Below are 72,089 nucleotides of genomic sequence, written 5' to 3'. Positions count from 1 at the left end.
GATTTAGGCCCAGATCTCTGTACTGGGGTGAATGTGTGACATTGTTCTGCATTCTGTCCATCAACAGTTCTTTTTGCATTTGTCACCCCGAGTGGGACTGGTATGCTCAGACGTGAGTCTCGTGCTCTCCATGCCACTGGGACCAAGCTATCCTGGCTGAAGAGGGGTGAAACCCGGAAACCGGTCCTAGGATGCTTGTTTCCAGTCCAGGGAGGACCTGGCCTTCTCAGTTCGGGCTGGACTGTTCCCAGGGGCACAGGGTCAAGACTGATTTGCATATGGCTGGGTCCAAACGGGAATGGCAAGGTGAGCAAAAAAACGATGGAGTTAGGCCCAGATCTCTGTACTGGGGTGAATGTATGACATTGCTCTGCATTCTGTCCATCAACATTCCTTTTTGCATTTGTCACCCCGAGTGGGACGGGTATTCTCAGACGTGAGTCCCGTGCTCTCCATGCCTCTGGAATCAATCTATCCTGGCTGAAGAGGGGTTAAACCCCGAAACCAGTCCTAGGATGCTTGTTTCCAGTCCAGGGAGGACCTGGCCTGGCAGTTCGGGCTGGACTGTTCCCATAGGGCATAGGGTCAAGACTGATTTGCATATGGCTGGGTCCAAACTGGAATGGCATGGTGAGCAAAAAAACGATGGATTTAGGCCCAGATCTCTGTACTGGGGTGAACGTATGACATTGTTCTGCATTCTGTCTATCAACAGTTCTTTTTGCATTTTTCACCCTGAGTGGGACGGGTATGCTCAGACGTGAGCCCCGTGCTCTCCATGCTACTGGAATCAAGCTATCCTGGCTGAAGAGGGGTGAAACCCCGAAACCAGTCCTAGGATGCTTGTTCCCAGTCCAGGGAGGACCTGGCCTGGCAGTTCGGGCTGGACTGTTCCCATGGGGCACAGGGTCAAGACTGATTTACATATGGCTGGGTCCAAACTGGAATGGCATGGTGAGCAAAAAAACTATGGATTTAGGCCCAGATCTCTGTACTGGGGTGAATGTATGAGATTGTTCTGCATTCTGTCCATCAACAGTTCTTTTTGCATTTGTCACCCCGAGTTGGACGGGTATGCTCAGACATGAGTCCCGTGCTCTCCATGCCACTGGAATCAAGCTATCCTGGCTGAAGAGGGGTGAAACCCCGAACCCAGTCCTAGGATGCTTGTTTCCAGTCCAGGGAGGACCTGGCCTGGCAGTTTGGGCTGGACTGTTCCCCTGGGGCACAGGGTCAAGACTGATTTGCATATGGCTGGGTCCAAACTGGAATGGCATGGTGAACAAAAAATCTATGGATTTGGCCCAGATCTCTGTACTGGGGTGAATGTATGACATTGTTCTGCATTCTGTCCATCAACAGTTCTTTTTTAATTTGTCACCCCGAGTGGGACGGGTATGCTCAGACGTGAGTTCCGTGCTCTCCATGCCACTGGAATCAAGCTATCCTGGCTGAAGAGGGGTGAAACCCTGAAACCGGTCCTATGATGCTTGTTCCAGTCCAGTGAGGACCTGGCCTGGCAGTTCGGGCTGGACAGTTCCCATGGGGCACAGGGTCAAGACTGATTTGCATATGGCTGGGTCCAAACTGGAATGGCATGATGAGCAAAAAATTGATGGATTCAGGCCCAGATCTCTGTACTGGGGTGAACGTATGACATTGTTCTGCATTCTGTCCATCAACAGTTCTTTTGGCATGTGTCACCGCGAGTGGGACGGGTATGCTCAGACGTGAGTCCCGTGCTCTCAATGCCACTGGAATCAAGCTATCCTGGCTGAAGAGGGTTGAAACCCTGAAACCGGTCCTAGGATGCTTCTTTCCAGTCCAGGGAGGACCTGGCCTTCTCAGTTCGGGCTGGACTGTTCCCATGGGGCACAGGGTCAAGACTGATTTGCATATGGCTGGGTCCAAACTGGAATGGCATGGTGAGCAAACAAGCGATGGATTTAGGCCCAGATCTCTGTACTGGGGTGAATGTGTGACATTGTTCTGCATTCTGTCCATCAACAGTTCTTTTTGCATTTGTCACCCCGAGTGGGACTGGTATGCTCAGACGTGAGTCTCGTGCTCTCCATGCCACTGGGATCAAGCTATCCTGGCTGAAGAGGGGTGAAACCCGGAAACCGGTCCTAGGATGCTTGTTTCCAGTCCAGGGAGGACCTGGCCTTCTCAGTTCGGGCTGGACTGTTCCCAGGGGCACAGGGTCAAGACTGATTTGCATAGGGCTGGGTCCAAACGGGAATGGCAAGGTGAGCAAAAAAACGATGGAGTTAGGCCCAGATCTCTGTACTGGGGTGAATGTATGACATTGCTCTGCATTCTGTCCATCAACATTCCTTTTTGCATTTGTCACCCCGAGTGGGACGGGTATTCTCAGACGTGAGTCCCGTGCTCTCCATGCCACTGGAATCAATCTATCCTGGCTGAAGAGGGGTTAAACCCCGAAACCAGTCCTAGGATGCTTGTTTCCAGTCCAGGGAGGACCTGGCCTGGCAGTTCGGGCTGGACTGTTCCCATAGGGCACAGGGTCAAGACTGATTTGCATATGGCTGGGTCCAAACTGGAATGGCATGGTGAGCAAAAAAACGATGGATTTAGGCCCAGATCTCTGTACTGGGGTGAACGTATGACATTGTTCTGCATTCTGTCTATCAACAGTTCTTTTTGCATTTTTCACCCTGAGTGGGACGGGTATGCTCAGACGTGAGCCCCGTGCTCTCCATGCTACTGGAATCAAGCTATCCTGGCTGAAGAGGGGTGAAACCCCGAAACCAGTCCTAGGATGCTTGTTCCCAGTCCAGGGAGGACCTGGCCTGGCAGTTCGGGCTGGACTGTTCCCATGGGGCACAGGGTCAAGACTGATTTACATATGGCTGGGTCCAAACTGGAATGGCATGGTGAGCAAAAAAGCTATGGATTTAGGCCCAGATCTCTGTACTGGGGTGAATGTATGAGATTGTTCTGCATTCTGTCCATCAACAGTTCTTTTTGCATTTGTCACCCCGAGTTGGACGGGTATGCTCAGACATGAGTCCCGTGCTCTCAATGCCACTGGAATCAAGCTATCCTGGCTGAAGAGGGTTGAAGCCCCGAAACCGGTCCTAGGATGCTTGTTTCCAGTCCAGGGAGGACCTGGCCTTCTCAGTTCGGGCTGGACTGTTCCCATGTGGCACAGGGTCAAGACTGATTTGCATATGGTTGGGTCCAAACTGGAATGGCATGGTGAACAAAAAACGATGGATTTAGGCCCAGATCTCTGTTCTGGGGTGAATGTATGACATTGTTCTGCATTCTGTCCATCAACAGTTCTTTTTGCATTTGTCACCCCGAGTGGGACGGGTATGCTCAGACGTGAGTCCCATGCTATCTATGCCTCTGGAATCAAGCTATCCCGGCTGAAGAGGGGTGAAACCCCGAAACCGGTCCTAGGATGCTTGTTTCCAGTCCAGAGAGGACCTGGCCTGGCAGTTCCGACTGGACTGTTCCCATGGGGCATAGGGTCAAGACAGATTTGCATATGGCTGGGTCCAAAATGGAATGGCATGGTGAGCAAAAAAGACGATGGATTTAGGCCCAGATCTCTGTACTGGGGTGAATATATGACATTGTTCTGCATTCTGTCCATCAACAGTTCTTTTTGCATTTGTCACCCCGAGTGGGACGGGTATGCTCAGGCATGAGTCCCCTGCTCTCCATGCCACTGGAATCAAGCTATCCTGACTGAAGAGGGCTGAAAACCCGAAACCGGTCCTAGGATGCTTGTTTCCAGTCCAGGGAGGACCTGGCCTTCTCAGTTCGGGCTGGACTGTTCCCATGGGGCACAGGGTCAAGACTGATTTGAATATGCCTGGGTCCAAACTGGAATTGCATGATGAGCAAAAAAATGGTGGATTTAAGCCCAGATCTCTGTACTGGGGTGAATGTATGACATTGTTCTGCATTCTGTCCATCAACAGGTCTTTTGCATTTGTCACCCTGAGTGGGACGGGTATGCTCAGACGTGAGTCCCGTGATCTCCATGCCACTGGAATCAAGCTATCCTGGCTGAAGAGGGGTGAAACCCCAAACCCGGTCCTAGGATGCTTGTTTCCAGTCCAGGGAGGACCTGGCTTGGCAGTTTGGGCTGGACTGTTCCCCTAGGGCACAGGGTCAAGACTGATTTGCATATGGCTGGGTCCAAACTGGAATGGCATGGTGAACAAAAAATCTATGGATTTGGCCCAGATCTCTGTACTGGGGTGAATGTATGACATTGTTCTGCATTCTGTCCATCAACAGTTCTTTTTTAATTTGTCACCCCGAGTGGGACGGGTATGCTCAGACGTGAGTTCCGTGCTCTCCATGCCACTGGAATCAAGCTATCCTGGCTGAAGAGGGGTGAAACCCTGAAACCGGTCCTATGATGCTTGTTCCAGTCCAGGGAGGACCTGGCCTGGCAGTTCGGGCTGGACAGTTCCCATGGGGCAGAGGGTCAAGACTGATTTGCATATGGCTGGGTCCAAACTGGAATGGCATGATGAGCAAAAAATTGATGGATTCAGGCCCAGATCCCTGTACTGGGGTGAACGTATGACATTGTTCTGCATTCTGTCCATCAACAGTTCTTTTGGCATCTGTCACCGCGAGTGGGACGGGTATGCTCAGACGTGAGTCCCGTGCTCTCAATGCCACTGGAATCAAGCTATCCTGGCTGAAGAGGGTTGAAACCCTGAAACCGGTCCTAGGATGCTTCTTTCCAGTCCAGGGAGAACCTGGCCTTCTCAGTTCGGGCTGGACTGTTCCCATGGGGCACAGGGTCAAGACTGATTTGCATATGGCTGGGTCCAAACTGGAATGGCATGGTGAGCAAACAAGCGATGGATTTAGGCCCAGATCTCTGTACTGGGGTGAATATGTGACATTGTTCTGCATTCTGTCCATCAACAGTTCTTTTTGCATTTGTCACCCCGAGTGGGACTGGTATGCTCAGACGTGAGTCTCGTGCTCTCCATGCCACTGGGATCAAGCTATCCTGGCTGAAGAGGGGTGAAACCCGGAAACCGGTCCTAGGATGCTTGTTTCCAGTCCAGGGAGGACCTGGCCTTCTCAGTTCGGGCTGGACTGTTCCCATGGGGCACAGGGTCAAGACTGATTTGCATAGGGCTGGGTCCAAACGGGAATGGCATGGTGAGCAAAAAAATGATGGATTTAGGCCCAGATCTCTGTACTGGGGTGAACGTATGACATTGTTCTGCATTCTGTCTATCAACATTTCTTTTTGCATTTTTCACCCTGAGTGGGACGGGTATGCTCAGACGTGAGCCCCGTGCTCTCCATGCTACTGGAATCAAGCTATCCTGGCTGAAGAGGGGTGAAACCCCGAAACCAGTCCTAGGATGCTTGTTCCCAGTCCAGGCAGGACCTGGCCTGGCAGTTCGGGCTGGACTGTTCCCATGGGGCACAGGGTCAAGACTGATTTACATATGGCTGGGTCCAAACTGGAATGGCATGGTGAGCAAAAAAACTATGGATTTAGGCCCAGATCTCTGTACTGGGGTGAATGTATGAGATTGTTCTGCATTCTGTCCATCAACAGTTCTTTTTGCATTTGTCACCCCGAGTTGGACGGGTATGCTCAGACGTGAGTCCCGTGCTCTCAATGCCACTGGAATCAAGCTATCCTGGCTGAAGAGGGTTGAAACCCTGAAACCGGTCCTAGGATGCTTCTTTCCAGTCCAGGGAGGACCTGGCCTTCTCAGTTCGGGCTGGACTGTTCCCATGGGGCACAGGGTCAAGACTGATTTGCATATGGCTGGGTCCAAACTGGAATGGCATGGTGAGCAAACAAGCGATGGATTTAGGCCCAGATCTCTGTACTGGGGTGAATGTGTGACATTGTTCTGCATTCTGTCCATCAACAGTTCTTTTTGCATTTGTCACCCCGAGTGGGACTGGTATGCTCAGACGTGAGTCTCGTGCTCTCCATGCCACTGGGATCAAGCTATCCTGCCTGAAGAGGGGTGAAACCCGGAAACCGGTCCTAGGATGCTTGTTTCCAGTCCAGGGAGGACCTGGCCTTCTCAGTTCGGGCTGGACTGTTCCCATGGGGCACAGGGTCAAGACTGATTTGCATAGGGCTGGGTCCAAACGGGAATGGCAAGGTGAGTAAAAAAACGATGGAGTTAGGCCCAGATCTCTGTACTGGGGTGAATGTATGACATTGCTCTGCATTCTGTCCATCAACAGTTCTTTTTGCATTTGTCACCCCGAGTGGGACGGGTATTCTCAGACGTGAGTCCCGTGCTCTCCATGCCACTGGAATCAATCTATCCTGGCTGAAGAGGGGTGAAACCCCGAAACCAGTCCTAGGATGCTTGTTTCCAGTCCAGGGAGGACCTGGCCTGGCAGTTCGGGCTGGACTGTTCCCATGGGGCACAGGGTCAAGACTAATTTGCATATGGCTGGGTCCAAACTGGAATGGCATGGTGAGCAAAAAAACGATGGATTTAGGCCCAGATCTCTGTACTGGGGTATGACATTGTTCGGCATTCTGTCCATCAACAGTTCTTTTTGCATTTGTTACCCTGAGTGGGACGGGTATGCTCAGACGTGAGTCCCGTGCTCTCCATGCCACTGGAATCAAGCTATCCTGGCTGAAGAGGGGTGAAACCCCGAACCCGGTCCTAGGATGCTTGTTTCCAGTCCAGGGAGGACCTGGCCTGGCAGTTTGGGCTGGACTGTTCCCCTGGGGCACAGGGTCAAGACTGATTTGCATATGGCTGGGTCCAAACTGGAATGGCATGGTGAACAAAAAATCTATGGATTTGGCCCAGATCTCTGTACTGGGGTGAATGTATGACATTGTTCTGCATTCTGTCCATCAACAGTTCTTTTTTAATTTGTCACCCCGAGTGGGACGGGTATGCTCAGACGTGAGTTCCGTGCTCTCCATGCCACTGGAATCAAGCTATCCTGGCTGAAGAGGGGTGAAACCCGGAAACCGGTCCTAGGATGCTTGTTTCCAGTCCAGGGAGGACCTGGCCTTCTCAGTTCGGGCTGGACTGTTCCCATGGGGCAGAGGGTCAAGACTGATTTGCATAGGGCTGGGCCCAAACGGGAATGGCAAGGTGAGTAAAAAAACGATGGAGTTAGGCCCAGATCTCTGTACTGGGGTGAATGTATGACATTGCTCTGCATTCTGTCCATCAACAGTTCTTTTTGCATTTGTTACCCTGAGTGGGACGGGTATGCTCAGACGTGAGTCCCGTGCTCTCCATGCCACTGGAATCAAGCTATCCAGGCTGAAGAGGGGTGAAACCCCGAACCCTGTCCTAGGATGCTTGTTTCCAGTCCAGGAAGGACCTGGCCTGGCAGTTTGGGCTGGACTGTTCCCCTGGGGCACAGGGTCAAGACTGATTTGCATATGGCTGGGTCCAAACTGGAATGGCATGGTGAACAAAAAATCTATGGATTTGGCCCAGATCTCTGTACTGGGGTGAATGTATGACATTGTTCTGCATTCTGTCCATCAACAGTTCTTTTTTAATTTGTCACCCCGAGTGGGACGGGTATGCTCAGACGTGAGTTCCGTGCTCTCCATGCCACTGGAATCAAGCTATCCTGGCTGAAGAGGGGTGAAACCCGGAAACCGGTCCTAGGATGCTTGTTTCCAGTCCAGGGAGGACCTGGCCTTCTCAGTTCGGGCTGGACTGTTCCTATGGGGCACAGGGTCAAGACTGATTTGCATAGGGCTGGGTCCAAACGGGAATGGCAAGGTGAGTAAAAAAACGATGGAGTTAGGCCCAGATCTCTGTACTGGGGTGAATGTATGACATTGCTCTGCATTCTGTCCATCAACAGTTCTTTTTGCATTTGTCACCCCGAGTGGGACGGGTATTCTCAGACGTGAGTCCCGTGCTCTCCATGCCACTGGAATCAATCTATCCTGGCTGAAGAGGGGTGAAACCCCGAAACCAGTCCTAGGATGCTTGTTTCCAGTCTAGGGAGGACCTGGCCTGGCAGTTCGAGCTGGACTGTTCCCATGGGGCACAGGGTCAAGACTAATTTGCATATGGCTGGGTCCAAACTGGAATGGCATGGTGAGCAAAAAAACGATGGATTTAGGCCCAGATCTCTGTACTGGGGTATGACATTGTTCGGCATTCTGTCCATCAACAGTTCTTTTTGCATTTGTTACCCTGAGTGGGACGGGTATGCTCAGACGTGAGTCCCGTGCTCTCCATGCCACTGGAATCAAGCTATCCTGGCTGAAGAGGGGTGAAACCCCGAACCCGGTCCTAGGATGCTTGTTTCCAGTCCAGGGAGGACCTGGCCTGGCAGTTTGGGCTGGACTGTTCCCCTGGGGCACAGGGTCAAGACTGATTTGCATATGGCTGGGTCCAAACTGGAATGGCATGGTGAACAAAAAATCTATGGATTTGGCCCAGATCTCTGTACTGGGGTGAATGTATGACATTGTTCTGCATTCTGTCCATCAACAGTTCTTTTTTAATTTGTCACCCCGAGTGGGACGGGTATGCTCAGACGTGAGTTCCGTGCTCTCCATGCCACTGGAATCAAGCTATCCTGGCTGAAGAGGGTTGAAACCCTGAAACCGGTCCTAGGATGCTTCTTTCCAGTCCAGGGAGGACCTGGCCTTCTCAGTTCGGGCTGGACTGTTCCCATGGGGCACAGGGTCAAGACTGATTTGCATATGGCTGGGTCCAAACTGGAATGGCATGGTGAGCAAACAAGCGATGGATTTAGGCCCAGATCTCTGTACTGGGGTGAATGTGTGACATTGTTCTGCATTCTGTCCATCAACAGTTCTTTTTGCATTTGTCACCCCGAGTGGGACTGGTATGCTTAGACGTGAGTCTCGTGCTCTCCATGCCACTGGGATCAAGCTATCCTGGCTGAAGAGGGGTGAAACCCGGAAACCGGTCCTAGGATGCTTGTTTCCAGTCCAGGGAGGAGCTGGCCTTCTCAGTTCGGGCTGGACTGTTCCCATGGGGCACAGGGTCAAGACTGATTTGCATAGGGCTGGGTCCAAACGTGAATGGCAAGGTGAGCAAAAAAACGATGGAGTTAGGCCCAGATCTCTGTACTGGGGTGAATGTATGACATTGCTCTGCATTCTGTCCATCAACATTCCTTTTTGCATTTGTCACCCCGAGTGGGACGGGTATTCTCAGACGTGAGTCCTGTGCTCTCCATGCCACTGGAATCAATCTATCCTGGCTGAAGAGGGGTTAAACCCCGAAACCAGTCCTAGGATGCTTGTTTCCAGTCCAGGGAGGACCTGGCCTGGCAGTTCGGGCTGGACTGTTCCCATAGGGCACAGGGTCAAGACTGATTTGCATATGGCTGGGTCCAAACTGGAATGGCATGGTGAGCAAAAAAACGATGGATTTAGGCCCAGATCTCTGTACTGGGGTGAACGTATGACATTGTTCTGCATTCTGTCTATCAACAGTTCTTTTTGCATTTTTCACCCTGAGTGGGACGGGTATGCTCAGACGTGAGCCCCGTGCTCTCCATGCCACTGGAATCAAGCTATCCTGGCTGAAGAGGGTTGAAGCCCCGAAACCGGTCCTAGGATGCTTGTTTCCAGTCCAGGGAGGACCTGGCCTTCTCAGTTCGGGCTGGACTGTTCCCATGGGGCACAGGGTCAAGACTGATTTGCATATGGTTGGGTCCAAACTGGAATGGCATGGTGAACAAAAAACGATGGATTTAGGCCCAGATCTCTGTTCTGGGGTGAATGTATGACATTGTTCTGCATTCTGTCCATCAACAGTTCTTTTTGCATTTGTCACCCCGAGTGGGACGGGTATGCTCAGACGTGAGTCCCATGCTATCTATGCCTCTGGAATCAAGCTATCCCGGCTGAAGAGGGGTGAAACCCCGAAACCGGTCCTAGGATGCTTGTTTCCAGTCCAGAGAGGACCTGGCCTGGCAGTTCCGACTGGACTGTTCCCATGGGGCATAGGGTCAAGACAGATTTGCATATGGCTGGGTCCAAAATGGAATGGCATGGTGAGCAAAAAAGACGATGGATTTAGGCCCAGATCTCTGTACTGGGGTGAATATATGACATTGTTCTGCATTCTGTCCATCAACAGTTCTTTTTGCATTTGTCACCCCGAGTGGGACGGGTATGCTCAGGCATGAGTCCCCTGCTCTCCATGCCACTGGAATCAAGCTATCCTGACTGAAGAGGGCTGAAAACCCGAAACCGGTCCTAGGATGCTTGTTTCCAGTACAGGGAGGACCTGGCCTTCTCAGTTCGGGCTGGACTGTTCCCATGGGGCACAGGGTCAAGACTGATTTGAATATGCCTGGGTCCAAACTGGAATTGCATGATGAGCAAAAAAATGGTGGATTTAAGCCCAGATCTCTGTACTGGGGTGAATGTATGACATTGTTCTGCATTCTGTCCATCAACAGGTCTTTTGCATTTGTCACCCCGAGTGGGACGGGTATGCTCAGACGTGAGTCCCGTGCTCTCCATGCCACTGGAATCAAGCTATCCTGGCTGAAGAGGGGGGAAACACCGAAACCGGTCCTAGGATGCTTGTTTCCAGTCCAGGGAGGACCTGGCCTGGCAGTTCGGGTTGGACTGTTCCAATGGGGCACAGGGTCAAGACTAATTTGCATATGGCTGGGTCCAAACTGGAATGGCATGGTGAGCAAAAAAACGATGGATTTAGGCCCAGATCTCTGTACTGGGGTATGACATTGTTCTGCATTCTGTCCATCAACAGTTCTTTTTGCATTTGTTAACCTGAGTGGGACGGGTATGCTCAGACGTGACTCCCGTGCTCTCCATGCCACTGGAATCAAGCTATCCTGGCTGAAGAGGGGTGAAACCCCGAACCCGGTCCTAGGATGCTTGTTTCCAGTCCAGGGAGGACCTGGCTTGGCAGTTTGGACTGGACTGTTCCCCTGGGGCACAGGGTCAAGACTGATTTGCATATGGCTGGGTCCAAACTGGAATGGCATGGTGAACAAAAAAGCTATGGATTTGGCCCAGATCTCTGTACTGGGGTGAATGTATGACATTGTTTTGCATTCTGTCCATCAACAATACTTTTGGCATTTGTCACCCCGAGTGGGACGGGTATGCTCAGACGTGAGTTCCGTGCTGTCCATGCCACTGGAATCAAGCTATCCTGGCTGAAGAGGGGTGAAACCCTGAAACCGGTCCTATGATGCTTGTTTCCAGTCCAGGGAGGACCTGGCCTGGCAGTTCGGGCTGGACAGTTCCCATGAGGCACAGGGTCAAGACTGATTTGCATATGGCTGGGTCCAAACTGAAATGGCATGATGAGCAAAAAAACGATGAATTCAGGCCCAGATCTCTGTACTGGGGTGAACGTATGACATTGTTCAGCATTCTGTCCATCAACAGTTCTTTTGGCATTTGTCACCCCGAGTGGGACGGGTATGCTCAGACGTGAGTCCCGTGCTCTCAATGCCACTGGAATCAAGCTATCCTGGCTGAAGAGGGTTGAAACCCTGAAACCGGTCCTAGGATGCTTCTTTCCAGTCCAGGGAGGACCTGGCCTTCTCAGTTCGGGCTGGACTGTTCCCATGGGGCACAGGGTCAAGACTGATTTGCATATGGCTGGGTCCAAACTAGAATGGCATGGTGAGCAAACAAGCGATGGATTTAGGCCCAGATCTCTGTACTGGGTTGAATATGTGACATTGTTCTGCATTCTGTCCATCAACAGTTCTTTTTGCATTTGTCACCCCGAGTGGGACTGGTATGCTCAGACGTGAGTCTCGTGCTCTCCATGCCACTGGGATCAAGCTATCCTGGCTGAAGAGGGGTGAAACCCGGAAACCGGTCCTAGGATGCTTGTTTCCAGTCCAGGGAGGACCTGGCCTTCTCAGTTCGGGCTGGACTGTTCCCATGGGGCACAGGGTCAAGACTGATTTGCATAGGGCTGGGTCCAAACTGGAATGGCAAGGTGAGCAAAAAAACGATGGAGTTTAGCCCAGATCTCTGTACTGGGGTGAATGTATGACATTGCTCTGCATTCTGTCCATCAACAGTTCTTTTTGCATTTGTCACCCCGAGTGGGACGGGTATTCTCAGACGTGACTCCCGTGCTCTCCATGCCACTGGAATCAAGCTATCCCGGCTGAAGAGGGGTGAAACCCCGAAACCGGTCCTAGGATGCTTGTTTCCAGTCCAGAGAGGACCTGGCCTGGCAGTTCCGACTGGACTGTTCCCATGGGGCATAGGGTCAAGACTGATTTGCATATGGCTGGGTCCAAACTGGAATGGCATGGTGAGCAAAAAAGACGATGGATTTAGGCCCAGATCTCTGTACTGGGGTGAATATATGACATTGTTCTGCATTCTGTCCATCAACAGTTCTTTTTGCATTTGTCACCCCGAGTGGGACGGGTATGCTCAGGCGTGAGTCCGCTGCTCTTCATGCCACTGGAATCAAGCTATCCTGACTGAAGAGGGTTGAAAACCCGAAACCGGTCCTAGGATGCTTGTTTCCAGTCCAGGGAGGACCTGGCCTTCTCAGTTCGGGCTGGACTGTTCCCATGGGGCACAGGGTCAAGACTGATTTGCATATGGCTGGGTCCAAACTGGAATGGCATGGTGAGCAAACAAGCGATGGATTTAGGCCCAGATCTGTGTACTGGGTTGAATGTGTGACATTGTTCTGCATTCTGTCCATCAACAGTTCTTTTTGCATTTGTCACCCCGAGTGGGACTGGTATGCTCAGACGTGAGTCTCGTGCTCTCCATGCCACTGGGATCAAGCTATCCTGGCTGAAGAGGGGTGAAACCCGGAAACCGGTCCTATGATGCTTGTTTCCAGTCCAGGGAGGACCTGGCCTGGCAGTTCGGGCTGGACTGTTCCCATGGGGCACAGGGTCAAGACTGATTTGAATATGCCTGGGTCCAAACTGGAATTGCATGGTGAGCAAAAAAATGGTGGATTTAAGCCCAGATCTCTGTACTGGGGTGAATGTATGACATTGTTCAGCATTCTGTCCATCAACAGTTCTTTTGGCATTTGTCACCCCGAGTGGGACGGGTATGCTCAGACGTGAGTCCCGTGCTCTCAATGCCACTGGAATCAAGCTATCCTGGCTGAAGAGGGTTGAAACCCTGAAACCGGTCCTAGGATGCTTCTTTCCAGTCCAGGGAGGACCTGGCCTTCTCAGTTCGGGCTGGACTGTTCCCATGGGGCACAGGGTCAAGACTGATTTGCATATGGCTGGGTCCAAACTAGAATGGCATGGTGAGCAAACAAGCGATGGATTTAGGCCCAGATCTCTGTACTGGGTTGAATATGTGACATTGTTCTGCATTCTGTCCATCAACAGTTCTTTTTGCATTTGTCACCCCGAGTGGGACTGGTATGCTCAGACGTGAGTCTCGTGCTCTCCATGCCACTGGGATCAAGCTATCCTGGCTGAAGAGGGGTGAAACCCGGAAACCGGTCCTAGGATGCTTGTTTCCAGTCCAGGGAGGACCTGGCCTTCTCAGTTCGGGCTGGACTGTTCCCATGGGGCACAGGGTCAAGACTGATTTGCATAGGGCTGGGTCCAAACTGGAATGGCAAGGTGAGCAAAAAAACGATGGAGTTTAGCCCAGATCTCTGTACTGGGGTGAATGTATGACATTGCTCTGCATTCTGTCCATCAACAGTTCTTTTTGCATTTGTCACCCCGAGTGGGACGGGTATTCTCAGACGTGACTCCCGTGCTCTCCATGCCACTGGAATCAAGCTATCCCGGCTGAAGAGGGGTGAAACCCCGAAACCGGTCCTAGGATGCTTGTTTCCAGTCCAGAGAGGACCTGGCCTGGCAGTTCCGACTGGACTGTTCCCATGGGGCATAGGGTCAAGACTGATTTGCATATGGCTGGGTCCAAACTGGAATGGCATGGTGAGCAAAAAAGACGATGGATTTAAGCCCAGATCTCTGTACTGGGGTGAATATATGACATTGTTCTGCATTCTGTCCATCAACAGTTCTTTTTGCATTTGTCACCCCGAGTGGGACGGGTATGCTCAGGCGTGAGTCCGCTGCTCTTCATGCCACTGGAATCAAGCTATCCTGACTGAAGAGGGTTGAAAACCCGAAACCGGTCCTAGGATGCTTGTTTCCAGTCCAGGGAGGACCTGGCCTTCTCAGTTCGGGCTGGACTGTTCCCATGGGGCACAGGGTCAAGACTGATTTGCATATGGCTGGGTCCAAACTGGAATGGCATGGTGAGCAAACAAGCGATGGATTTAGGCCCAGATCTGTGTACTGGGTTGAATGTGTGACATTGTTCTGCATTCTGTCCATCAACAGTTCTTTTTGCATTTGTCACCCCGAGTGGGACTGGTATGCTCAGACGTGAGTCTCGTGCTCTCCATGCCACTGGGATCAAGCTATCCTGGCTGAAGAGGGGTGAAACCCGGAAACCGGTCCTATGATGCTTGTTTCCAGTCCAGGGAGGACCTGGCCTGGCAGTTCGGGCTGGACTGTTCCCATGGGGCACAGGGTCAAGACTGATTTGAATATGCCTGGGTCCAAACTGGAATTGCATGGTGAGCAAAAAAATGGTGGATTTAAGCCCAGATCTCTGTACTGGGGTGAATGTATGACATTGTTCTGCATTCTGTCCATCAACAGGTCTTTTGCATTTGTCACCCCGAGTGGGACGGGTATGCTCAGACGTGAGTCCCGTGCTCTCCATGCCACTGGAATCAAGCTATCCTGGCTGAAGAGGGGGGAAACCCCAAAACCGGTCCTAGGATGCTTGTTTCCAGTCCAGGGAGGACCTGGCCTGGCAGTTCGGGTTGGACTGTTCCAATGAGGCACAGGGTCAAGAATAATTTGCATATGGCTGGGTCCAAACTGGAATGGCATGGTGAGCAAAAAAACGATGGATTTAGGCCCAGATCTCTGTACTGGGGTATGACATTGTTCTGCATTCTGTCCATCAACAGTTCTTTTTGCATATGTTAACCTGAGTGGGACGGGTATGCTCAGACGTGAGTCCCGTGCTCTCCATGCCACTGGAATCAAGCTATCCTGGCTGAAGAGGGGTGAAACCCCGAACCCGGTCCTAGAATGCTTGTTTCCAGTCCAGGGAGGACCTGGCTTGGCAGTTTGGGCTGGACTGTTCCCCTGGGGCACAGGGTCAAGACTGATTTGCATATGGCTGGGTCCAAACTGGAATGGCATGGTGAACAAAAAATCTATGGATTTGGCCCAGATCTCTGTACTGGGGTGAATGTATGACATTGTTTTGCATTCTGTCCATCAACAATTCTTTTTGCATTTGTCACCCCGAGTGGGACGGGTATGCTCAGACGTGAGTTCCGTGCTGTCCATGTCACTGGAATCAAGCTATCCTGGCTGAAGAGGGGTGAAACCCTGAAACCGGTCCTATGATGCTTGTTTCCAGTCCAGGGAGGACCTGGCCTGGCAGTTCGGGCTGGATAGTTCCCATGGGGCACAGGGTCAAGACTGATTTGCATATGGCTGGGTCCAAACTGGAATGGCATGATGAGCAAAAAAACGATGAATTCAGGCCCAAATCTCTGTACTGGGGTGAACGTATGACATTGTTCTGCATTCTGTCCATCAACAGTTCTTTTGGCATTTGTCACCCCGAGTGGGACGGGTATGCTCAGACGTGAGTCCCGTGCTCTCAATGCCACTGGAATCAAGCTATCCTGGCTGAAGAGGGTTGAAACCCTGAAACCGGTCCTAGGATTCTTCTTTCCAGTCCAGGGAGGACCTGGCCTTCTCAGTTCGGGCTGGACTGTTCCCATGGGGCACAGGGTCAAGACTGATTTGCATATGGCTGGGTCCAAACTGGAATGGCATGGTGAGCAAACAAGCGATGGATTTAGGCCCAGATCTGTGTACTGGGTTGAATGTGTGACATTGTTCTGCATTCTGTCCATCAACAGTTCTTTTTGCATTTGTCACCCCGAGTGGGACTGGTATGCTCAGACGTGAGTCTCGTGCTCTCCATGCCACTGGGATCAAGCTATCCTGGCTGAAGAGGGGTGAAACCCGGAAACCGGTCCTAGGATGCTTGTTTCCAGTCCAGGGAGGACCTGGCCTTCTCAGTTCGGGCTGGACTGTTCCCATGGGGCACAGGGTCAAGACTGATTTGCATAGGGCTGGGTCCAAACGGGAATGGCAAGGTGAGCAAAAAAACGATGGAGTTAGGCCCAGATCTCTGTACTGGGGTGAATGTATGACATTGCTCTGCATTCTGTCCATCAACAGTTCTTTTTGCATTTGTCACCCCGAGTGGGACGGGTATTCTCAGACGTGAGTCCCGTGCTCTCCATGCCACTGGAATCAATCTATCCTGGCTGAAGAGGGGTGAAACCCCGAAACCAGTCCTAGGATGCTTGTTTCCAGTCCAGGGAGGACCTGGCCTGGCAGTTCGGGCTGGACTGTTCCCATGGGGCACAGGGTCAAGACTGATTTGCATATGGCTGGGTCCAAACTGGAATGGCATGGTGAGCAAAAAAATGATGGATTTAGGCCCAGATCTCTGTACTGGGGTGAACGTATGACATTGTTCTGCATTCTGTCTATCAACAGTTCTTTTTGCATTTTTCACCCTGAGTGGGACGGGTATGCTCAGACGTGAGCCCCGTGCTCTCCATGCTACTGGAATCAAGCTATCCTGGCTGAAGAGGGGTGAAACCCCGAAACCAGTCCTAGGATGCTTGTTCCCAGTCCAGGCAGGACCTGGCCTGGCAGTTCGGGCTGGACTGTTCCCATGGGGCACAGGGTCAAGACTGATTTACATATGGCTGGGTCCAAACTGGAATGGCATGGTGAGCAAAAAAACTATGGATTTAGGCCCAGATCTCTGTACTGGGGTGAATGTATGAGATTGTTCTGCATTCTGTCCATCAACAGTTCTTTTTGCATTTGTCACCCCGAGTTGGACGGGTATGCTCAGACGTGAGTCCCGTGCTCTCAATGCCACTGGAATCAAGCTATCCTGGCTGAAGAGGGTTGAAACCCTGAAACCGGTCCTAGGATGCTTCTTTCCAGTCCAGGGAGGACCTGGCCTTCTCAGTTCGGGCTGGACTGTTCCCATGGGGCACAGGGTCAAGACTGATTTGCATATGGCTGGGTCCAAACTGGAATGGCATGGTGAGCAAACAAGCGATGGATTTAGGCCCAGATCTCTGTACTGGGGTGAATGTGTGACATTGTTCTGCATTCTGTCCATCAACAGTTCTTTTTGCATTTGTCACCCCGAGTGGGACTGGTATGCTCAGACGTGAGTCTCGTGCGCTCCATGCCACTGGGATCAAGCTATCCTGCCTGAAGAGGGGTGAAACCCGGAAACCGGTCCTAGGATGCTTGTTTCCAGTCCAGGGAGGACCTGGCCTTCTCAGTTCGGGCTGGACTGTTCCCATGGGGCACAGGGTCAAGACTGATTTGCATAGGGCTGGGTCCAAACGGGAATGGCAAGGTGAGTAAAAAAACGATGGAGTTAGGCCCAGATCTCTGTACTGGGGTGAATGTATGACATTGCTCTGCATTCTGTCCATCAACAGTTCTTTTTGCATTTGTCACCCCGAGTGGGACGGGTATTCTCAGACGTGAGTCCCGTGCTCTCCATGCCACTGGAATCAATCTATCCTGGCTGAAGAGGGGTGAAACCCCGAAACCAGTCCTAGGATGCTTGTTTCCAGTCCAGGGAGGACCTGGCCTGGCAGTTCGGGCTGGACTGTTCCCATGGGGCACAGGGTCAAGACTAATTCGCATATGGCTGGGTCCAAACTGGAATGGCATGGTGAGCAAAAAAACGATGGATTTAGGCCCAGATCTCTGTACTGGGGTATGACATTGTTCGGCATTCTGTCCATCAACAGTTCTTTTTGCATTTGTTACCCTGAGTGGGACGGGTATGCTCAGACGTGAGTCCCGTGCTCTCCATGCCACTGGAATCAAGCTATCCTGGCTGAAGAGGGGTGAAACCCCGAACCCGGTCCTAGGATGCTTGTTTCCAGTCCAGGGAGGACCTGGCCTGGCAGTTTGGGCTGGACTGTTCCCCTGGGGCACAGGGTCAAGACTGATTTGCATATGGCTGGGTCCAAACTGGAATGGCATGGTGAACAAAAAATCTATGGATTTGGCCCAGATCTCTGTACTGGGGTGAATGTATGACATTGTTCTGCATTCTGTCCATCAACAGTTCTTTTTTAATTTGTCACCCCGAGTGGGACGGGTATGCTCAGACGTGAGTTCCGTGCTCTCCATGCCACTGGAATCAAGCTATCCTGGCTGAAGAGGGGTGAAACCCGGAAACCGGTCCTAGGATGCTTGTTTCCAGTCCAGGGAGGACCTGGCCTTCTCAGTTCGGGCTGGACTGTTCCCATGGGGCACAGGGTCAAGACTGATTTGCATAGGGCTGGGTCCAAACGGGAATGGCAAGGTGAGTAAAAAAACGATGGAGTTAGGCCCAGATCTCTGTACTGGGGTGAATGTATGACATTGCTCTGCATTCTGTCCATCAACAGTTCTTTTTGCATTTGTTACCCTGAGTGGGACGGGTATGCTCAGACGTGAGTCCCGTGCTCTCCATGCCACTGGAATCAAGCTATCCAGGCTGAAGAGGGGTGAAACCCCGAACCCTGTCCTAGGATGCTTGTTTCCAGTCCAGGAAGGACCTGGCCTGGCAGTTTGGGCTGGACTGTTCCCCTGGGGCACAGGGTCAAGACTGATTTGCATATGGCTGGGTCCAAACTGGAATGGCATGGTGAACAAAAAATCTATGGATTTGGCCCAGATCTCTGTACTGGGGTGAATGTATGACATTGTTCTGCATTCTGTCCATCAACAGTTCTTTTTTAATTTGTCACCCCGAGTGGGACGGGTATGCTCAGACGTGAGTTCCGTGCTCTCCATGCCACTGGAATCAAGCTATCCTGGCTGAAGAGGGGTGAAACCCGGAAACCGGTCCTAGGATGCTTGTTTCCAGTCCAGGGAGGACCTGGCCTTCTCAGTTCGGGCTGGACTGTTCCCATGGGGCACAGGGTCAAGACTGATTTGCATAGGGCTGGGTCCAAACGGGAATGGCAAGGTGAGTAAAAAAACGATGGAGTTAGGCCCAGATCTCTGTACTGGGGTGAATGTATGACATTGCTCTGCATTCTGTCCATCAACAGTTCTTTTTGCATTTGTCACCCCGAGTGGGACGGGTATTCTCAGACGTGAGTCCCGTGCTCTCCATGCCACTGGAATCAATCTATCCTGGCTGAAGAGGGGTGAAACCCCGAAACCAGTCCTAGGATGCTTGTTTCCAGTCCAGGGAGGACCTGGCCTGGCAGTTCGAGCTGGACTGTTCCCATGGGGCACAGGGTCAAGACTAATTTGCATATGGCTGGGTCCAAACTGGAATGGCATGGTGAGCAAAAAAACGATGGATTTAGGCCCAGATCTCTGTACTGGGGTATGACATTGTTCGGCATTCTGTCCATCAACAGTTCTTTTTGCATTTGTTACCCTGAGTGGGACGGGTATGCTCAGACGTGAGTCCCGTGCTCTCCATGCCACTGGAATCAAGCTATCCTGGCTGAAGAGGGGTGAAACCCCGAACCCGGTCCTAGGATGCTTGTTTCCAGTCCAGGGAGGACCTGGCCTGGCAGTTTGGGCTGGACTGTTCCCCTGGGGCACAGGGTCAAGACTGATTTGCATATGGCTGGGTCCAAACTGGAATGGCATGGTGAACAAAAAATCTATGGATTTGGCCCAGATCTCTGTACTGGGGTGAATGTATGACATTGTTCTGCATTCTGTCCATCAACAGTTCTTTTTTAATTTGTCACCCCGAGTGGGACGGGTATGCTCAGACGTGAGTTCCGTGCTCTCCATGCCACTGGAATCAAGCTATCCTGGCTGAAGAGGGTTGAAACCCTGAAACCGGTCCTAGGATGCTTCTTTCCAGTCCAGGGAGGACCTGGCCTTCTCAGTTCGGGCTGGACTGTTCCCATGGGGCACAGGGTCAAGACTGATTTGCATATGGCTGGGTCCAAACTGGAATGGCATGGTGAGCAAACAAGCGATGGATTTAGGCCCAGATCTCTGTACTGGGGTGAATGTGTGACATTGTTCTGCATTCTGTCCATCAACAGTTCTTTTTGCATTTGTCACCCCGAGTGGGACTGGTATGCTCAGACGAGAGTCTCGTGCTCTCCATGCCACTGGGATCAAGCTATCCTGGCTGAAGAGGGGTGAAACCCGGAAACCGGTCCTAGGATGCTTGTTTCCAGTCCAGGGAGGACCTGGCCTTCTCAGTTCGGGCTGGACTGTTCCCATGGGGCACAGGGTCAAGACTGATTTGCATAGGGCTGGGTCCAAACGTGAATGGCAAGGTGAGCAAAAAAACGATGGAGTTAGGCCCAGATCTCTGTACTGGGGTGAATGTATGACATTGCTCTGCATTCTGTCCATCAACATTCCTTTTTGCATTTGTCGCCCCGAGTGGGACGGGTATTCTTAGACGTGAGTCCCGTGCTCTCCATGCCACTGGAATCAATCTATCCTGGCTGAAGAGGGGTTAAACCCCGAAACCAGTCCTAGGATGCTTGTTTCCAGTCCAGGGAGGACCTGGCCTGGCAGTTCGGGCTGGACTGTTCCCATAGGGCACAGGGTCAAGACTGATTTGCATATGGCTGGGTCCAAACTGGAATGGCATGGTGAGCAAAAAAACGATGGATTTAGGCCCAGATCTCTGTACTGGGGTGAACGTATGACATTGTTCTGCATTCTGTCTATCAACAGTTCTTTTTGCATTTTTCACCCTGAGTGGGACGGGTATGCTCAGACGTGAGCCCCGTGCTCTCCATGCTACTGGAATCAAGCTATCCTGGCTGAAGAGGGGTGAAACCCCGAAACCAGTCCTAGGATGCTTGTTCCCAGTCCAGGGAGGACCTGGCCTGGCAGTTCGGGCTGGACTGTTCCCATGGGGCACAGGGTCAAGACTGATTTACATATGGCTGGGTCCAAACTGGAATGGCATGGTGAGCAAAAAAACTATGGATTTAGGCCCAGATCTCTGTACTGGGGTGAATGTATGAGATTGTTCTGCATTCTGTCCATCAACAGTTCTTTTTGCATTTGTCACCCCGAGTTGGACGGGTATGCTCAGACATGAGTCCCGTGCTCTCAATGCCACTGGAATCAAGCTATCCTGGCTGAAGAGGGTTGAAGCCCCGAAACCGGTCCTAGGATGCTTGTTTCCAGTCCAGGGAGGACCTGGCCTTCTCAGTTCGGGCTGGACTGTTCCCATGGGGCACAGGGTCAAGACTGATTTGCATATGGTTGGGTCCAAACTGGAATGGCATGGTGAACAAAAAACGATGGATTTAGGCCCAGATCTCTGTTCTGGGGTGAATGTATGACATTGTTCTGCATTCTGTCCATCAACAGTTCTTTTTGCATTTGTCTCCCCGAGTGGGACGGGTATGCTCAGACGTGAGTCCCATGCTATCTATGCCTCTGGAATCAAGCTATCCCGGCTGAAGAGGGGTGAAACCCCGAAACCGGTCCTAGGATGCTTGTTTCCAGTCCAGAGAGGACCTGGCCTGGCAGTTCCGACTGGACTGTTCCCATGGGGCATAGGGTCAAGACAGATTTGCATATGGCTGGGTCCAAAATGGAATGGCATGGTGAGCAAAAAAGACGATGGATTTAGGCCCAGATCTCTGTACTGGGGTGAATATATGACATTGTTCTGCATTCTGTCCATCAACAGTTCTTTTTGCATTTGTCACCCCGAGTGGGACGGGTATGCTCAGGCATGAGTCCCCTGCTCTCCATGCCACTGGAATCAAGCTATCCTGACTGAAGAGGGCTGAAAACCCGAAACCGGTCCTAGGATGCTTGTTTCCAGTACAGGGAGGACCTGGCCTTCTCAGTTCGGGCTGGACTGTTCCCATGGGGCACAGGGTCAAGACTGATTTGAATATGCCTGGGTCCAAACTGGAATTGCATGATGAGCAAAAAAATGGTGGATTTAAGCCCAGATCTCTGTACTGGGGTGAATGTATGACATTGTTCTGCATTCTGTCCATCAACAGGTCTTTTGCATTTGTCACCCCGAGTGGGACGGGTATGCTCAGACGTGAGTCCCGTGCTCTCCATGCCACTGGAATCAAGCTATCCTGGCTGAAGAGGGGGGAAACACCGAAACCGGTCCTAGGATGCTTGTTTCCAGTCCAGGGAGGACCTGGCCTGGCAGTTCGGGTTGGACTGTTCCAATGGGGCACAGGGTCAAGACTAATTTGCATATGGCTGGGTCCAAACTGGAATGGCATGGTGAGCAAAAAAACGATGGATTTAGGCCCAGATCTCTGTACTGGGGTATGACATTGTTCTGCATTCTGTCCATCAACAGTTCTTTTTGCATTTGTTAACCTGAGTGGGACGGGTATGCTCAGACGTGAGTCCCGTGCTCTCCATGCCACTGGAATCAAGCTATCCTGGCTGAAGAGGGGTGAAACCCCGAACCCGGTCCTAGGATGCTTGTTTCCAGTCCAGGGAGGACCTGGCTTGGCAGTTTGGACTGGACTGTTCCCCTGGGGCACAGGGTCAAGACTGATTTGCATATGGCTGGGTCCAAACTGGAATGGCATGGTGAACAAAAAAGCTATGGATTTGGCCCAGATCTCTGTACTGGGGTGAATGTATGACATTGTTTTGCATTCTGTCCATCAACAATACTTTTGGCATTTGTCACCCCGAGTGGGACGGGTATGCTCAGACGTGAGTTCCGTGCTGTCCATGCCACTGGAATCAAGCTATCCTGGCTGAAGAGGGGTGAAACCCTGAAACCGGTCCTATGATGCTTGTTTCCAGTCCAGGGAGGACCTGGCCTGGCAGTTCGGGCTGGACAGTTCCCATGAGGCACAGGGTCAAGACTGATTTGCATATGGCTGGGTCCAAACTGGAATGGCATGATGAGCAAAAAAACGATGAATTCAGGCCCAGATCTCTGTACTGGGGTGAACGTATGACATTGTTCAGCATTCTGTCCATCAACAGTTCTTTTGGCATTTGTCACCCCGAGTGGGACGGGTATGCTCAGACGTGAGTCCCGTGCTCTCAATGCCACTGGAATCAAGCTATCCTGGCTGAAGAGGGTTGAAACCCTGAAACCGGTCCTAGGATGCTTCTTTCCAGTCCAGGGAGGACCTGGCCTTCTCAGTTCGGGCTGGACTGTTCCCATGGGGCACAGGGTCAAGACTGATTTGCATATGGCTGGGTCCAAACTGGAATGGCATGGTGAGCAAACAAGCGATGGATTTAGGCCCAGATCTCTGTACTGGGTTGAATGTGTGACATTGTTCTGCATTCTGTCCATCAACAGTTCTTTTTGCATTTGTCACCCCGAGTGGGACTGGTATGCTCAGACGTGAGTCTCGTGCTCTCCATGCCACTGGGATCAAGCTATCCTGGCTGAAGAGGGGTGAAACCCGGAAACCGGTCCTAGGATGCTTGTTTCCAGTCCAGGGAGGACCTGGCCTTCTCAGTTCGGGCTGGACTGTTCCCATGGGGCACAGGGTCAAGACTGATTTGCATAGGGCTGGGTCCAAACTGGAATGGCAAGGTGAGCAAAAAAACGATGGAGTTTAGCCCAGATCTCTGTACTGGGGTGAATGTATGACATTGCTCTGCATTCTGTCCATCAACAGTTCTTTTTGCATTTGTCACCCCGAGTGGGACGGGTATTCTCAGACGTGACTCCCGTGCTCTCCATGCCACTGGAATCAAGCTATCCCGGCTGAAGAGGGGTGAAACCCCGAAACCGGTCCTAGGATGCTTGTTTCCAGTCCAGAGAGGACCTGGCCTGGCAGTTCCGACTGGACTGTTCCCATGGGGCATAGGGTCAAGACTGATTTGCATATGGCTGGGTCCAAACTGGAATGGCATGGTGAGCAAAAAAGACGATGGATTTAGGCCCAGATCTCTGTACTGGGGTGAATATATGACATTGTTCTGCATTCTGTCCATCAACAGTTCTTTTTGCATTTGTCACCCCGAGTGGGACGGGTATGCTCAGGCGTGAGTCCGCTGCTCTTCATGCCACTGGAATCAAGCTATCCTGACTGAAGAGGGTTGAAAACCCGAAACCGGTCCTAGGATGCTTGTTTCCAGTCCAGAGAGGACCTGGCCTTCTCAGTTCGGGCTGGACTGTTCCCATGGGGCACAGGGTCAAGACTGATTTGCATATGGCTGGGTCCAAACTGGAATGGCATGGTGAGCAAACAAGCGATGGATTTAGGCCCAGATCTGTGTACTGGGTTGAATGTGTGACATTGTTCTGCATTCTGTCCATCAACAGTTCTTTTTGCATTTGTCACCCCGAGTGGGACTGGTATGCTCAGACGTGAGTCTCGTGCTCTCCATGCCACTGGGATCAAGCTATCCTGGCTGAAGAGGGGTGAAACCCGGAAACCGGTCCTATGATGCTTGTTTCCAGTCCAGGGAGGACCTGGCCTGGCAGTTCGGGCTGGACTGTTCCCATGGGGCACAGGGTCAAGACTGATTTGAATATGCCTGGGTCCAAACTGGAATTGCATGGTGAGCAAAAAAATGGTGGATTTAAGCCCAGATCTCTGTACTGGGGTGAATGTATGACATTGTTCTGCATTCTGTCCATCAACAGGTCTTTTGCATTTGTCACCCCGAGTGGGACGGGTATGCTCAGACGTGAGTCCCGTGCTCTCCATGCCACTGGAATCAAGCTATCCTGGCTGAAGAGGGGGGAAACCCCAAAACCGGTCCTAGGATGCTTGTTTCCAGTCCAGGGAGGACCTGGCCTGGCAGTTCCGGTTGGACTGTTCCAATGAGGCACAGGGTCAAGAATAATTTGCATATGGCTGGGTCCAAACTGGAATGGCATGGTGAGCAAAAAAACGATGGATTTAGGCCCAGATCTCTGTACTGGGGTATGACATTGTTCTGCATTCTGTCCATCAACAGTTCTTTTTGCATATGTTAACCTGAGTGGGACGGGTATGCTCAGACGTGAGTCCCGTGCTCTCCATGCCACTGGAATCAAGCTATCCTGGCTGAAGAGGGGTGAAACCCCGAACCCGGTCCTAGAATGCTTGTTTCCAGTCCAGGGAGGACCTGGCTTGGCAGTTTGGGCTGGACTGTTCCCCTGGGGCACAGGGTCAAGACTGATTTGCATATGGCTGGGTCCAAACTGGAATGGCATGGTGAACAAAAAATCTATGGATTTGGCCCAGATCTCTGTACTGGGGTGAATGTATGACATTGTTTTGCATTCTGTCCATCAACAATTCTTTTTGCATTTGTCACCCCGAGTGGGACGGGTATGCTCAGACGTGAGTTCCGTGCTGTCCATGTCACTGGAATCAAGCTATCCTGGCTGAAGAGGGGTGAAACCCTGAAACCGGTCCTATGATGCTTGTTTCCAGTCCAGGGAGGACCTGGCCTGGCAGTTCGGGCTGGATAGTTCCCATGGGGCACAGGGTCAAGACTGATTTGCATATGGCTGGGTCCAAACTGGAATGGCATGATGAGCAAAAAAACGATGAATTCAGGCCCAAATCTCTGTACTGGGGTGAACGTATGACATTGTTCTGCATTCTGTCCATCAACAGTTCTTTTGGCATTTGTCACCCCGAGTGGGACGGGTATGCTCAGACGTGAGTCCCGTGCTCTCAATGCCACTGGAATCAAGCTATCCTGGCTGAAGAGGGTTGAAACCCTGAAACCGGTCCTAGGATTCTTCTTTCCAGTCCAGGGAGGACCTGGCCTTCTCAGTTCGGGCTGGACTGTTCCCATGGGGCACAGGGTCAAGACTGATTTGCATATGGCTGGGTCCAAACTGGAATGGCATGGTGAGCAAACAAGCGATGGATTTAGGCCCAGATCTGTGTACTGGGTTGAATGTGTGACATTGTTCTGCATTCTGTCCATCAACAGTTCTTTTTTAATTTGTCACCCCGAGTGGGACGGGTATGCTCAGACGTGAGTTCCGTGCTCTCCATGCCACTGGAATCAAGCTATCCTGGCTGAAGAGGGGTGAAACCCGGAAACCGGTCCTAGGATGCTTGTTTCCAGTCCAGGGAGGACCTGGCCTTCTCAGTTCGGGCTGGACTGTTCCCATGGGGCACAGGGTCAAGACTGATTTGCATAGGGCTGGGTCCAAACGGGAATGGCAAGGTGAGTAAAAAAACCATGGAGTTAGGCCCAGATCTCTGTACTGGGGTGAATGTATGACATTGCTCTGCATTCTGTCCATCAACAGTTCTTTTTGCATTTGTTACCCTGAGTGGGACGGGTATGCTCAGACGTGAGTCCCGTGCTCTCCATGCCACTGGAATCAAGCTATCCAGGCTGAAGAGGGGTGAAACCCCGAACCCTGTCCTAGGATGCTTGTTTCCAGTCCAGGAAGGACCTGGCCTGGCAGTTTGGGCTGGACTGTTCCCCTGGGGCACAGGGTCAAGACTGATTTGCATATGGCTGGGTCCAAACTGGAATGGCATGGTGAACAAAAAATCTATGGATTTGGCCCAGATCTCTGTACTGGGGTGAATGTATGACATTGTTCTGCATTCTGTCCATCAACAGTTCTTTTTTAATTTGTCACCCCGAGTGGGACGGGTATGCTCAGACGTGAGTTCCGTGCTCTCCATGCCACTGGAATCAAGCTATCCTGGCTGAAGAGGGGTGAAACCCGGAAACCGGTCCTAGGATGCTTGTTTCCAGTCCAGGGAGGACCTGGCCTTCTCAGTTCGGGCTGGACTGTTCCCATGGGGCACAGGGTCAAGACTGATTTGCATAGGGCTGGGTCCAAACGGGAATGGCAAGGTGAGTAAAAAAACGATGGAGTTAGGCCCAGATCTCTGTACTGGGGTGAATGTATGACATTGCTCTGCATTCTGTCCATCAACAGTTCTTTTTGCATTTGTCACCCCGAGTGGGACGGGTATTCTCAGACGTGAGTCCCGTGCTCTCCATGCCACTGGAATCAATCTATCCTGGCTGAAGAGGGGTGAAACCCCGAAACCAGTCCTAGGATGCTTGTTTCCAGTCCAGGGAGGACCTGGCCTGGCAGTTCGAGCTGGACTGTTCCCATGGGGCACAGGGTCAAGACTAATTTGCATATGGCTGGGTCCAAACTGGAATGGCATGGTGAGCAAAAAAACGATGGATTTAGGCCCAGATCTCTGTACTGGGGTATGACATTGTTCGGCATTCTGTCCATCAACAGTTCTTTTTGCATTTGTTACCCTGAGTGGGACGGGTATGCTCAGACGTGAGTCCCGTGCTCTCCATGCCACTGGAATCAAGCTATCCTGGCTGAAGAGGGGTGAAACCCCGAACCCGGTCCTAGGATGCTTGTTTCCAGTCCAGGGAGGACCTGGCCTGGCAGTTCGGGCTGGATAGTTCCCATGGGGCACAGGGTCAAGACTGATTTGCATATGGCTGGGTCCAAACTGGAATGGCATGATGAGCAAAAAAACGATGAATTCAGGCCCAAATCTCTGTACTGGGGTGAACGTATGACATTGTTCTGCATTCTGTCCATCAACAGTTCTTTTGGCATTTGTCACCCCGAGTGGGACGGGTATGCTCAGACGTGAGTCCCGTGCTCTCAATGCCACTGGAATCAAGCTATCCTGGCTGAAGAGGGTTGAAACCCTGAAACCGGTCCTAGGATTCTTCTTTCCAGTCCAGGGAGGACCTGGCCTTCTCAGTTCGGGCTGGACTGTTCCCATGGGGCACAGGGTCAAGACTGATTTGCATATGGCTGGGTCCAAACTGGAATGGCATGGTGAGCAAACAAGCGATGGATTTAGGCCCAGATCTGTGTACTGGGTTGAATGTGTGACATTGTTCTGCATTCTGTCCATCAACAGTTCTTTTTGCATTTGTCACCCCGAGTGGGACTGGTATGCTCAGACGTGAGTCTCGTGCTCTCCATGCCACTGGGATCAAGCTATCCTGGCTGAAGAGGGGTGAAACCCGGAAACCGGTCCTAGGATGCTTGTTTCCAGTCCAGGGAGGACCTGGCCTTCTCAGTTCGGGCTGGACTGTTCCCATGGGGCACAGGGTCAAGACTGATTTGCATAGGGCTGGGTCCAAACGGGAATGGCAAGGTGAGCAAAAAAACGATGGAGTTAGGCCCAGATCTCTGTACTGGGGTGAATGTATGACATTGCTCTGCATTCTGTCCATCAACAGTTCTTTTTGCATTTGTCACCCCGAGTGGGACGGGTATTCTCAGACGTGAGTCCCGTGCTCTCCATGCCACTGGAATCAATCTATCCTGGCTGAAGAGGGGTGAAACCCCGAAACCAGTCCTAGGATGCTTGTTTCCAGTCCAGGGAGGACCTGGCCTGGCAGTTCGGGCTGGACTGTTCCCATGGGGCACAGGGTCAAGACTGATTTGCATATGGCTGGGTCCAAACTGGAATGGCATGGTGAGCAAAAAAATGATGGATTTAGGCCCAGATCTCTGTACTGGGGTGAACGTATGACATTGTTCTGCATTCTGTCTATCAACAGTTCTTTTTGCATTTTTCACCCTGAGTGGGACGGGTATGCTCAGACGTGAGCCCCGTGCTCTCCATGCTACTGGAATCAAGCTATCCTGGCTGAAGAGGGGTGAAACCCCGAAACCAGTCCTAGGATGCTTGTTCCCAGTCCAGGCAGGACCTGGCCTGGCAGTTCGGGCTGGACTGTTCCCATGGGGCACAGGGTCAAGACTGATTTACATATGGCTGGGTCCAAACTGGAATGGCATGGTGAGCAAAAAAACTATGGATTTAGGCCCAGATCTCTGTACTGGGGTGAATGTATGAGATTGTTCTGCATTCTGTCCATCAACAGTTCTTTTTGCATTTGTCACCCCGAGTTGGACGGGTATGCTCAGACGTGAGTCCCGTGCTCTCAATGCCACTGGAATCAAGCTATCCTGGCTGAAGAGGGTTGAAACCCTGAAACCGGTCCTAGGATGCTTCTTTCCAGTCCAGGGAGGACCTGGCCTTCTCAGTTCGGGCTGGACTGTTCCCATGGGGCACAGGGTCAAGACTGATTTGCATATGGCTGGGTCCAAACTGGAATGGCATGGTGAGCAAACAAGCGATGGATTTAGGCCCAGATCTCTGTACTGGGGTGAATGTGTGACATTGTTCTGCATTCTGTCCATCAACAGTTCTTTTTGCATTTGTCACCCCGAGTGGGACTGGTATGCTCAGACGTGAGTCTCGTGCTCTCCATGCCACTGGGATCAAGCTATCCTGCCTGAAGAGGGGTGAAACCCGGAAACCGGTCCTAGGATGCTTGTTTCCAGTCCAGGGAGGACCTGGCCTTCTCAGTTCGGGCTGGACTGTTCCCATGGGGCACAGGGTCAAGACTGATTTGCATAGGGCTGGGTCCAAACGGGAATGGCAAGGTGAGTAAAAAAACGATGGAGTTAGGCCCAGATCTCTGTACTGGGGTGAATGTATGACATTGCTCTGCATTCTGTCCATCAACAGTTCTTTTTGCATTTGTCACCCCGAGTGGGACGGGTATTCTCAGACGTGAGTCCCGTGCTCTCCATGCCACTGGAATCAATCTATCCTGGCTGAAGAGGGGTGAAACCCCGAAACCAGTCCTAGGATGCTTGTTTCCAGTCCAGGGAGGACCTGGCCTGGCAGTTCGGGCTGGACTGTTCCCATGGGGCACAGGGTCAAGACTAATTTGCATATGGCTGGGTCCAAACTGGAATGGCATGGTGAGCAAAAAAACGATGGATTTAGGCCCAGATCTCTGTACTGGGGTATGACATTGTTCGGCATTCTGTCCATCAACAGTTCTTTTTGCATTTGTTACCCTGAGTGGGACGGGTATGCTCAGACGTGAGTCCCGTGCTCTCCATGCCACTGGAATCAAGCTATCCTGGCTGAAGAGGGGTGAAACCCCGAACCCGGTCCTAGGATGCTTGTTTCCAGTCCAGGGAGGACCTGGCCTGGCAGTTTGGGCTGGACTGTTCCCCTGGGGCACAGGGTCAAGACTGATTTGCATATGGCTGGGTCCAAACTGGAATGGCATGGTGAACAAAAAATCTATGGATTTGGCCCAGATCTCTGTACTGGGGTGAATGTATGACATTGTTCTGCATTCTGTCCATCAACAGTTCTTTTTTAATTTGTCACCCCGAGTGGGACGGGTATGCTCAGACGTGAGTTCCGTGCTCTCCATGCCACTGGAATCAAGCTATCCTGGCTGAAGAGGGGTGAAACCCGGAAACCGGTCCTAGGATGCTTGTTTCCAGTCCAGGGAGGACCTGGCCTTCTCAGTTCGGGCTGGACTGTTCCCATGGGGCACAGGGTCAAGACTGATTTGCATAGGGCTGGGTCCAAACGGGAATGGCAAGGTGAGTAAAAAAACGATGGAGTTAGGCCCAGATCTCTGTACTGGGGTGAATGTATGACATTGCTCTGCATTCTGTCCATCAACAGTTCTTTTTGCATTTGTTACCCTGAGTGGGACGGGTATGCTCAGACGTGAGTCCCGTGCTCTCCATGCCACTGGAATCAAGCTATCCAGGCTGAAGAGGGGTGAAACCCCGAACCCTGTCCTAGGATGCTTGTTTCCAGTCCAGGAAGGACCTGGCCTGGCAGTTTGGGCTGGACTGTTCCCCTGGGGCACAGGGTCAAGACTGATTTGCATATGGCTGGGTCCAAACTGGAATGGCATGGTGAACAAAAAATCTATGGATTTGGCCCAGATCTCTGTACTGGGGTGAATGTATGACATTGTTCTGCATTCTGTCCATCAACAGTTCTTTTTTAATTTGTCATCCCGAGTGGGACGGGTATGCTCAGACGTGAGTTCCGTGCTCTCCATGCCACTGGAATCAAGCTATCCTGGCTGAAGAGGGGTGAAACCCGGAAACCGGTCCTAGGATGCTTGTTTCCAGTCCAGGGAGGACCTGGCCTTCTCAGTTCGGGCTGGACTGTTCCCATGGGGCACAGGGTCAAGACTGATTTGCATAGGGCTGGGTCCAAACGGGAATGGCAAGGTGAGTAAAAAAACGATGGAGTTAGGCCCAGATCTCTGTACTGGGGTGAATGTATGACATTGCTCTGCATTCTGTCCATCAACAGTTCTTTTTGCATTTGTCACCCCGAGTGGGACGGGTATTCTCAGACGTGAGTCCCGTGCTCTCCATGCCACTGGAATCAATCTATCCTGGCTGAAGAGGGGTGAAACCCCGAAACCAGTCCTAGGATGCTTGTTTCCAGTCCAGGGAGGACCTGGCCTGGCAGTTCGAGCTGGACTGTTCCCATGGGGCACAGGGTCAAGACTAATTTGCATATGGCTGGGTCCAAACTGGAATGGCATGGTGAGCAAAAAAACGATGGATTTAGGCCCAGATCTCTGTACTGGGGTATGACATTGTTCGGCATTCTGTCCATCAACAGTTCTTTTTGCATTTGTTACCCTGAGTGGGACGGGTATGCTCAGACGTGAGTCCCGTGCTCTCCATGCCACTGGAATCAAGCTATCCTGGCTGAAGAGGGGTGAAACCCCGAACCCGGTCCTAGGATGCTTGTTTCCAGTCCAGGGAGGACCTGGCCTGGCAGTTTGGGCTGGACTGTTCCCCTGGGGCACAGGGTCAAGACTGATTTGCATATGGCTGGGTCCAAACTGGAATGGCATGGTGAATAAAAAATCTATGGATTTGGCCCAGATCTCTGTACTGGGGTGAATGTATGACATTGTTCTGCATTCTGTCCATCAACAGTTCTTTTTTAATTTGTCACCCCGAGTGGGACGGGTATGCTCAGACGTGAGTTCCGTGCTCTCCATGCCACTGGAATCAAGCTATCCTGGCTGAAGAGGGTTGAAACCCTGAAACCGGTCCTAGGATGCTTCTTTCCAGTCCAGGGAGGACCTGGCCTTCTCAGTTCGGGCTGGACTGTTCCCATGGGGCACAGGGTCAAGACTGATTTGCATATGGCTGGGTCCAAACTGGAATGGCATGGTGAGCAAACAAGCGATGGATTTAGGCCCAGATCTCTGTACTGGGGTGAATGTGTGACATTGTTCTGCATTCTGTCCATCAACAGTTCTTTTTGCATTTGTCACCCCGAGTGGGACTGGTATGCTCAGACGAGAGTCTCGTGCTCTCCATGCCACTGGGATCAAGCTATCCTGGCTGAAGAGGGGTGAAACCCGGAAACCGGTCCTAGGATGCTTGTTTCCAGTCCAGGGAGGACCTGGCCTTCTCAGTTCGGGCTGGACTGTTCCCATGGGGCACAGGGTCAAGACTGATTTGCATAGGGCTGGGTCCAAACGTGAATGGCAAGGTGAGCAAAAAAACGATGGAGTTAGGCCCAGATCTCTGTACTGGGGTGAATGTATGACATTGCTCTGCATTCTGTCCATCAACATTCCTTTTTGCATTTGTCACCCCGAGTGGGACGGGTATTCTCAGACGTGAGTCCCGTGCTCTCCATGCCACTGGAATCAATCTATCCTGGCTGAAGAGGGGTTAAACCCCGAAACCAGTCCTAGGATGCTTGTTTCCAGTCCAGGGAGGACCTGGCCTGGCAGTTCGGGCTGGACTGTTCCCATAGGGCACAGGGTCAAGACTGATTTGCATATGGCTGGGTCCAAACTGGAATGGCATGGTGAGCAAAAAAACGATGGATTTAGGCCCAGATCTCTGTACTGGGGTGAACGTATGACATTGTTCTGCATTCTGTCTATCAACAGTTCTTTTTGCATTTTTCACCCTGAGTGGGACGGGTATGCTCAGACGTGAGCCCCGTGCTCTCCATGCTACTGGAATCAAGCTATCCTGGCTGAAGAGGGGTGAAACCCCGAAACCAGTCCTAGGATGCTTGTTCCCAGTCCAGGGAGGACCTGGCCTGGCAGTTCGGGCTGGACTGTTCCCATGGGGCACAGGGTCAAGACTGATTTACATATGGCTGGGTCCAAACTGGAATGGCATGGTGAGCAAAAAAACTATGGATTTAGGCCCAGATCTCTGTACTGGGGTGAATGTATGAGATTGTTCTGCATTCTGTCCATCAACAGTTCTTTTTGCATTTGTCACCCCGAGTTGGACGGGTATGCTCAGACATGAGTCCCGTGCTCTCAATGCCACTGGAATCAAGCTATCCTGGCTGAAGAGGGTTGAAGCCCCGAAACCGGTCCTAGGATGCTTGTTTCCAGTCCAGGGAGGACCTGGCCTTCTCAGTTCGGGCTGGACTGTTCCCATGGGGCACAGGGTCAAGACTGATTTGCATATGGTTGGGTCCAAACTGGAATGGCATGGTGAACAAAAAACGATGGATTTAGGCCCAGATCTCTGTTCTGGGGTGAATGTATGACATTGTTCTGCATTCTGTCCATCAACAGTTCTTTTTGCATTTGTCACCCCGAGTGGGACGGGTATGCTCAGACGTGAGTCCCATGCTATCTATGCCTCTGGAATCAAGCTATCCCGGCTGAAGAGGTGTGAAACCCCGAAACCGGTCCTAGGATGCTTGTTTCCAGTCCAGAGAGGACCTGGCCTGGCAGTTCCGACTGGACTGTTCCCATGGGGCATAGGGTCAAGACAGATTTGCATATGGCTGGGTCCAAAATGGAATGGCATGGTGAGCAAAAAAGACGATGGATTTAGGCCCAGATCTCTGTACTGGGGTGAATATATGACATTGTTCTGCATTCTGTCCATCAACAGTTCTTTTTGCATTTGTCACCCCGAGTGGGACGGGTATGCTCAGGCATGAGTCCCCTGCTCTCCATGCCACTGGAATCAAGCTATCCTGACTGAAGAGGGCTGAAAACCCGAAACCGGTCCTAGGATGCTTGTTTCCAGTACAGGGAGGACCTGGCCTTCTCAGTTCGGGCTGGACTGTTCCCATGGGGCACAGGGTCAAGACTGATTTGAATATGCCTGGGTCCAAACTGGAATTGCATGATGAGCAAAAAAATGGTGGATTTAAGCCCAGATCTCTGTACTGGGGTGAATGTATGACATTGTTCTGCATTCTGTCCATCAACAGGTCTTTTGCATTTGTCACCCCGAGTGGGACGGGTATGCTCAGACGTGAGTCCCGTGCTCTCCATGCCACTGGAATCAAGCTATCCTGGCTGAAGAGGGGGGAAACACCGAAACCGGTCCTAGGATGCTTGTTTCCAGTCCAGGGAGGACCTGGCCTGGCAGTTCGGGTTGGACTGTTCCAATGGGGCACAGGGTCAAGACTAATTTGCATATGGCTGGGTCCAAACTGGAATGGCATGGTGAGCAAAAAAACGATGGATTTAGGCCCAGATCTCTGTACTGGGGTATGACATTGTTCTGCATTCTGTCCATCAACAGTTCTTTTTGCATTTGTTAACCTGAGTGGGATCGGTATGCTCAGACGTGAGTCCCGTGCTCTCCATGCCACTGGAATCAAGCTATCCTGGCTGAAGAGGGGTGAAACCCCGAACCCGGTCCTAGGATGCTTGTTTCCAGTCCAGGGAGGACCTGGCTTGGCAGTTTGGACTGGACTGTTCCCCTGGGGCACAGGGTCAAGACTGATTTGCATATGGCTGGGTCCAAACTGGAATGGCATGGTGAACAAAAAAGCTATGGATTTGGCCCAGATCTCTGTACTGGGGTGAATGTATGACATTGTTTTGCATTCTGTCCATCAACAATACTTTTGGCATTTGTCACCCCGAGTGGGACGGGTATGCTCAGACGTGAGTTCCGTGCTGTCCATGCCACTGGAATCAAGCTATCCTGGCTGAAGAGGGGTGAAACCCTGAAACCGGTCCTATGATGCTTGTTTCCAGTCCAGGGAGGACCTGGCCTGGCAGTTCGGGCTGGACAGTTCCCATGAGGCACAGGGTCAAGACTGATTTGCATATGGCTGGGTCCAAACTGGAATGGCATGATGAGCAAAAAAACGATGAATTCAGGCCCAGATCTCTGTACTGGGGTGAACGTATGACATTGTTCAGCATTCTGTCCATCAACAGTTCTTTTGGCATTTGTCACCCCGAGTGGGACGGGTATGCTCAGACGTGAGTCCCGTGCTCTCAATGCCACTGGAATCAAGCTATCCTGGCTGAAGAGGGTTGAAACCCTGAAACCGGTCCTAGGATGCTTCTTTCCAGTCCAGGGAGGACCTGGCCTTCTCAGTTCGGGCTGGACTGTTCCCATGGGGCACAGGGTCAAGACTGATTTGCATATGGCTGGGTCCAAACTGGAATGGCATGGTGAGCAAACAAGCGATGGATTTAGGCCCAGATCTCTGTACTGGGTTGAATGTGTGACATTGTTCTGCATTCTGTCCATCAACAGTTCTTTTTGCATTTGTCACCCCGAGTGGGACTGGTATGCTCAGACGTGAGTCTCGTGCTCTCCATGCCACTGGGATCAAGCTATCCTGGCTGAAGAGGGGTGAAACCCGGAAACCGGTCCTAGGATGCTTGTTTCCAGTCCAGGGAGGACCTGGCCTTCTCAGTTCGGGCTGGACTGTTCCCATGGGGCACAGGGTCAAGACTGATTTGCATAGGGCTGGGTCCAAACTGGAATGGCAAGGTGAGCAAAAAAACGATGGAGTTTAGCCCAGATCTCTGTACTGGGGTGAATGTATGACATTGCTCTGCATTCTGTCCATCAACAGTTCTTTTTGCATTTGTCACCCCGAGTGGGACGGGTATTCTCAGACGTGACTCCCGTGCTCTCCATGCCACTGGGATCAAGCTATCCTGGCTGAAGAGGGGTGAAACCCGGAAACCGGTCCTATGATGCTTGTTTCCAGTCCAGGGAGGACCTGGCCTGGCAGTTCAGGCTGGACTGTTCCCATGGGGCACAGGGTCAAGACTGATTTGAATATGCCTGGGTCCAAACTGGAATTGCATGGTGAGCAAAAAAATGGTGGATTTAAGCCCAGATCTCTGTACTGGGGTGAATGTATGACATTGTTCTGCATTCTGTCCATCAACAGGTCTTTTGCATTTGTCACCCCGAGTGGGACGGGTATGCTCAGACGTGAGTCCCGTGCTCTCCATGCCACTGGAATCAAGCTATCCTGGCTGAAGAGGGGGGAAACCCCAAAACCGGTCCTAGGATGCTTGTTTCCAGTCCAGGGAGGACCTGGCCTGGCAGTTCGGGTTGGACTGTTCCAATGAGGCACAGGGTGAAGAATAATTTGCATATGGCTGGGTCCAAACTGGAATGGCATGGTGAGCAAAAAAACGATGGATTTAGGCCCAGATCTCTGTACTGGGGTATGACATTGTTCTGCATTCTGTCCATCAACAGTTCTTTTTGCATATGTTAACCTGAGTGGGACGGGTATGCTCAGACGTGAGTCCCGTGCTCTCCATGCCACTGGAATCAAGCTATCCTGGCTGAAGAGGGGTGAAACCCCGAACCCGGTCCTAGAATGCTTGTTTCCAGTCCAGGGAGGACCTGGCTTGGCAGTTTGGGCTGGACTGTTCCCCTGGGGCACAGGGTCAAGACTGATTTGCATATGGCTGGGTCCAAACTGGAATGGCATGGTGAACAAAAAATCTATGGATTTGGCCCAGATCTCTGTACTGGGGTGAATGTATGACATTGTTTTGCATTCTGTCCATCAACAATTCTTTTTGCATTTGTCACCCCGAGTGGGACGGGTATGCTCAGACGTGAGTTCCGTGCTGTCCATGTCACTGGAATCAAGCTATCCTGGCTGAAGAGGGGTGAAACCCTGAAACCGGTCCTATGATGCTTGTTTCCAGTCCAGGGAGGACCTGGCCTGGCAGTTCGGGCTGGATAGTTCCCATGGGGCACAGGGTCAAGACTGATTTGCATATGGCTGGGTCCAAACTGGAATGGCATGATGAGCAAAAAAACGATGAATTCAGGCCCAAATCTCTGTACTGGGGTGAACGTATGACATTGTTCTGCATTCTGTCCATCAACAGTTCTTTTGGCATTTGTCACCCCGAGTGGGACGGGTATGCTCAGACGTGAGTCCCGTGCTCTCAATGCCACTGGAATCAAGCTATCCTGGCTGAAGAGGGTTGAAACCCTGAAACCGGTCCTAGGATTCTTCTTTCCAGTCCAGGGAGGACCTGGCCTTCTCAGTTCGGGCTGGACTGTTCCCATGGGGCACAGGGTCAAGACTGATTTGCATATGGCTGGGTCCAAACTGGAATGGCATGGTGAGCAAACAAGCGATGGATTTAGGCCCAGATCTGTGTACTGGGTTGAATGTGTGACATTGTTCTGCATTCTGTCCATCAACAGTTCTTTTTGCATTTGTCACCCCGAGTGGGACTGGTATGCTCAGACGTGAGTCTCGTGCTCTCCATGCCACTGGGATCAAGCTATCCTGGCTGAAGAGGGGTGAAACCCGGAAACCGGTCCTAGGATGCTTGTTTCCAGTCCAGGGAGGACCTGGCCTTCTCAGTTCGGGCTGGACTGTTCCCATGGGGCACAGGGTCAAGACTGATTTGCATAGGGCTGGGTCCAAACGGGAATGGCAAGGTGAGCAAAAAAACGATGGAGTTAGGCCCAGATCTCTGTACTGGGGTGAATGTATGACATTGCTCTGCATTCTGTCCATCAACAGTTCTTTTTGCATTTGTCACCCCGAGTGGGACGGGTATTCTCAGACGTGAGTCCCGTGCTCTCCATGCCACTGGAATCAATCTATCCTGGCTGAAGAGGGGTGAAACCCCGAAACCAGTCCTAGGATGCTTGTTTCCAGTCCAGGGAGGACCTGGCCTGGCAGTTCGGGCTGGACTGTTCCCATGGGGCACAGGGTCAAGACTGATTTGCATATGGCTGGGTCCAAACTGGAATGGCATGGTGAGCAAAAAAATGATGGATTTAGGCCCAGATCTCTGTACTGGGGTGAACGTATGACATTGTTCTGCATTCTGTCTATCAACAGTTCTTTTTGCATTTTTCACCCTGAGTGGGACGGGTATGCTCAGACGTGAGCCCCGTGCTCTCCATGCTACTGGAATCAAGCTATCCTGGCTGAAGAGGGGTGAAACCCCGAAACCAGTCCTAGGATGCTTGTTCCCAGTCCAGGCAGGACCTGGCCTGGCAGTTCGGGCTGGACTGTTCCCATGGGGCACAGGGTCAAGACTGATTTACATATGGCTGGGTCCAAACTGGAATGGCATGGTGAGCAAAAAAACTATGGATTTAGGCCCAGATCTCTGTACTGGGGTGAATGTATGAGATTGTTCTGCATTCTGTCCATCAACAGTTCTTTTTGCATTTGTCACCCCGAGTTGGACGGGTATGCTCAGACGTGAGTCCCGTGCTCTCAATGCCACTGGAATCAAGCTATCCTGGCTGAAGAGGGTTGAAACCCTGAAACCGGTCCTAGGATGCTTCTTTCCAGTCCAGGGAGGACCTGGCCTTCTCAGTTCGGGCTGGACTGTTCCCATGGGGCACAGGGTCAAGACTGATTTGCATATGGCTGGGTCCAAACTGGAATGGCATGGTGAGCAAACAAGCGATGGATTTAGGCCCAGATCTCTGTACTGGGGTGAATGTGTGACATTGTTCTGCATTCTGTCCATCAACAGTTCTTTTTGCATTTGTCACCCCGAGTGGGACTGGTATGCTCAGACGTGAGTCTCGTGCTCTCCATGCCACTGGGATCAAGCTATCCTGCCTGAAGAGGGGTGAAACCCGGAAACCGGTCCTAGGATGCTTGTTTCCAGTCCAGGGAGGACCTGGCCTTCTCAGTTCGGGCTGGACTGTTCCCATGGGGCACAGGGTCAAGACTGATTTGCATAGGGCTGGGTCCAAACGGGAATGGCAAGGTGAGTAAAAAAACGATGGAGTTAGGCCCAGATCTCTGTACTGGGGTGAATGTATGACATTGCTCTGCATTCTGTCCATCAACAGTTCTTTTTGCATTTGTCACCCCGAGTGGGACGGGTATTCTCAGACGTGAGTCCCGTGCTCTCCATGCCACTGGAATCAATCTATCCTGGCTGAAGAGGGGTGAAACCCCGAAACCAGTCCTAGGATGCTTGTTTCCAGTCCAGGGAGGACCTGGCCTGGCAGTTCGGGCTGGACTGTTCCCATGGGGCACAGGGTCAAGACTAATTTGCATATGGCTGGGTCCAAACTGGAATGGCATGGTGAGCAAAAAAACGATGGATTTAGGCCCAGATCTCTGTACTGGGGTATGACATTGTTCGGCATTCTGTCCATCAACAGTTCTTTTTGCATTTGTTACCCTGAGTGGGACGGGTATGCTCAGACGTGAGTCCCGTGCTCTCCATGCCACTGGAATCAAGCTATCCTGGCTGAAGAGGGGTGAAACCCCGAACCCGGTCCTAGGATGCTTGTTTCCAGTCCAGGGAGGACCTGGCCTGGCAGTTTGGGCTGGACTGTTCCCCTGGGGCACAGGGTCAAGACTGATTTGCATATGGCTGGGTCCAAACTGGAATGGCATGGTGAACAAAAAATCTATGGATTTGGCCCAGATCTCTGTACTGGGGTGAATGTATGACATTGTTCTGCATTCTGTCCATCAACAGTTCTTTTTTAATTTGTCACCCCGAGTGGGACGGGTATGCTCAGACGTGAGTTCCGTGCTCTCCATGCCACTGGAATCAAGCTATCCTGGCTGAAGAGGGGTGAAACCCGGAAACCGGTCCTAGGATGCTTGTTTCCAGTCCAGGGAGGACCTGGCCTTCTCAGTTCGGGCTGGACTGTTCCCATGGGGCACAGGGTCAAGACTGATTTGCATAGGGCTGGGTCCAAACGGGAATGGCAAGGTGAGTAAAAAAACGATGGAGTTAGGCCCAGATCTCTGTACTGGGGTGAATGTATGACATTGCTCTGCATTCTGTCCATCAACAGTTCTTTTTGCATTTGTTACCCTGAGTGGGACGGGGATGCTCAGACGTGAGTCCCGTGCTCTCCATGCCACTGGAATCAAGCTATCCAGGCTGAAGAGGGGTGAAACCCCGAACCCTGTCCTAGGATGCTTGTTTCCAGTCCAGGAAGGACCTGGCCTGGCAGTTTGGGCTGGACTGTTCCCCTGGGGCACAGGGTCAAGACTGATTTGCATATGGCTGGGTCCAAACTGGAATGGCATGGTGAACAAAAAATCTATGGATTTGGCCCAGATCTCTGTACTGGGGTGAATGTATGACATTGTTCTGCATTCTGTCCATCAACAGTTCTTTTTTAATTTGTCACCCCGAGTGGGACGGGTATGCTCAGACGTGAGTTCCGTGCTCTCCATGCCACTGGAATCAAGCTATCCTGGCTGAAGAGGGGTGAAACCCGGAAACCGGTCCTAGGATGCTTGTTTCCAGTCCAGGGAGGACCTGGCCTTCTCAGTTCGGGCTGGACTGTTCCCATGGGGCACAGGGTCAAGACTGATTTGCATAGGGCTGGGTCCAAACGGGAATGGCAAGGTGAGTAAAAAAACGATGGAGTTAGGCCCAGATCTCTGTACTGGGGTGAATGTATGACATTGCTCTGCATTCTGTCCATCAACAGTTCTTTTTGCATTTGTCACCCCGAGTGGGACGGGTATTCTCAGACGTGAGTCCCGTGCTCTCCATGCCACTGGAATCAATCTATCCTGGCTGAAGAGGGGTGAAACCCCGAAACCAGTCCTAGGATGCTTGTTTCCAGTCCAGGGAGGACCTGGCCTGGCAGTTCGAGCTGGACTGTTCCCATGGGGCACAGGGTCAAGACTAATTTGCATATGGCTGGGTCCAAACTGGAATGGCATGGTGAGCAAAAAAACGATGGATTTAGGCCCAGATCTCTGTACTGGGGTATGACATTGTTCGGCATTCTGTCCATCAACAGTTCTTTTTGCATTTGTTACCCTGAGTGGGACGGGTATGCTCAGACGTGAGTCCCGTGCTCTCCATGCCACTGGAATCAAGCTATCCTGGCTGAAGAGGGGTGAAACCCCGAACCCGGTCCTAGGATGCTTGTTTCCAGTCCAGGGAGGACCTGGCCTGGCAGTTTGGGCTGGACTGTTCCCCTGGGGCACAGGGTCAAGACTGATTTGCATATGGCTGGGTCCAAACTGGAATGGCATGGTGAACAAAAAATCTATGGATTTGGCCCAGATCTCTGTACTGGGGTGAATGTATGACATTGTTCTGCATTCTGTCCATCAACAGTTCTTTTTTAATTTGTCACCCCGAGTGGGACGGGTATGCTCAGACGTGAGTTCCGTGCTCTCCATGCCACTGGAATCAAGCTATCCTGGCTGAAGAGGGTTGAAACCCTGAAACCGGTCCTAGGATGCTTCTTTCCAGTCCAGGGAGGACCTGGCCTTCTCAGTTCGGGCTGGACTGTTCCCATGGGGCACAGGGTCAAGACTGATTTGCATATGGCTGGGTCCAAACTGGAATGGCATGGGGAGCAAACAAGCGATGGATTTAGGCCCAGATCTCTGTACTGGGGTGAATGTGTGACATTGTTCTGCATTCTGTCCATCAACAGTTCTTTTTGCATTTGTCACCCCGAGTGGGACTGGTATGCTCAGACGAGAGTCTCGTGCTCTCCATGCCACTGGGATCAAGCTATCCTGGCTGAAGAGGGGTGAAACCCGGAAACCGGTCCTAGGATGCTTGTTTCCAGTCCAGGGAGGACCTGGCCTTCTCAGTTCGGGCTGGACTGTTCCCATGGGGCACAGGGTCAAGACTGATTTGCATAGGGCTGGGTCCAAACGTGAATGGCAAGGTGAGCAAAAAAACGATGGAGTTAGGCCCAGATCTCTGTACTGGGGTGAATGTATGACATTGCTCTGCATTCTGTCCATCAACATTCCTTTTTGCATTTGTCACCCCGAGTGGGACGGGTATTCTCAGACGTGAGTCCCGTGCTCTCCATGCCACTGGAATCAATCTATCCTGGCTGAAGAGGGGTTAAACCCCGAAACCAGTCCTAGGATGCTTGTTCCCAGTCCAGGGAGGACCTGGCCTGGCAGTTCGGGCTGGACTGTTCCCATGGGGCACAGGGTCAAGACTGATTTACATATGGCTGGGTCCAAACTGGAATGGCATGGTGAGCAAAAAAACTATGGATTTAGGCCCAGATCTCTGTACTGGGGTGAATGTATGAGATTGTTCTGCATTCTGTCCATCAACAGTTCTTTTTGCATTTGTCACCCCGAGTTGGACGGGTATGCTCAGACATGAGTCCCGTGCTCTCAATGCCACTGGAATCAAGCTATCCTGGCTGAAGAGGGTTGAAGCCCCGAAACCGGTCCTAGGATGCTTGTTTCCAGTCCAGGGAGGACCTGGCCTTCTCAGTTCGGGCTGGACTGTTCCCATGGGGCACAGGGTCAAGACTGATTTGCATATGGTTGGGTCCAAACTGGAATGGCATGGTGAACAAAAAACGATGGATTTAGGCCCAGATCTCTGTTCTGGGGTGAATGTATGACATTGTTCTGCATTCTGTCCATCAACAGTTCTTTTTGCATTTGTCACCCCGAGTGGGACGGGTATGCTCAGACGTGAGTCCCATGCTATCTATGCCTCTGGAATCAAGCTATCCCGGCTGAAGAGGGGTGAAACCCCGAAACCGGTCCTAGGATGCTTGTTTCCAGTCCAGAGAGGACCTGGCCTGGCAGTTCCGACTGGACTGTTCCCATGGGGCATAGGGTCAAGACAGATTTGCATATGGCTGGGTCCAAAATGGAATGGCATGGTGAGCAAAAAAGACGATGGATTTAGGCCCAGATCTCTGTACTGGGGTGAATATATGACATTGTTCTGCATTCTGTCCATCAACAGTTCTTTTTGCATTTGTCACCCCGAGTGGGACGGGTATGCTCAGGCATGAGTCCCCTGCTCTCCATGCCACTGGAATCAAGCTATCCTGACTGAAGAGGGCTGAAAACCCGAAACCGGTCCTAGGATGCTTGTTTCCAGTACAGGGAGGACCTGGCCTTCTCAGTTCGGGCTGGACTGTTCCCATGGGGCACAGGGTCAAGACTGATTTGAATATGCCTGGGTCCAAACTGGAATTGCATGATGAGCAAAAAAATGGTGGATATAAGCCCAGATCTCTGTACTGGGGTGAATGTATGACATTGTTCTGCATTCTGTCCATCAACAGGTCTTTTGCATTTGTCACCCCGAGTGGGACGGGTATGCTCAGACGTGAGTCCCGTGCTCTCCATGCCACTGGAATCAAGCTATCCTGGCTGAAGAGGGGGGAAACACCGAAACCGGTCCTAGGATGCTTGTTTCCAGTCCAGGGAGGACCTGGCCTGGCAGTTCGGGTTGGACTGTTCCAATGGGGCACAGGGTCAAGACTAATTTGCATATGGCTGGGTCCAAACTGGAATGGCATGGTGAGCAAAAAAACGATGGATTTAGGCCCAGATCTCTGTACTGGGGTATGACATTGTTCTGCATTCTGTCCATCAACAGTTCTTTTTGCATTTGTTAACCTGAGTGGGACGGGTATGCTCAGATGTGAGTCCCGTGCTCTCCATGCCACTGGAATCAAGCTATCCTGGCTGAAGAGGGGTGAAACCCCGAACCCGGTCCTAGGATGCTTGTTTCCAGTCCAGGGAGGACCTGGCTTGGCAGTTTGGACTGGACTGTTCCCCTGGGGCACAGGGTCAAGACTGATTTGCATATGGCTGGGTCCAAACTGGAATGGCATGGTGAACAAAAAAGCTATGGATTTGGCCCAGATCTCTGTACTGGGGTGAATGTATGACATTGTTTTGCATTCTGTCCATCAACAATACTTTTGGCATTTGTCACCCCGAGTGGGACGGGTATGCTCAGACGTGAGTTCCGTGCTGTCCATGCCACTGGAATCAAGCTATCCTGGCTGAAGAGGGGTGAAACCCTGAAACCGGTCCTATGATGCTTGTTTCCAGTCCAGGGAGGACCTGGCCTGGCAGTTCGGGCTGGACAGTTCCCATGAGGCACAGGGTCAAGACTGATTTGCATATGGCTGGGTCCAAACTGGAATGGCATGATGAGCAAAAAAACGATGAATTCAGGCCCAGATCTCTGTACTGGGGTGAACGTATGACATTGTTCAGCATTCTGTCCATCAACAGTTCTTTTGGCATTTGTCACCCCGAGTGGGACGGGTATGCTCAGACGTGAGTCCCGTGCTCTCAATGCCACTGGAATCAAGCTATCCTGGCTGAAGAGGGTTGAAACCCTGAAACCGGTCCTAGGATGCTTCTTTCCAGTCCAGGGAGGACCTGGCCTTCTCAGTTCGGGCTGGACTGTTCCCATGGGGCACAGGGTCAAGACTGATTTGCATATGGCTGGGTCCAAACTGGAATGGCATGGTGAGCAAACAAGCGATGGATTTAGGCCCAGATCTCTGTACTGGGTTGAATGTGTGACATTGTTCTGCATTCTGTCCATCAACAGTTCTTTTTGCATTTGTCACCCCGAGTGGGACTGGTATGCTCAGACGTGAGTCTCGTGCTCTCCATGCCACTGGGATCAAGCTATCCTGGATGAAGAGGGGTGAAACCCGGAAACCGGTCCTAGGATGCTTGTTTCCAGTCCAGGGAGGACTTGGCCTTCTCAGTTCGGGCTGGACTGTTCCCATGGGGCACAGGGTCAAGACTGATTTGCATAGGGCTGGGTCCAAACTGGAATGGCAAGGTGAGCAAAAAAACGATGGAGTTAGGCCCAGATCTCTGTACTGGGGTGAATGTATGACATTGCTCTGCATTCTGTCCATCAACAGTTCTTTTTGCATTTGTCACCCCGAGTGGGACGGGTATTCTCAGACGTGACTCCCGTGCTCTCCATGCCACTGGAATCAAGCTATCCCGGCTGAAGAGGGGTGAAACCCCGAAACCGGTCCTAGGATGCTTGTTTCCAGTCCAGGGAGGACCTGGCCTGGCAGTTCGGGCTGGACTGTTCCCATGGGGCACAGGGTCAAGACTGATTTGCATATGGCTGGGTCCAAACTGGAATGGCATGGTGAGCAAAAAAATGATGGATTTAGGCCCAGATCTCTGTACTGGGGTGAACGTATGACATTGTTCTGCATTCTGTCTATCAACAGTTCTTTTTGCATTTTTCACCCTGAGTGGGACGGGTATGCTCAGACGTGAGCCCCGTGCTCTCCATGCTACTGGAATCAAGCTATCCTGGCTGAAGAGGGGTGAAACCCCGAAACCAGTCCTAGGATGCTTGTTCCCAGTCCAGGCAGGACCTGGCCTGGCAGTTCGGGCTGGACTGTTCCCATGGGGCACAGGGTCAAGACTGATTTACATATGGCTGGGTCCAAACTGGAATGGCATGGTGAGCAAAAAAACTATGGATTTAGGCCCAGATCTCTGTACTGGGGTGAATGTATGAGATTGTTCTGCATTCTGTCCATCAACAGTTCTTTTTGCATTTGTCACCCCGAGTTGGACGGGTATGCTCAGACGTGAGTCCCGTGCTCTCAATGCCACTGGAATCAAGCTATCCTGGCTGAAGAGGGTTGAAACCCTGAAACCGGTCCTAGGATGCTTCTTTCCAGTCCAGGGAGGACCTGGCCTTCTCAGTTCGGGCTGGACTGTTCCCATGGGGCACAGGGTCAAGACTGATTTGCATATGGCTGGGTCCAAACTGGAATGGCATGGTGAGCAAACAAGCGATGGATTTAGGCCCAGATCTCTGTACTGGGGTGAATGTGTGACATTGTTCTGCATTCTGTCCATCAACAGTTCTTTTTGCATTTGTCACCCCGAGTGGGACTGGTATGCTCAGACGTGAGTCTCGTGCTCTCCATGCCACTGGGATCAAGCTATCCTGCCTGAAGAGGGGTGAAACCCGGAAACCGGTCCTAGGATGCTTGTTTCCAGTCCAGGGAGGACCTGGCCTTCTCAGTTCGGGCTGGACTGTTCCCATGGGGCACAGGGTCAAGACTGATTTGCATAGGGCTGGGTCCAAACGGGAATGGCAAGGTGAGTAAAAAAACGATGGAGTTAGGCCCAGATCTCTGTACTGGGGTGAATGTATGACATTGCTCTGCATTCTGTCCATCAACAGTTCTTTTTGCATTTGTCACCCCGAGTGGGACGGGTATTCTCAGACGTGAGTCCCGTGCTCTCCATGCCACTGGAATCAATCTATCCTGGCTGAAGAGGGGTGAAACCCCGAAACCAGTCCTAGGATGCTTGTTTCCAGTCCAGGGAGGACCTGGCCTGGCAGTTCGGGCTGGACTGTTCCCATGGGGCACAGGGTCAAGACTAATTTGCATATGGCTGGGTCCAAACTGGAATGGCATGGTGAGCAAAAAAACGATGGATTTAGGCCCAGATCTCTGTACTGGGGTATGACATTGTTCGGCATTCTGTCCATCAACAGTTCTTTTTGCATTTGTTACCCTGAGTGGGACGGGTATGCTCAGACGTGAGTCCCGTGCTCTCCATGCCACTGGAATCAAGCTATCCTGGCTGAAGAGGGGTGAAACCCCGAACCCGGTCCTAGGATGCTTGTTTCCAGTCCAGGGAGGACCTGGCCTGGCAGTTTGGGCTGGACTGTTCCCCTGGGGCACAGGGTCAAGACTGATTTGCATATGGCTGGGTCCAAACTGGAATGGCATGGTGAACAAAAAATCTATGGATTTGGCCCAGATCTCTGTACTGGGGTGAATGTATGACATTGTTCTGCATTCTGTCCATCAACAGTTCTTTTTTAATTTGTCACCCCGAGTGGGACGGGTATGCTCAGACATGAGTTCCGTGCTCTCCATGCCACTGGAATCAAGCTATCCTGGCTGAAGAGGGGTGAAACCCGGAAACCGGTCCTAGGATGCTTGTTTCCAGTCCAGGGAGGACCTGGCCTTCTCAGTTCGGGCTGGACTGTTCCCATGGGGCACAGGGTCAAGACTGATTTGCATAGGGCTGGGTCCAAACGGGAATGGCAAGGTGAGTAAAAAAACGATGGAGTTAGGCCCAGATCTCTGTACTGGGGTGAATGTATGACATTGCTCTGCATTCTGTCCATCAACAGTTCTTTTTGCATTTGTTACCCTGAGTGGGACGGGTATGCTCAGACGTGAGTCCCGTGCTCTCCATGCCACTGGAATCAAGCTATCCAGGCTGAAGAGGGGTGAAACCCCGAACCCTGTCCTAGGATGCTTGTTTCCAGTCCAGGAAGGACCTGGCCTGGCAGTTTGGGCTGGACTGTTCCCCTGGGGCACAGGGTCAAGACTGATTTGCATATGGCTGGGTCCAAACTGGAATGGCATGGTCAACAAAAAATCTATGGATTTGGCCCAGATCTCTGTACTGGGGTGAATGTATGACATTGTTCTGCATTCTGTCCATCAACAGTTCTTTTTTAATTTGTCACCCCGAGTGGGACGGGTATGCTCAGACGTGAGTTCCGTGCTCTCCATGCCACTGGAATCAAGCTATCCTGGCTGAAGAGGGGTGAAACCCGGAAACCGGTCCTAGGATGCTTGTTTCCAGTCCAGGGAGGACCTGGCCTTCTCAGTTCGGGCTGGACTGTTCCCATGGGGCACAGGGTCAAGACTGATTTGCATAGGGCTGGGTCCAAACGGGAATGGCAAGGTGAGTAAAAAAACGATGGAGTTAGGCCCAGATCTCTGTACTGGGGTGAATGTATGACATTGCTCTGCATTCTGTCCATCAACAGTTCTTTTTGCATTTGTCACCCCGAGTGGGACGGGTATTCTCAGACGTGAGTCCCGTGCTCTCCATGCCACTGGAATTAATCTATCCTGGCTGAAGAGGGGTGAAACCCCGAAACCAGTCCTAGGATGCTTGTTTCCAGTCCAGGGAGGACCTGGCCTGGCAGTTCGAGCTGGACTGTTCCCATGGGGCACAGGGTCAAGACTAATTTGCATATGGCTGGGTCCAAACTGGAATGGCATGGTGAGCAAAAAAACGATGGATTTAGGCCCAGATCTCTGTACTGGGGTATGACATTGTTCGGCATTCTGTCCATCAACAGTTCTTTTTGCATTTGTTACCCTGAGTGGGACGGGTATGCTCAGACGTGAGTCCCGTGCTCTCCATGCCACTGGAATCAAGCTATCCTGGCTGAAGAGGGGTGAAACCCCGAACCCGGTCCTAGGATGCTTGTTTTCAGTCCAGGGAGGACCTGGCCTGGCAGTTTGGGCTGGACTGTTCCCCTGGGGCACAGGGTCAAGACTGATTTGCATATGGCTGGGTCCAAACTGGAATGGCATGGTGAACAAAAAATCTATGGATTTGGCCCAGATCTCTGTACTGGGGTGAATGTATGACATTGTTCTGCATTCTGTCCATCAACAGTTCTTTTTTAATTTGTCACCCCGAGTGGGACGGGTATGCTCAGACGTGAGTTCCGTGCTCTCCATGCCACTGGAATCAAGCTATCCTGGCTGAAGAGGGTTGAAACCCTGAAACCGGTCCTAGGATGCTTCTTTCCAGTCCAGGGAGGACCTGGCCTTCTCAGTTCGGGCTGGACTGTTCCCATGGGGCACAGGGTCAAGACTGATTTGCATATGGCTGGGTCCAAACTGGAATGGCATGGTGAGCAAACAAGCGATGGATTTAGGCCCAGATCTCTGTACTGGGGTGAATGTGTGACATTGTTCTGCATTCTGTCCATCAACAGTTCTTTTTGCATTTGTCACCCCGAGTGGGACTGGTATGCTCAGACGTGAGTCTCGTGCTCTCCATGCCACTGGGATCAAGCTATCCTGGCTGAAGAGGGGTGAAACCCGGAAACCGGTCCTAGGATGCTTGTTTCCAGTCCAGGGAGGACCTGGCCTTCTCAGTTCGGGCTGGACTGTTCCCATGGGGCACAGGGTCAAGACTGATTTGCATAGGGCTGGGTCCAAACGTGAATGGCAAGGTGAGCAAAAAAACGATGGAGTTAGGCCCAGATCTCTGTACTGGGGTGAATGTATGACATTGCTCTGCATTCTGTCCATCAACATTCCTTTTTGCATTTGTCACCCCGAGTGGGACGGGTATTCTCAGACGTGAGTCCCGTGCTCTCCATGCCACTGGAATCAATCTATCCTGGCTGAAGAGGGGTTAAACCCCGAAACCAGTCCTAGGATGCTTGTTCCCAGTCCAGGGAGGACCTGGCCTGGCAGTTCGGGCTGGACTGTTCCCATGGGGCACAGGGTCAAGACTGATTTACATATGGCTGGGTCCAAACTGGAATGGCATGGTGAGCAAAAAAACTATGGATTTAGGCCCAGATCTCTGTACTGGGGTGAATGTATGAGATTGTTCTGCATTCTGTCCATCAACAGTTCTTTTTGCATTTGTCACCCCGAGTTGGACGGGTATGCTCAGACATGAGTCCCGTGCTCTCAATGCCACTGGAATCAAGCTATCCTGGCTGAAGAGGGTTGAAGCCCTGAAACCGGTCCTAGGATGCTTGTTTCCAGTCCAGGGAGGACCTGGCCTTCTCAGTTCGGGCTGGACTGTTCCCATGGGGCACAGGGTCAAGACTGATTTGCATATGGTTGGGTCCAAACTGGAATGGCATGGTGAACAAAAAACGATGGATTTAGGCCCAGATCTCTGTTCTGGGGTGAATGTATGACATTGTTCTGCATTCTGTCCATCAACAGTTCTTTTTGCATTTGTCACCCCGAGTGGGACGGGTATGCTCAGACGTGAGTCCCATGCTATCTATGCCTCTGGAATCAAGCTATCCCGGCTGAAGAGGGGTGAAACCCCGAAACCGGTCCTAGGATGCTTGTTTCCAGTCCAGAGAGGACCTGGCCTGGCAGTTCCGACTGGACTGTTCCCATGGGGCATAGGGTCAAGACAGATTTGCATATGGCTGGGTCCAAAATGGAATGGCATGGTGAGCAAAAAAGACGATGGATTTAGGCCCAGATCTCTGTACTGGGGTGAATATATGACATTGTTCTGCATTCTGTCCATCAACAGTTCTTTTTGCATTTGTCACCCCGAGTGGGACGGGTATGCTCAGGCATGAGTCCCCTGCTCTCCATGCCACTGGAATCAAGCTATCCTGACTGAAGAGGGCTGAAAACCCGAAACCGGTCCTAGGATGCTTGTTTCCAGTACAGGGAGGACCTGGCCTTCTCAGTTCGGGCTGGACTGTTCCCATGGGGCACAGGGTCAAGACTGATTTGAATATGCCTGGGTCCAAACTGGAATTGCATGATGAGCAAAAAAATTGGTGGATTTAAGCCCAGATCTCTGTACTGGGGTGAATGTATGACATTGTTCTGCATTCTGTCCATCAACAGGTCTTTTGCATTTGTCACCCCGAGTGGGACGGGTATGCTCAGACGTGAGTCCCGTGCTCTCCATGCCACTGGAATCAAGCTATCCTGGCTGAAGAGGGGGGAAACACCGAAACCGGTCCTAGGATGCTTGTTTCCAGTCCAGGGAGGACCTGGCCTGGCAGTTCGGGTTGGACTGTTCCAATGGGGCACAGGGTCAAGACTAATTTGCATATGGCTGGGTCCAAACTGGAATGGCATGGTGAGCAAAAAAACGATGGATTTAGGCCCAGATCTCTGTACTGGGGTATGACATTGTTCTGCATTCTGTCCATCAACAGTTCTTTTTGCATTTGTTAACCTGAGTGGGACGGGTATGCTCAGACGTGAGTCCCGTGCTCTCCATGCCAGTGGAATCAAGCTATCCTGGCTGAAGAGGGGTGAAACCCCGAACCCGGTCCTAGGATGCTTGTTTCCAGTCCAGGGAGGACCTGGCTTGGCAGTTTGGGCTGGACTGTTCCCCTGGGGCACAGGGTCAAGACTGATTTGCATATGGCTGGGTCCAAACTGGAATGGCATGGTGAACAAAAAAGCTATGGATTTGGCCCAGATCTCTGTACTGGGGTGAATGTATGACATTGTTTTGCATTCTGTCCATCAACAATACTTTTGGCATTTGTCACCCCGAGTGGGACGGGTATGCTCAGACGTGAGTTCCGTGCTGTCCATGCCACTGGAATCAAGCTATCCTGGCTGAAGAGGGGTGAAACCCTGAAACCGGTCCTATGATGCTTGTTTCCAGTCCAGGGAGGACCTGGCCTGGCAGTTCGGGCTGGACAGTTCCCATGAGGCACAGGGTCAAGACTGATTTGCATATGGCTGGGTACAAACTGGAATGGCATGATGAGCAAAAAAACGATGAATTCAGGCCCAGATCTCTGTACTGGGGTGAACGTATGACATTGTTCAGCATTCTGTCCATCAACAGTTCTTTTGGCATTTGTCACCCCGAGTGGGACGGGTATGCTCAGACGTGAGTCCCGTGCTCTCAATGCCACTGGAATCAAGCTATCCTGGCTGAAGAGGGTTGAAACCCTGAAACCGGTCCTAGGATGCTTCTTTCCAGTCCAGGGAGGACCTGGCCTTCTCAGTTCGGGCTGGACTGTTCCCATGGGGCACAGGGTCAAGACTGATTTGCATATGGCTGGGTCCAAACTGGAATGGCATGGTGAGCAAACAAGCGATGGATTTAGGCCCAGATCTCTGTACTGGGTTGAATGTGTGACATTGTTCTGCATTCTGTCCATCAACAGTTCTTTTTGCATTTGTCACCCCGAGTGGGACTGGTATGCTCAGACGTGAGTCTCGTGCTCTCCATGCCACTGGGATCAAGCTATCCTGGCTGAAGAGGGGTGAAACCCGGAAACCGGTCCTAGGATGCTTGTTTCCAGTCCAGGGAGGACCTGGCCTTCTCAGTTCGGGCTGGACTGTTCCCATGGGGCACAGGGTCAAGACTGATTTGCATAGGGCTGGGTCCAAACTGGAATGGCAAGGTGAGCAAAAAAACGATGGAGTTTAGCCCAGATCTCTGTACTGGGGTGAATGTATGACATTGCTCTGCATTCTGTCCATCAACAGTTCTTTTTGCATTTGTCACCCCGAGTGGGACGGGTATTCTCAGACGTGACTCCCGTGCTCTCCATGCCACTGGAATCAAGCTATCCCGGCTGAAGAGGGGTGAAACCCCGAAACCGGTCCTAGGATGCTTGTTTCCAGTCCAGAGAGGACCTGGCCTGGCAGTTCCGACTGGACTGTTCCCATGGGGCATAGGGTCAAGACTGATTTGCATATGGCTGGGTCCAAACTGGAATGGCATGGTGAGCAAAAAAGACGATGGATTTAGGCCCAGATCTCTGTACTGGGGTGAATATATGACATTGTTCTGCATTCTGTCCATCAACAGTTCTTTTTGCATTTGTCACCCCGAGTGGGACGGGTATGCTCAGGCGTGAGTCCGCTGCTCTTCATGCCACTGGAATCAAGCTATCCTGACTGAAGAGGGTTGAAAAGCCGAAACCGGTCCTAGGATGCTTGTTTCCAGTCCAGGGAGGACCTGGCCTTCTCAGTTCGGGCTGGACTGTTCCCATGGGGCACAGGGTCAAGACTGATTTGCATATGGCTGGGTCCAAACTGGAATGGCATGGTGAGCAAACAAGCGATGGATTTAGGCCCAGATCTGTGTACTGGGTTGAATGTGTGACATTGTTCTGCATTCTGTCCATCAACAGTTCTTTTTGCATTTGTCACCCCGAGTGGGACTGGTATGCTCAGACGTGAGTCTCGTGCTCTCCATGCCACTGGGATCAAGCTATCCTGGCTGAAGAGGGGTGAAACCCGGAAACCGGTCCTATGATGCTTGTTTCCAGTCCAGGGAGGACCTGGCCTGGCAGTTCGGGCTGGACTGTTCCCATGGGGCACAGGGTCAAGACTGATTTGAATATGCCTGGGTCCAAACTGGAATTGCATGGTGAGCAAAAAAATGGTGGATTTAAGCCCAGATCTCTGTACTGGGGTGAATGTATGACATTGTTCTGCATTCTGTCCATCAACAGGTCTTTTGCATTTGTCACCCCGAGTGGGACGGGTATGCTCAGACGTGAGTCCCGTGCTCTCCATGCCACTGGAATCAAGCTATCCTGGCTGAAGAGGGGGGAAACCCCAAAACCGGTCCTAGGATGCTTGTTTCCAGTCCAGGGAGGACCTGGCCTGGCAGTTCGGGTTGGACTGTTCCAATGGGGCACAGGGTCAAGAATAATTTGCATATGGCTGGGTCCAAACTGGAATGGCATGGTGAGCAAAAAAACGATGGATTTAGGCCCAGATCTCTGTACTGGGGTATGACATTGTTCTGCATTCTGTCCATCAACAGTTCTTTTTGCATATGTTAACCTGAGTGGGACGGGTATGCTCAGACGTGAGTCCCGTGCTCTCCATGCCACTGGAATCAAGCTATCCTGGCTGAAGAGGGGTGAAACCCCGAACCCGGTCCTAGAATGCTTGTTTCCAGTCCAGGGAGGACCTGGCTTGGCAGTTTGGGCTGGACTGTTCCCCTGGGGCACAGGGTCAAGACTGATTTGCATATGGCTGGGTCCAAACTGGAATGGCATGGTGAACAAAAAATCTATGGATTTGGCCCAGATCTCTGTACTGGGGTGAATGTATGACATTGTTTTGCATTCTGTCCATCAACAATTCTTTTTGCATTTGTCACCCCGAGTGGGACGGGTATGCTCAGACGTGAGTTCCGTGCTGTCCATGTCACTGGAATCAAGCTATCCTGGCTGAAGAGGGGTGAAACCCTGAAACCGGTCCTATGATGCTTGTTTCCAGTCCAGGGAGGACCTGGCCTGGCAGTTCGGGCTGGATAGTTCCCATGGGGCACAGGGTCAAGACTGATTTGCATATGGCTGGGTCCAAACTGGAATGGCATGATGAGCAAAAAAACGATAAATTCAGGCCCAAATCTCTGTACTGGGGTGAACGTATGACTTTGTTCTGCATTCTGTCCATCAACAGTTCTTTTGGCATTTGTCACCCCGAGTGGGACGGGTATGCTCAGACGTGAGTCCCGTGCTCTCAATGCCACTGGAATCAAGCTATCCTGGCTGAAGAGGGTTGAAACCCTGAAACCGGTCCTAGGATTCTTCTTTCCAGTCCAGGGAGGACCTGGCCTTCTCAGTTCGGGCTGGACTGTTCCCATGGGGCACAGGGTCAAGACTGATTTGCATATGGCTGGGTCCAAACTGGAATGGCATGGTGAGCAAACAAGCGATGGATTTAGGCCCAGATCTGTGTACTGGGTTGAATGTGTGACATTGTTCTGCATTCTGTCCATCAACAGTTCTTTTTGCATTTGTCACCCCGAGTGGGACTGGTATGCTCAGACGTGAGTCTCGTGCTCTCCATGCCACTGGGATCAAGCTATCCTGGCTGAAGAGGGGTGAAACCCGGAAACCGGTCCTAGGATGCTTGTTTCCAGTCCAGGGAGGACCTGGCCTTCTCAGTTCGGGCTGGACTGTTCCCATGGGGCACAGGGTCAAGACTGATTTGCATAGGGCTGGGTCCAAACTGGAATGGCAAGGTGAGCAAAAAAACGATGGAGTTTAGCCCAGATCTCTGTACTGGGGTGAATGTATGACATTGCTCTGCATTCTGTCCATCAACAGTTCTTTTTGCATTTGTCACCCCGAGTGGGACGGGTATTCTCAGACGTGACTCCCGTGCTCTCCATGCCACTGGAATCAAGCTATCCTGGCTGAAGAGGGGTGAAACCCCGAAACCAGTCCTAGGATGCTTGTTTCCAGTCTAGGGAGGACCTGGCCTGGCAGTTCGGGCTGGACTGTTCCCATGGGGCACAGGGTCAAGACTGATTTGCATATGGCTGGGTCCAAACTGGAATGGCATGGTGAGCAAAAAAATGATGGATTTAGGCCCAGATCTCTGTACTGTGGTGAACGTATGACATTGTTTTGCATTCTGTCTATCAACAGTTCTTTTTGCATTTGTCACCCTGAGTGGGACGGGTATGCTCAGACGTGAGCCCCGTGCTCTCCATGCTACTGGAATCAAGCTATCCTGGCTGAAGAGGGGTGAAACCCCGTAACCGGTCCTAGGATGCTTGTTCCCAGTCCAGGGAGGACCTGGCCTGGCAGTTCGGGCTGGACTGTTCCCATGGGGCACAGGGTCAAGACTGATTTACATATGGCTGGGTCCAAACTGGAATGGCATGGTGAGCAAAAAAACTATGGATTTAGGCCCAGATCTCTGTACTGGGGTGAATGTATGACATTGTTCTGCATTCTGTCCATCAACAGTTCTTTTTGCATTTGTCACCCCGAGTTGGACGGGTATGCTCAGACGTGAGTCCCGTGCTCTCAATGCCACTGGAATCAAGCTATCCTGGCTGAAGAGGGTTGAAACCCCGAAACCGGTCCTAGGATGCTTGTTTCCAGTCCAGGGAGGACCTGGCCTTCTCAGTTCAGGCTGGACTGTTCCCATGGGGCACAGGGTCAAGACTGATTTGCATATGGTTGGGTCCAAACTGGAATGGCATGGTGAACAAAAAACGATGGATTTAGGCGCAGATCGTTGTTCTGGGGTAAATGTGTGACATTGTTCTGCATTCTGTCCATGAACAGTTCTTTTTGCATTTGTCACCCCGAGTGGGACGGGTATGCTCAGACGTGAGTTCCGTGCTATCTATGCCTCTGGAATCAAGCTATCCTGGCTGAAGAGGGGTGAAACCCCGAAACCGGTCCTAGGATGCTTGTTTCCAGTCCAGGGAGGACCTGGCCTTCTCAGTTCGGGCTGGACTGTTTCCATGGGGCACAGGGTCAAGACTGATTTGCATATTGCTGGGTCCAAACTGGAATGGCATGGTGAGCAAAAAAACGATGGATTTAGGCCCAGATCTCTGTACTGGGGTGAATGTATGACATTGTTCTGCATTCTGTCCATCAACAGTTCTTTTTGCATTTGTCACCTCGAGTGGTACGGGTATGCTCAGACGTGAGTCCCATGCTCTCTATGCCTCTGGAATCAAGCTATCCTGGCTGAAGAGGGGTGAAACCCCGAAACCGGTCCTAGGATGCTTTTTTCCTGTCCATGGAGGACCTGGCCTGGCAGTTCGGGCTGGACTGTTCCCATGGGGCACAGGGTCAAGACTGATTTGCATATGGCTGGGTCCAAACTGGAATGGCATGGTGAGCAAAAAAACGATGGATGTAGGCCCAGATCTCTGTACTGGGGTGAATGTATGACATTGTTCTGCATTCTGTCCATCAACAGTTCTTTTTACGTTGAGGTGATAGCACACTGTGATGTTACAGGGCTGGTGCCAATCATGCTAACACAATGACCAGAGGGACACACTTGCTCAGATGCGGGTTTGTAGGGCGTTGGCGGTCCCGGAGTTGTTCCGAAGAGTCTTGTGGCCCTCATGGGTATCCCTGTATCATGCTCCTTTATTCTAGGGCGGTTCTGGTGTAGCTCTTGGCTGTGTTTTCTTTCATGGTGCAGGTAGTCGTCCTGCTTAACACCATAAGAAAGCAGGTGTAAAATCCCTGGTGCTAACGTGGCTTATCGCCAGAATCTGTTACGAATTGCAGTTGGTGTGAAAGTTGTGATGTGCAGGACAATATACAAACTGGGCAGTGTATCTCATCAAGATCCAGCACCTGACGCCCGATTCCCAATCAATATAAATACAATGAGGTTTCGTAAATAATTTTGTGTGTACACTGTGAGTGCAGTCACTACGTCAGTGCAATTCAATACAGGATTTTAGTACTTAGAATAAATCGCAAAGGTGCACCTCGTGTCTTTTTGCACGGGAACGGTTAGTCTGCATTTCATTTTCAGCACTTTAATGGAAGTAAAATTGAGATAAATCTAACACACTATTCAGAAGTTGGTGGAAACTGCAGACATCACCAGTATTCCCGCAATAAGTCCTCCAAAATTTAAGACCATGGTGGACTTCATCAAATAACAGTAATAAGAACAAGAAAGAGTTACACAGCAGTTAAGAAAACAACCAGAAACTTTAGTAAAAAAAAATTTCAAACTTTATTTTTTTATTAACATATATCAACAATAAAGTAATAAACAAAATGTATAAAAAAAAAGATAAAATAATAAGGTGGAACACTGCTGTGGGGACCATGGATGTGGACGACAGAGTCTGGAAAATAAAGCACAAAATAAGGATGTGTGTAATGGGCATATCAAAGGAGAGAGACATAGAGAAAAAGAGAAGGAAAAAAAAAGCTAGAGAGAAAAAGAGAGGGAAGGAAAGAGATGAAGTGAGAAAGGGAGAAGGAAGAAAGAGAGTTAGAGAGATAGAAGGAAAAGAAGGGAGAGAGAGAGAGAGAGGGAGAGAGAAAGAGAGAGGGGGAGAGAGAGAGAGAGAGAGAGAGAGGGAGAGAGAGAGAGAGAGAGACACTGCCGCCCCAGCGCATCCATGAGCAAATAATTACCTGGTGCCACCGGAGTGTGCAGTCCACGTGCCCGTCAAAACTCATCCCAGATAAGTCTCTGAGTCCTGAGTAATAAATGGCAGAGACCACATCAAGTGCTTGGTGGATCGCACAGATGTCGCTGAGTCCTGAGTCATCAATTGCAGAGACCACATCAGCTTTTGGGGCAGCTAAGCCTGTGGAAGTTAAGTTCATGCCACGTGGTGGTAGGCCCCTGATGGCCATCTGAGCTTCGGGTGGCACTAAACCTGCGCATCTGAAGTCCGCGCCAAGGGGGTGGTAGGCCCCTGAGGGCTATACAGATTAGGGTGCGAGTAACCTTCTGCGCAAGTTTTGAAAGACTCTTTATGGTTGAGACACGTGGAGCCTCTGGCATCTAGTCAGCACCGGCAATAAAGGATGTGACGTTGTCGATCTATTATATTTGCGTGGTCACATGGCCTGTGACGCATGTGCCGGACCGGTGTGGTGTGTGTGCAAACCTGCCCTCAGGGAGTGGGCGGGAGATGTGTAGAACTAGACCACTGGCCTGCACACCAACAGCGAGTACGCCTGCGACAGGTAGCTATGTAGGGCCATCATCGGAGCATAATCTGAGTGGCGTGGCGTGGCGTGATGTACGATGGAACAGGGCAGGGATAGCTACAATGGCGTGGACGGCTCGTAGTACTGCGTCTGTGAGTGGAGTGGACGGGCCGCAGTTGTCCCTCTGCGAGCTTGGGTGCGAACTGTTCATAACTCACACTACATAAGTATTGGAAAATCATTTTGTGATTCAGTCCGTCAACTGGCATTTGTCCGAGGTATTTGTGAAAATATATCGGAGTTCTTTCTGTGATAGATACCCCTTTGACGCTGCCTCTCCCCACATCAGCAGGTAATGCACCCTTTTCCCACATTACCATCATACCCCCAACAACCTTCTTGGGCCCGGAAGTGTCCCCATGCGGTTGGACAAAGAAGTGTCTTAGACATGTATAGATTTACATATAAAAAAATTATTTAAAGAAAAGAACAACAAATAAGACTGAAGGAAGTCTGGTGCTGTGGGTTGCTGGCAGGAAGTTGGGGTGACTGCCATTCAGGACTCAGGACACAGTTACACATGTGGGATCGGCTTGTGTTGGACAGTGTTAGTTGGCACCACGTGTCCAACATTCAACTTGCAAGGTCTGCTGCCCGCTGTGTAGACTGCTTAGTGTTCGTTTGTAGTTGAAAATGAATTTGGTGATTGTACTAAAGGTATAACTGATATAAAAAATGTTCAAGAAGAAAGGATACTAAAAGGATAATATGTAGATTTGAGGCCTGTAATAGTTAATTGCCTAGTGGACTCTGTAGTTAATGAATGAAGAAATCATTTGCATTGGGAGCCCTAGCGAGTGCAGTGTAGGCGTATGATGAACAGATGAAATAAGTATAGAATACACTGACGAACTGTTGTATTTTCTGAGTACAATCTTGTTGTTAGAAATTAGCATTTAAAAATGGAATTGCGAGCTGTACTGCCTGCAGTGTAGACTGCTATTCCATTTTAGTTTTCATTTGAAGATTAATTTGGTCATTGTAGTAAAGCTATAACTGATATAAAAAAAAGTTCTTGAAGCAAGGATACTAAAAGGATAATATGCAGGGTGTAGGACTGTGATACTTACTTGCCTACTGGAGTCTGTAGTTGCATATGGAATACCCCTCACTAATCAAAGGGAGTGTGGTGGTACGGAGTTGGGGTCACTGCCATTCAGGACTCAGGACACAGTTACACATGTGGGATTAACTTGTGTTGAACAGGGTTAGTGGTAGTACATCTACATTCCTAGTTTGAATTTTATAATGAATACGTCGGCAATAAATATAAACATAGTAGGGATTTTCACCAGAAACTAATTTAATCTTTGTTATTTCTTTTTCAAACTTCAGAACAGTAGTATCTTCCATTTGTTGATCAACACCTAGACATATCCAACTGTTATTTTCTGTACAGTTCTCTTGACTAGCAAAGAAACGTAAGTCTATATCATCACAAATTTCTTTTATACCATTTATATTAAAACTCGATTTCGTCCCGCAGGAAAATCTAGACTTATCCAGATGGTTCCTGTTGACTTTGAATATAAACTTGCAGATGTCTATCGATCCGAACATTGGTAGGATCCAATTTCTCGATGTGAAAGTATCTTGAAACTGAAAATGTACATTTTTTTCCTAAGTGTCTTCTCCTGTGAAATTTCTTCCCACATTTCTTTGAATTCTGTCTTCTCAGAGTTGGTAATGTATGACGTGACATAGTGAGAAACAGCAATTGAGTTATGTGCATCATATTGTATGTTCATATTTGCATTTCACATCTTCAAAATCTCCGTATTGTAATCATTATTGTACTTCAATGCTTCTGTTCTTTTTAAATTATAAGTATTTTTGGGTGATTTTCGAGTGATGGCATGTCTCATTGCTGATATAAAACTGTTCACTCTTCCTTTGGAAATTACTGGACGTGGAAAAGGAAATCGACAGTTTGTGTAAAATGTATCTTTTGTGTTATCTTTTCATCTGCAATACTTTCCACATTGATGACTTCGATATGCAAATACGCCACACTAATCGAAGGGAGTCTGGTGCTGTGGTCGCTGGCAAGAAGTTGGGGTCACTGCCATTCAGGATTCAGGACACAGTTCCACATGTGGGATCGGCTTGTGTTGAAGACAGTTAGTGGTACCATTTGTCGCCAGTCGCCCACAGTGTAGGGCAGAGGTAGCGGTGAGCTAGGGTCCATAGCCACGTGCATACGTTGGTGACCCAAACAAACCTTGCATAGTACCAGTTCAGTGGCACCACGTGTCGCAGGTCTTCCATGTGGAAATACCCCTCGGTGATCGAAGGGAGTCTGGTGCTGTGGTCACTGCCATTGAGGACTCAAGACACAGTTACACATGTGGGATCGGCTTGTGTTGAAGACGGTTAGTGGTACCATTTGTCGCCAGTCGACCACAGTGTAGGGCAGAGGTAGTGGTGAGCTAGGGTCCACAGCCACGTGCATACGTTGGTGGCCCAAACAAACCTTGCATAGTACAGGTTCAGTGGCACCACGTGTCGCCGGTCTTCCATGTGGCAATACCCCTCGGTTATCGAAGGGAGTGTGGTGCTATGGTCGCTGCCATTGAGGACTCAGGACACAGTTACACATGTGGGATCGGCTTGTGTTGAAGACGGTTAGTGGTACCATTTGTCGCCGGTCGCCCACATTGTAGGGAGAGGTAGCGGTGAGCTAGGGTCCACAGCTAAGTGCATACCTTGGTGAACCAAACAAACCTTGCGTAGTACAGGTTCAGAGACACCACGTGTCGCTGGCCTTCCATGTGGAAATACCCCTCGGTGATCGAAGGGAGTCTGGTGCTGTGGACGCTGCCATTGAGGACTCAGGACACAGTTCCACATGTGGGATCGGCTTGTGTTGAACAGGGTTAGTTGGCATCACATTTCGCCGGTCTTCCAAAGTGTAGGCCGGAGGCAGCGGTCAGCAAAGGACCACAGGCAGGTGACGTTGACTTGAGCTGCACAGATTGGAAGCATTTGGTCTTCTTGACCCATTTTAGTCTCTTACACAATTTGTGTTGCTACTAATGTTGAATTGTGAACCATGTAACTCCAGTGTAGGGCAGAGGCAGCAGTCAGGATGGGCGCACAGCCACGTGGCGTTGAATTGAGCTGCACAGTTAGTGGCACCTGGAGTACTCAGCGTGTGCGCACGCTGCGATGAGATGTGGTCCCGGCGGGTCGCACTGGGAGCAATATGTTTTGTCTAATGAATTTTGCGTTGATAAGTAGGCCTGGGCTAAAAATCCGTTCCGCTTGCGGAAATTGCGATAATTTGACATTTTCGCATTCCGCGGAGAGCGCGAAAATGTCAAAATTTCCGCAATCCGCATTTTACCGGAAATGTTTTGCTTGCTCGCGCTGTAAAATAATACATTCTCGCGTGCGCGCGATCGCCTTACCTGAATCCCCGCGTTCGCCGACAAGTTTTCCCGATCCGGTCGCGTTCTCCACGAGATGTTGGATTGTTGGTAGCCATTTGCACTGTCTCGCGACAGTTCGCGCCTGCAGTAACGTCATTCGTCGCGTGATCATGTCTTTCTTCTCGCGATCATGCACCGCGAGACAAGTGAAAACAAGATGGCCACGCCCGCGAGCAACCGCATGGGTAAGGTGGCGAGCCGCGACCATGCAGAAAATACCGCGAACGGGCTGGAAAAAAACTTCCGCATCTTCGCGATATTTCCACGTGTTTGCGGAGATTTTTTACATTTTCGCGATAATTTGTGAAAGTGAATTTCGCAAATTCCGCCCACCCCTATTGATAAGGCCACGTGGGGATGACTTATGGTGCAGTGAGTAAGTAGCACCTGAAGCACACAGCGTGTACGCAGCCTGCGATCATGCGTGGTCCGTGCAGGCCGCACTGGGAGCAACGTGTCTTGCGAACTGGACTGCGACATCTGCAATCGCCACTGCATCTGAATTGTGAGCCGTGCTGGCTGTAGTGTAGATCGAAGGCAGTAGTTGGTACAAACATAAGTCTGCGGTGTTGTGCCGCTGGGTTCGCAGGGGCCCTGTGTCGAGGAGGCCCGCGGTTATGGCAGCTGCCACGTGCCAGGATGAGGGTTGCCATTCTGACAGACTCGTTGGTCTTCCCACAAGTGAACCACGCCTAGGGCCTGGTCTATTTATTCATACTCCTACGCTGGAGTGAAGTACATTGGAGCAGCCCACTCCGCTTCCACTTCCAGGGGGGACAACACAGCTACATGACCGAGATCTTCCCCACTGCCGGAGGTAACATGGTTGCGTCCACTGTGCACTACACTACAAGTATCAATAGTATATCTCCACATGGAGAGGTTTGTGTTTTGCATAGTGAGGTCTGTGCAGCACATCAGCGTTAAACGTGGCATTGTGTGCTTTATCAGTGATGGGTGACTTGCCTCCTTCATAAATAGTTGGTTGCTCATCTCCCAACATTCAGCTATTGTGTGGCTGAGGGGCATGGCGTTTTGGGAAGGTCCGTTGTTCTGTTTTGTGCTGCCTTGGTGGTAGTAGGGGGCTGGTCCGGGGGGGAGGTTCTGGTGGTGGTGGGGCTGGGTGTTGTGGCGTTGTTGGGTGTCGGAGCTGCATAATCAGTAGCTGTATCACGTGTTGGTCTTTAGATGTGGCTGTGAGTTGGGTCGACATAACAGAGTAGATAGTCGACCTCCTTACACCAGTTAAAGGTTGATGTTAATTTGTTACTGCTAACTCGGCTTATCGCCTGCTTTTTCGATCGCATTGCAGATTTGGCTGGTCGTTGAAAATATGGGGAAGTGGTGTTTTTTTTTTTTTTTGCCATCAGTGATGTCATCAGTGATGTCATTTGAGATGCCATCAGTGATGTCATCAGTGATGTCACTGACCATGTCATGAGTGATGTAATATGTGACATCATCAGCAGTGCATTGCAGGGGCGCGAGTTATAGTTAGCGCAACTAACTATAACAGGCGAATTTCTCTGGTTTTATATGAGTCAAATGTCCAACTAACTATAACGTCCCTGAAACGTATGGTTTTTTCAGTGAATTTTCTAAGGTTTTTTTAAATTATAATTCCTAACTATAATGTCCCTGAAATCTATGGTTTTTTCAGTGAATATATATATATACGTACCTTTGTGAGTCAGGTGCTTGGTTTTTCATCTTCACACTTTAGAAAACAGGCCCACTCTTTGGGTAAACAAGCTGCAATGAACAATAAATTATACTTTCACAATGTCAAGATTAGTTGCAGTTTTTAAGTACTCTTTCATAGCACACATAAACTTCTCCAGATCAATTTCAACTTAGGGTGCTATCGCTCGTAAGCATGCGCCAAGGTAGCACTGAAATAAATAGGGTGTGCTTTCCACCCGAACACAAGGGTGTACACAGCCCTCCACCACATCGGTAGATGAGCGGAAGGAGTCTTCAACCATATGTTAACCATACAGATGAGCCTGCCATGTTCCACCCCAGACACAGTACAACAGCAACTAGCTGTAGTGATGACGGTGATTACTCAACATATTATTATAGACATACAAGAGACAGGATCTGTCGCCTCCTTTGCTTACACCAGAATTTAGGCTCCCTACAATATCCTTTTGCCAAGATTTTTCTGTCTCCAATAGCACGGAGATGCCCCTTATGGGGTGAATTTGGCGCTTTATAAATCAATTCACATTCATAAGATTTCATTAACAGCCAAAACATTTGAACATATATTACGAAATAAGCATTCGTTTTTTTTAAAAGTCTTTAACTATGGCGAATATCTTTCACTGTATTTTTTGTCTCTTCCAGAGTCACATTGAATATGTGTAGTGTTTCTTTAGGTTTCACAGATTTGAAAAAAAAAAGTCAGTCTCCCTGGGAGGGGGTGATTTTATACTGGAAATGCATTGATGCGTTCAGTAGATTATTGAAAGGACGCGATTGTAGTCTGACCATCTGGGACACAAAGAAGAATGTTAATATATATGAAATTATTAAAGATTCACAAACAGAAAGTTTATGTTTTGATGATAAAGTACTTTTGAACTATGTAAATGAATTCAAACAAACCAAACCTGATATGATATTATCAATAAAATAAAGGAGAAAATAGCCCATAAAAAAAACGTAGACGCTTTTTTTTAAGGCGCAGCTGTAGACACAGGAAGAGTGCTCAGGAGCAGGCTGTTAATCTGGATCTTGTTTAACTACAAACTGCAGCCGGTGGGTCTGACCCTTGAACATGCACAAGGAATTAACAACCACACCAGGAATAAATGGAGCACCAGCCTTCAATCAGCAAGGAGTGCAGGTTAATAAAAGCAACCTCTGTTTTTCGATTAATGTAAAATCACACTCGAGATTCGGATGCTGAGTTTTAGATACATTTCAGTGGTGAATCAGTGTTCTCACACGGCGCCTCCTGCAGATGGGTGCCGTGTGCTTTTGTGGGAGCATTAATCTCAACTAGCACTCTCCTCCAGATGTCGTGCTTGAAATGAGTTTGTAAGAGCCAGGGCCCAAGGCGTTCTTTTTTCATCCTCTCCTTCCATAGCACATTCTTGATCAGAAAGGTGTATTGTGAATAAACATCCTTTGCAAAATGAAAGCCTCCAAAAGGCAGAAAGCCATAACCCGGACCTCCCTAGATATCACGCTGGATAGAGGGTGACCTGCATCTAGTTCTACTGTCAGTCCCTTCCTCCCTAAAATGCTAGGACTGAAGATATAATAATACATTAACCCGGTCCTACAGTATGCGGGAAGTTAATTTGACTGGATGAAATATTTATATACGTTGAAATTGTAGAGGGAGACACTTATGTAGCGTGGGGAAGTGAATGTCCATGTTTTTGGAAAGGATGTTTTTGCAATTTGTGTTTTCACATTAAATCAGTTGTTCGTAAATGTGCATTTTTATTGCCTTTTTGTATCACCTTTAATTGAAAGCACTTGCATCTTTTCTGCCCCACACATGGGACATTTATACACGTTCCAAAAATTGTGTGGATATTCCTTTCGGACTGGCATAGGTACATCAACTAAAGAGGGACAGCATCTCTGAGCTTCACGTCCTCTGACCTTCCATGTGGAGCTCAGCTGGAAAATGTATGAGAGAAGGGCTGCGTGGTGGCTTATTTTTGGAATCATTCAAGTTATAGGAAAGGTAGAGGACACGGGAGACACGTGGAGCATTGAAGAGAACAGGAGAACAACACAGGGTACCAGATCGAGGGGTGTTTACCACAACTTGCAGATAGGAACCGGAAGCACCACTCTAGCGCCTCCTCGTGTTATCCACAAAGGCACAGCTCTGCTAGCTACACTGATGCAGTGTTTCAGTTGTGGACACTCGTTCTACACAGCATGGCCGATATTACAGAGGCTATAGTTCTCAGATTAATTAAGAGTCAACTTTTTTAACAATGCAAAATTGACTTATAGTGGCACATCGCCTTTGAAAGACGAAAGCTACATTTAGTAACAGAGCAGTGGGAGCAGCAGCCCTCTATCTCTTTGTACATGGATACTCACAAAGGCAAGTAGATAAAGGCAGTCATCCATGAGTAGCTTGATTAGAAATAGGCTTTCTGGGACAGTTTTTATGAAAAGAAGTATTCACTTGGGGGAGGCTCTGCTGAGAGCAGGTTAGCCGCAAAACAATAGACCTCTGAGCACCAAATAGACGATTTTTAAAGAGAAAAAAAGTATCTCATACTTTGGACTCAGGCTTCTGCCCCCTACATAGTACAGAAACAGCTCTTCTAGAGATAGCTGAGGGCATTAATTTCTGTCTCAATCAAGGTCAACAGGCATCCTTCATTTTGTTGGATTTGTTGGTGGCTTTTGACACCATTTCCTTTCAATTATTACTCTCCAGGTTATCTAATCTGGGGATGGGTGGCCCAACCTTAAAGTTGATTTAGTTGTTTCTGTCTAGCAGAGAACAAGCAGTGTATTGGGCACCATCTTCTCTGTGCCTAAAGTTTTGAAGTATGATGTCCCTTGGGGATCTATGTTGAGCTGCACATTATTTAATGAGTACATGACGCCTCTAGCTTATATCGTGGAGAAATATGGTTTTAAAGTAATTTCGTATGCTAATGATACTCAATTGGTTTTCTTTTCTGGGAAGCAAGCCCTAGATGAGCCAGCTCAGTTCAAGCAAAGTCTGCTAGAAGTAGTTAAGTGGATGAACAGGAATAGCCTCATTGAAGACAAATAACAAAAATGCTACCTCAAGACCCATTTTAATCAAATAGATTAGTCCCGTACTAATATAGTCACCCTAATCTTGTAATAAACCTGACTCCTGCGCTGCCATGCTTCAGCAGGTAGATCTTCAAGACTACCCTACCAACATGTCCCATATGTTCCATACAGCTGCGAAGATGCCAGTGCACACTGACTAGAGTATTGGCTCTTGTGTAGCTAGGCCAGTTCTTCAGCATGAAGCATGGCAAGAAAAGACCCTCAGGATTTTTTTATTAACGAATGTGATGTTGGGGAAAGTACATTTAACATATTGTCCTTATAAAGGTGGTGACCACTGAGAGATTCACAGAAATGCTGAGCTTACATTCAATATTTCTGGTTATTTGACCGAAGAAAGACATAGGAGATAAGTGGTCCATAACGCCCTTTTTTCTCAAGTGGCATGAATCTTTTGATCAATTATCACAGTTGGTTTGTAGATTAGTGCCATATATGTATGAAGAAGTAACGTGTATGTATAAAGAATAGTGGAAATTGAAGATAAAGCATGCAATTAGTTTGTAATATGATTTTAATGATGAATATTGTGACGTTTGTAATCAATATTCTATTGTATGTCAAACTTTTTGTCAAACTATTTGTGTTTCTGCACTAAGAATGGCATTGTCACACAGGTGGATGAGATGACAGGCTTGGCAGTGGGACGTTTGTGATTTTTTGCTATTTTCATCCAGAAGCTCAAAGTGACGCTGTGGGGTCTTGCGTGCTGGTTGGCACACACTCCCATTTCTGCCCACTTCCGTACAAAGATCTGCCACCACTGTGACAAATTAGTACCAGCATATTTGGGTCACAAGATATACCTACTTTCCCGGCACTGTTAAACTATAATCTTAAAACTTCAGTCACAGACATTTGCACGCTCAGATAACCCTTTAACAAGAACTCTGAGGCACTTGATTCTACTTTATAGAAATGCTGTTTTCCTTCTCCACAACTTGCATAAATTACGTTGGATGGTTCATGTAATTTTCCTGAAAACCACAAACAACATGTGACAATGAATTGCTTAATTGGAATTTTTTTGTGAGGTCTAGCCCTGCGTGACATAAACATGCAATGATTGGCACAAAATGCAGAATGCTGATGGGTAACTAGAGGCCTCCACGCCTCACCCTTCTTGAGACGGTTGGACTAGAGACGGCTTTAAGTCCCAAAGGGAGTTCAAGGAAGTTTGAATAACTAGGGATCACCGCCATAGAGTTGGCAATTAAAGAGCTGAGAATCTAAAGGGATGGGCAAGTGAGCAGAATCTTGGGCAGTAGTCTGTGAAAACATGATCACAGCTGTTTCTAACTTAATAAATACTGTGCAGCAACGCAGCAAATTAGAACACATGTTGTAACCTTGAACACTACTTCCCTAAGAGGACAAGGCATGCAAACATCTATGACAATATATACAGAGCTGAAAAACTGTTTAGATGCACACAATACATTACATTTTTACACAATCTTTTTTACAAAGTTTAAAAAGGTTTATTTAGAACAAAAACAATTACAAAACAGTGAGCTAAATACAATGTCATGAAGTAAGTAACAACAAATATGAAGGGCAAACTGAACAAACTAGAAAGCTGTTTACAGTTTTACATTATCAAAGTAAGGTTAGGGATAAAGGATGTAACATCATTCAAAAACTGAATATTGAGTAACAATGTATATTAATAATAAATGAAGAAGTAATTAATACACCAATAAAAAGTATAACAATAAGAACTAATATACAGTAAAAGGTTGAGAAATTATCATCTTACGGAGGTCTAAAATTTTCAGAATGTATGGAAGATATGCAACTTTGTTTAAATAAGTAGTTAATGGTAACCAATATAAGTCTCTATTGACAAGTGGATTGTGTGAGGAGGCAAAAGCAATATCTAATCTATGGTAGTGGCGAATGTTATTCCACCATGACTTAACTGACAGTTTAGTTGAACATTTCCAATTTAATGTAATTTGCTGAAAGGCTAAAGCAAACTCAGATCAAGTAGTTTATTCCATATGGAGATAGAGCCAAATATGCTATTAAACTACTTGCAAAAGGACATCATTGGCCAGGGGAATATGCAAGTTAAAGATTTTAGAAATAAGAGATCCGATATCCGCCCAGAAGATGGCTACATTGGGACATAAGAATAAAAGATGTAACAAATCAGCTGAAGGGGGGTTGCAGGACCAGCAAGAGTCATTGTATGAGAAAATTTAGCTATTGATAAGGGAGTGAAGTATAGTCTATGGTACAGAAAAAACATAGATTGAGTAGTAGAAGCAGACCTAGAGATTTTTAATGATCTTGCCCAGATCTTATTCCAGAAATCAACGCTCCACGCACAACCCAAATCTGTTTCCCAAGCAAGCTCCAAATTTGTTTTAGAGCGAGTAGATCCGGAGTGGAGAGATGTTTATAGATTAAAGAAGCCTTTGGGAACAGCAGTAATATTTTTAGGAAAGAATCAGTTAAAGTTGGGGAAGCATCAGAGGGAAACGAGTAGAAAAGGTCCAGTATTATTCCCATGAGAATTGAGAATTTCTGCCAAAAAGAGCACGGACAATTGAAAGAAGTTTGAAAATGAGGAAAAGAACAAGGGGTCATACCATCAAACATGTCTCGAACCCAAACAATACCCCGAAGACTCCAAGATTTCCAATATAGAGGCCCATTGTTAATAGTAATAAGACGATTATAGCATAAGGGAGATTGTAGGAAAGATTGTCTAGTAGAAATTGTTGGTTGGTAATAAGGTCTCAGTAAAGAACAAGTGTGACGAAATAATGGGAGAGACGTAATGCTAGCCTTTTTAGTAAACAAAAGAACTCCCTTTATGGTGAAAGGAGCGAGTACTGATCATTCTATTTTAACCCATAAAGATGTATAAGGTGTGTCAACAGTAAAAAGCCATTTGGAAGCATGCTTCAGGCAAAAAGCACATGGTAGAGTCAAAAGTCAGGAAGCTTTACACCTCCATTAGCTTTTGGTTTCTTGAGAAGATTCAAGGAAACTCTAGGTTTCTTATTATGCCATAAAAATTTAGAGATAAGTGAGTCAAATTTTTTGAAATATGTAGAAGGAATACGGATGGGTGTCATTGAGAGGACGTACAATAAAATAGGGATAATCATCATTTTGATAGAATCAAGACGGCCCCAACATGAGAGGAAAAGAGGCTTCCAGTTGGAAAGAAGGTTAGAAACGTGATTAAGGGTCTCCCTCATATTGAATTTAACCGAGTTTAAGATGGCGATATTAAACCAAATTCCTAAGTATTTAATTTTAGAATTATTCCATCGGAAACCAGTCAAATCAAATTGGTGTGTAGGACAGAATTTGGTGATGGGCATGATTTCTGTCTTATCATGATTGATTTTGTACCCAGAAGTCAAAGAAAAATCTGAAAATTCTTGCAAAAGAGAAGTAATAGAGGTTTCAGGATTGGAAACAAAAAGCAAAATATCATCTGCATATAATTTCAAATGAGAGTCTCCATAAGAAAAAACAGAAAAAGAAGAGTTTTTTATGAATATGAGACAAAAAGGGTTCAATAGATAGAACAAATAAAAGTGAGGATAAGGGATATCCCTGCCGAACACCCCGTTGCAATGGAAACAATTGAGAGATAAGGACATTAACTAAAACAGAGGCAGTAGGGGACGAATAAAGTAGAGAAATAAGGGAAATACATTTGGGACCAAAACCATGCCAGTTTAGAGATTTGAATAAAAATGACCAATCAACTCTGTCGAAAGCCTTCTCCGCATCAACAGTAATTGGAGCAAGAGAATACGAGAGAGTGGATGATTTATTCAGGACCTGAAAAAACATTCGAGAGTTATCAGAGGTTAATCTGCCTTTAACAAAGCCGCATTGTTCTAGATCGATTAGAGTAGCTAGAAGACGTTCCAGACGTAAGGCAAGTAATTTAGCGAAAATTTTATAATTTACAAGGGAAATTGGCTGTTAATTCTTACAAAACTTTGGATCACGACCTACCTTATGGATCAAACAAATTGTAGCCTCTAAAAAAGTACCCTCTGCTAATATTAGTATTGCAAAAGTGTTGAAAGAGGTGTAGGAGTTTGGGGAGTAACAAATTTGAGAAGTGCAAATAGAGTTCCAACGTATATCCATCTGGATCCGGAGTTTTCTCTTTTTTAAGTGAATTTAAGTATTTAGATATTTCTATAATCGAAAGATTAGATTAAAGCGTATAGAAATCAATATCTCCACGGGGAGAAGGGGTAACTTGGGCAAGGTAAGTATCAATCAAAGAAGGAGAAGCAGGAGACTCCTGCGCGTATAAGGATTTATAGAATTTCACAAATTCTTATAATATATCCTGTTCTTTAACATAGTGTTATCCCTCTGGAGTTTGAATGGAATCTATTAACGTACATTCTTTTTGAGCTTTAAAGTAGTTAGCCAAAAGCTTACCAACTTTATTTCGTCCGCCATAGTGGCGAGCACTACTACGTAAAAGAATAGACGAAGCATTATCAGTGGTTAATTTGTTGAAATCTAATTTTGCACAAACAAGTTCTTGTAAATTTGAGCCAGAGGAGGAAGAATAAAATTGATGTTCTAGTCATTCAATGTTAGCTAGTAGGGACTTATGTTGAGCAAAGGACTTTTTCTTTTTCTTGGAGACAAAATTTATAATAAAACTGCGAGCAGCAGCCTTAAACGCATCCCATATCATTGAAGGAGAAGAATTGGGATCCTCATTCAAGAGAAAAGATTCTTCAGCAAAAGAGATGAAGGAAGATGAAAAACTTAGGTCCCATAAGAGAAACTTGTTGAATCTCCATTGAGGATCTGAGTTGTGGTTGGAGCAAATGAAAATCTGCAATCACTGGGGCGTGGTCAGAAATCACAATAGGTTCAATTGAAGAAGAAATAAAGATTTTGAGATAAATGTTTAGAGAGGAAAATGTAATCTAACCGTGTAAGAGAGCCATGAGGAGGGGAGAAAAAAGAAAATTATGTTGCATCTGGGTTGCAAAGACGCCAAGCATCAATAAGGTGTGACTTGGAAATGGTGTTGTGAAATTGTTTATAGTTTTATGGGGAATAAAACAAACTTGGGATTTGCGATCTATAAATGAATCTACAATCTGGTTGCAATAACCTCCTAAAACCAAAAATTAATCTTTACATTGGATACATTTTTTTGTAATGTTAGGCCAAAAGGAATAGTGCGGTTGAGTTGGACCATAAACATTAAAAACAGTCAATTAAATATTGTTAATAAGTAACTTAACTAATACACATCTACCTTCCGAGTCTTTTTCTTGAGAAACTACAGAAGAACGTAACCTTTTGTGACATAGGAAAATTACACTATTTTTAGGTCTGGCCTACGCAGCGCACATGCGCTGCTTAGGAGGAGACCTTTAGCAATCGATTCACTTTTTGGGCCACAAACGTGCACGCATTGCATTGCTTTCAATGGCGATTTCCTTGCGGGAGCGAGCTTTGAAACCATCTATTTGTAATTCATACGATGGTCCCTGCTCGCTCCCGCTAGATAAACAGGCACAGGCCCCCTCCTCTCTCACCTCCCCCTGCTGCCCCCTCCTTTCCACGTTAAACTTGTTTTTTTTTTTTTTTTACTTTCAGCGCGAGGTGTGCATGCTTTTTTTAAAACTTTCAGTGCAAGGAGCGCACGCTTGTTCTGAAATGTCCCGGTTTTTGGCCTTACAATTCTGGTCACCCTACTATAAGGCCCAAGTGGATGGCAGGGTCAACACTATAGGTAGTGCACTCTGCACTCCATACAGATGCCTATAACATAACCTTATGGCACTTCAGTTACCCTCCGATGAAATATAGATTCATTTATCCCCTCGTATTCCTGCGTCCGCCTTAAACTGCCCCAAGCAGCGCTTTCATGGAAGAAGATGTCTTTGGATGCCGCAGTGGCCTCGTGCAATGGTCTGGACCCGCGCAACATGTTTTAATATATTCTGTTTCTTTGGTAAAAAATTCCTTCCGGGGACCTTGATCTCCCAGCATTTCTGGCTAAATCCTTTA

This window comes from Triturus cristatus, chromosome 5_1, assembly GCF_964204655.1.
Source record: "Triturus cristatus chromosome 5_1, aTriCri1.1, whole genome shotgun sequence".
NCBI lineage: Eukaryota > Metazoa > Chordata > Amphibia > Caudata > Salamandridae > Triturus > Triturus cristatus.
The sequence above is the reverse complement of the archived record's forward strand: the minus strand, read 5'-3'. Positions refer to the sequence as shown.